Source organism: Vitis vinifera, chromosome 3 (genome assembly GCF_030704535.1).
Source record: "Vitis vinifera cultivar Pinot Noir 40024 chromosome 3, ASM3070453v1".
NCBI classification, from domain to species: domain Eukaryota; kingdom Viridiplantae; phylum Streptophyta; class Magnoliopsida; order Vitales; family Vitaceae; genus Vitis; species Vitis vinifera.
Window position 1 is genome coordinate 6,624,543 of NC_081807.1, and position 56,108 is coordinate 6,680,650.

General features: G+C 35.4%; 3 protein-coding genes across 6 annotated transcripts; 2 read left to right on the forward strand and 1 right to left on the reverse strand.

The window, feature by feature from the left end:
• The first annotated feature begins 11,142 nt into the window (after window positions 1-11,142).
• LOC100267925 (uncharacterized) lies at window positions 11,143-31,686 on the forward strand. The gene is made up of 6 exons (XM_002271466.5): window positions 11,143-11,521; window positions 18,402-18,607; window positions 23,163-23,451; window positions 24,911-25,018; window positions 30,569-30,810; window positions 31,348-31,686. The coding sequence occupies exons 1-6, from the start codon at window positions 11,318-11,320 to the stop codon at window positions 31,463-31,465; spliced, it is 1,167 nt and encodes a 388-aa protein (XP_002271502.1). The 5' UTR covers window positions 11,143-11,317; the 3' UTR covers window positions 31,466-31,686.
• A 2,417-nt stretch (window positions 31,687-34,103) lies between these two features.
• On the forward strand, window positions 34,104-38,532 carry LOC100250734 (pentatricopeptide repeat-containing protein At1g08070, chloroplastic). 4 transcript variants are annotated; one of them, XM_019219114.2, is made up of 5 exons: window positions 34,104-34,614; window positions 34,715-36,183; window positions 36,562-36,630; window positions 36,744-36,915; window positions 37,770-38,532. In XM_019219114.2, the coding sequence occupies exon 2, from the start codon at window positions 34,718-34,720 to the stop codon at window positions 36,059-36,061; it is 1,344 nt and encodes a 447-aa protein (XP_019074659.1). In that variant the 5' UTR covers window positions 34,104-34,614; window positions 34,715-34,717; the 3' UTR covers window positions 36,062-36,183; window positions 36,562-36,630; window positions 36,744-36,915; window positions 37,770-38,532. The 4 variants fall into 4 exon arrangements, with proteins under 4 accessions (XP_019074659.1, XP_010647944.1, XP_019074658.1 ...); XM_010649642.3 differs by having other exon boundaries at window positions 34,104-36,183; XM_019219113.2 differs by lacking the exon at window positions 36,562-36,630 and having other exon boundaries at window positions 34,104-36,183.
• Window positions 38,533-42,252: 3,720 nt separating this feature from the next.
• LOC100262780 (thioredoxin domain-containing protein 9 homolog) lies at window positions 42,253-48,628 on the reverse strand. Its single transcript, XM_002271660.4, has 4 exons — window positions 48,522-48,628; window positions 48,168-48,443; window positions 42,828-42,986; window positions 42,253-42,717 (listed from the first exon to the last, which is right to left on the reverse strand). Exons 1-4 carry the CDS (start codon window positions 48,543-48,545, stop codon window positions 42,538-42,540), a joined length of 639 nt encoding a protein of 212 aa, XP_002271696.1. The 5' UTR covers window positions 48,546-48,628; the 3' UTR covers window positions 42,253-42,537.
• Between the last annotated feature and the right edge of the window lie 7,480 nt (window positions 48,629-56,108).

Here is a 56,108-nt window from a genome sequence, read left to right on the forward strand (position 1 = left end):
CCATTTAGGGACACAATATGCAAAAACCGACTGCAAAAATGAAATCTACACGAAAAACTGGGTAAGGAGAACTTGGCGGGGAAAAAGTCAATCGGAAAGTCAACGGTCAAAGTCAATGGCCAACGACTGAAGATGATGCTGATGTCATCTCCACGTCATCTTCAGTCGTTGGCCATTGACCGTTGACTTTGACCGTTGACTTTCCAATTGACTTTTTCCCGCCAGGTTCTCCTTACCCAGTTTTTCGTGTAGATTTCATTTCTGCAGTCGGTTTTTGCATATTGTGTCCCTAAATGGATAAGAAGGATGTTTTTCTTCCTCGCCCCATCCATACTGTATTGGAGGGGACTAAAAATTACTTATCCTGGTCTCAAGCTATGCGCAGTTTTCTTAAGAGCCGCATGCTCTAGCATTATTGTACTGGTGCAATGACTATTCCTGTCAAGGGAGCAAGTGAAGAAGATGCTGCCTTTCTAGGTGGAGGCGCGTGTAGGCGCGTGGAGGTGTGTGCGATCTCCGATGGCGGCGAGATATCCACGAATGTGTAGATCGACGCTGGACGATCTCAGTGGTACCTTCAAAAATGAAATCGGAGCAATATTTGCAGCGGTGATGCAAAGAGCAGTGGTCTGTGCAGTGTGGAACTTCTTAACGACGGCGACTGCAGGTCCGGAACCCAAGGACGACGACTGGATGACGTCGGAGGTTCAACGGCAAGAGGCTACAGCGGTAGTTGTGATGGCGGAAGCGTTTAGTGAAAGAAGGAAGTCACACTAATGAAGACAAGATTGCTAAGAAAAAGGTCAGAGCAGTGGCTCTGATACCATGTTAGAAATATAGAATAATTGTATTCTATTCTATTATTTAAAGAGTATACATCAGTGCCTTTATATAGGAGGCATATGTGTGCAGTACAAGGGTGCAGTACAAAGGTGCGGTACAAGTGTGCGGTACAAGTACTGTGCGGTACATGTGTAGTACAAGTACTATACAAGTAACCTAACTGGGCCTAGAGCCCATAACATAATATACTTTAATAGTATGAAAATATACACAATAATTTAATTTGAAATAAAACTTTATATTGAAATAATACTTTGATGACAGAGAATTTGAATTTTAATACAAACTTGTTGACAACAAAGAATTGTGATTATAAAGGAAGTGTTTTTGAAATAAAAAGGATTATAGAAAAACTAAAAAGGTCTTTTGGGACACTACAAGAAAAAAGCCTTTTGTTAACAGTTTTACACCATCAAGGTAGGGTATATCTGTTAGGGTATGTCATTTATGTCAGTGTCAAGAAAAGTTTAAATCTACCTTGATATTTACATATGTCAAGGTTATTTCTATTTCTACCAATGATGGAATCTTTGTTAGTATAACATATGTTAATGTTTCTTTCACTTTTGTCAAGGTTGGATTCAACATATGTTAAGATTTTTTGATCTTATGTCAATGTTAACTTGCTCTTCTATTAAGGTTGCTACAACAAATGTCAAGAGTAAGTATAATATGTCAAGGTTTCTAGCTATTGTAATGTCAATGCTGGGCATTGGCCATCTGTGAAGGTTGCCTATGACAAATTTAATATTATTTTACTATGATTTTTAGTTTTAATGGAAAATGAACCTATTACCATATGAAACTTATTTCCAAATAAAATTTGATACATTTTTAATTATGATAATAATAACTAAGTCCTAAAACAATGTAAATAAACTATTACTCAAGGGAAAAAATTATTATATATACATTTGAATATTAAAAACACAATGGAATAAATCTTTTTCTACTTACTCTCTCTTTTCTATATACAAAAAAAAAAAAAAAAAAAAAAACTAATTACAAACATTCAATTAAAATAACATATAAACTTAAATTGAAAAGTACAATACTATATTCGTAAGAGGTGGTCACTAATTCTTCATCATCTTCTTCTTTTTGCTATATTTCTTGAATACCTAGTAGGATAGACACGACATAAATAGAAAAGTAAGCAACAAGTATCAAAATAGCAATTTTCAAATTATAAGGTACTTTCAATTGCAAGAATACATCAAACATATATGCAATTTGTAGATACCATATCTCTAGCATTAATCTTCAAGCACTACCCTCTAGAAAGACCCCAAAATTGTCAACACCTCTATCTCAAACCTATGATAGAAAAAACAAATGATGTTAACAAAAAGAAAAGCTCAAATTAAGAAATTAGATATCTAACTACAATGAAATATTTTTAAGATTGAATTCTAAGTTTAATTATTGTGTTTTTATATTATGGACGTAAATAACTATAAAAGTATACTTTTTTTTTAATTTCTAAAAGGAATGCAAAAAGGAAAAGAGAAAACAAAAGTTTCAAATATATCTTTCATGTTATTTTGGCTTCTAAATAGATAAAAACTCACATTATCTAAGAAATCATAAAATTAAAATTGAGCATAAATTTTAATCATCTCAATCATAAATAATGAAATATCTAAATTCAAATTCATAGAAACCACACTAACTATTAATTTCAAGCACCAAATGCATCTAAACTTAACAAAATAAAAAAAAAACAAGGATATTTTCCTTCAATTCTAATAGGATAATAGATCTTATGTGTGCAAATTTTGTCTTTATTTCAAGAACTAATAAATGCACAAGCTATCTAGTTGAGAGATTAAATCTGTAAATTTTTAAAAGAAATGAATTAATTAAATAAACAAAAAAAGGTTTAAGAAATGGAAAATCTCCAAAATTAAAGAGAAAATCAAGCACATTTCATAAATGGGAAAAAGTTATGCAATATGCTGCTATTCCTTTCCAACTAATGTGAAATTGAAAACATTTTTGACACAAAGTTGTGTGAGAATACATGTATAAGGTTCATAGAAATAATGTGTAGATTGTCATTTAAAGCTATGTAATCTAAGAATGACAAATAGCATATTATATTATTTATATCTATCATGCCTTGTTAAAATACAATGTCAAATATTCCATAGATAGACAACTACGCATGAGTATGAAAATGTTGTCTAGATGTTCCTCTCATTGGCAGCTAATGCATGAGTTCATCAAATTCAAAACTTAACAACAATTAAAGTTGACAAAACACCCAATTATCAATTATTAAAGAACTCTTAATCCAAGCAAAAACTAAAACTAATAAAGCAACTAATAACAAAATATAGAAGTTGCATTGACACCCAATATAGTGTTCATCCTAATGTAATTATGCTCATTAAAACAAAAAATTTCATGACATAAATTAATTGAAGGCCCCATATAAGCAATAAGAAAATACTTCATACCGTTACAGTGGTAATTAAGGACTACATAAGCAATTTTAGTTGGCTTGTGACTATGAATCGAAGAATTAAAATTTTGTGAGGGTTGATTTATTGCTTATCAATCAAATAGCATATCAACATTTAACAAAAGAAAGAGTTTCAAATAATCATGAATCAGAACATTAAAATTTTGCCCTAAAAAAAGAAAAAAAAAACAAAAAGAAAGAACCAAACCAAAGGAGCCCAAGTAAAAATTCAAGTGCATAAATAAGTAAAATTAAATAGTTAACCATATTAAAGAGAAAACCATGTCACATTATGCAAATTGTTTTTGTGTGCCCAAATATATAGTTCTGTTTTTTCAAATTGCATTAAAAGTCTAATGGTATCGCTATACAATTGCAAAGGAAATAGTAGAGATAAAATTTAAAGGTAATCTACTCATAATTATTTCAATTAACACATCCAAATATTATGGATCAACAAAGAAATCAATTTAAAGAAAATAAAACTTAGCCTTTACTAGCATAAAACGAAAACAAAAGTTTAAAAAAAATCATTAGATATTAGATTATTTTTGGGGCAACAAAATTGAGACACATAATTGCATTAACCATTGATGCTTATAAACTCAATTCGAAACATAAAAATGAAATTGAACATGAATTTCAAGCTTCAAAATTACGAACCAAAGAAACACTTATAAAATGTTAGAAAATAATGGAAAAAAAAAATCTAAAATAGGATATTCCAATATGCCTTTTTTTTAGTTATCTTCCTTATTTTTCTATAATCAAAGAGAGTAAAAAGGGAAAAGAAAAAATGAAGATGAAATAGAATCAGATAATAGAGTAAAATTCACCAATTATCTTAATTGCAATAATTTTTACAACAATAAAACATGACACACGATTACCCACAGTTTATTGAATTAATTCCTCATAGAAATGATAATTGAACCTTCAAATTCTGAAAACAAATTATCATATGCATGATCATTGCTAAATCCTAGAAAATAACAAATTAAAAAAAAACAAATTCAAACTTTCAAAATAGGATATTCAAAGTTTTCACTTTAATAGTTCTTTTTTCCTATTATTTTTCTACAAGCACATATAGAGTTGGTGGCAGTGTGGTGAGGTGCAATGGTAATTTATGTTCATAAAAGGAAATACGTACCCATTATAAATTTGATACAATTTCCACATATATCATCACATTTATGTTCATGCCTACTTGCATATAGACCAAATCCTCTAAATTTGTCATGAAGAGAGTGAAGATTGTCACTAATGTTGCCAAATGTCAAACAACACAATTACAAAACCCTGATCAATCATAATAGATAATGCATCTATGATTCTCATTTTTGTCATAAGGGATAAAAATGGGGTGATGTGGATTGATTCAATTGAAGAAAATCCATAATAGATTTGAGAGAGAGAGAGAGGGAAATGATCAGTCTCACTCTAACCTCACGTGCCTTAACACCACTCAAATAGGAATATAGCCAAAACCCTTGGGCCTTTAACCCATTGAGCTACATAGAAGGAACCTTAACTAACCCTACATTTCACATCTAACGGCCATCAGTTTTTTAAACAATTATACATATATATATTACATCCACTATTTAATTCAATACAAATAAAAGAGCAAGAAAAATAGGTTGAACAGAGAGAAGATGGAAAGATTTTGGGTGAGAGGCCTTGGAGAAGATAAAACAAGAGCGCCACTTTTTTTTTTCTTGGCGTCCAAACACATCTTGCAGAGGCAAAAAGTTGGAAAAACTAATCTGGGGTTGTCTTATTTTCTAGGGAAAATGGGTTTTATTTTATTTTATTTATTTTCAGAAAATTTGCTTATTTTTCTACGTTTTTGCTACTATGTAATGGTCTCTTCTCCTTCTAGTTCTTATTCTAATCTTTGGAGCTTCATTCACTGATTTTTGTTTGAGATTTCATTGATGGGTCATTGTTTATTTGTTGAAATGCAGAGTAATTATAGATATTTTCAAAGGATTTTCTTTGATCTTGAGATGATTGGAAGAACGTTTTCTTAGAGTTTGTAGTATTTTTTTTTACCCTTATATTTTCTAGCATTTTCTCGAGAAAATCGAGATGGGTGTTGTTAATGTGGTGTCATTTTTGTTGCAGAGATATAGAAATGGATAAGGGAGGGAAGAATCAGAAAGAGTGTAGAGATTTGGAACCAGACTTTCTGTTGAGGTGGGGGAACAGGAAAAGACTTAGATGTGTGAAAGTCAAAGATGGAAGAAACGTTACAGATAAATCAAACTATTTGGGTAGCAAGAAAATCACCTCTCGTGTTGATCGCTGCGTTGTCACTACCGAGAAGGAGACTCCTTCTCCACAAACCCATCGTCTGAATAGGTAATAACGACCATAGGTGGCGCATGAAGAAAATAATCATTAATTAAATCATTATTTTTAATCACTAAAATTGAGATTAATTAGTGTAGACCCCCATTTTGGGGCTCATTTTTCTTGCATTTTGTGCAGCTCATTCTTGCAAGGTGGAAGGCTCTTGAGGAGCCATGTGTTGCCTTAAGAGAGGCTGTGGGAGAATCATGTTAGTGGCATGAAGAAGCAATGGGAGGGAGACATGTATGAGGGAATATTCTGAGGGGGAGTGAGGCTGTAAGAGATGAGGTGATTTTGTTGTTGGTTACAGGAGGGGAGCGTATTGGGTTAGGGGATTCTTTTTTGGCTTGGGGAGGCAAGACAGGAGGATGGCGAGATATTTTTTGGAGCTGGTTACAGAGGAACGTTTTTTAGAGTAACTTGAGAGGCAAGACAGAGAGAAACTTGGGGGGAGAAAGACATCCAAAGGAGTGTAGGTTTTTAGGAGCAAGAAAAGGAACCAGCTAAGAGTGAGAAGAGAAGAGGTTGCTTGAAGGGATTTTTGGAGCAAAGAGAGAGAGTTGTAGTGTGGTCACCGGGGGAGCATAGGCTGGTTAGAGAAATGAGAAAACACATAGAGGAATCCTCTTGGAAGAGGGTGACACAAGTATTATTTCTATAAGTTGTTGATGCTTTTGTGTTCGTGCCATTTTATTGTGTTTTATGGGTATTATGAGATTCTATGTTGATGTCTGAATGTGAGCATGGGAGACTCCTACATATTGTTTTTAATATTTGAGTTTGCTCACACTCATCTTGTGTTTGATTTCTAACCTGTCTTCTGGGCTATGTTTTGAAATTTCATATGAGATATTTACAGTCACGTCTTGGTTTCCCTTTGAAACTCATTTGAAATCCTTTTTTGGCCTACCTCTACATCTGAGCTCACTGATTGATATATGAAATGAGGCTTGTATGGGTTCATTTTGTTCCTATTATTTGTGCTCTGTTTTGCTGTTTTCCTCTATTCTTAGTACTTGGCCATGGTGTGTACCAGATTTCCCATCTCTACCTAAAGGAGTAAGGCACTACGAGAAATATATTCTCAGTTTGTGGTATGAAGAGTTGCAACATGCTTATCATGGCTAGGTGACTTTATGCATGTATCTGTTGGGCATTGTGAACAAGGAAATCTGGATCGGGGTGGCCTTTTCTGGAGACTGTATGAGAATTTTCAGTGGGCATCCTGAGCTCATTCAATCTCTGGGTGCCTTTGCAGTTGAGAATCCCTAGTTTCTGGCTCTTTTAGTGACATATGGATAATCAGCAGGGTTGATGGGACTATTGTGGTATATAATGGCAGTTTGATGGTGGTGAATGGAAGCTTTGTGGAGGAGATGACATGTAATCAAAGGAGACTGAAACACTTTTGGGCTTCTCTCTTTATTTTGTTTTCATCTCTAGATTTGGAGAAACATGAAGACTTAACTGTTAGCAAATCTCGATCTTAAGAAGACATCTCAACTTGTGGAATTGGCAAACGAAGGCAACCCGGGAAGGAGTTTGGATCAAGTACACCTGCATAAGCATATTCCGATTGATGAAGAAGAAATATTTCTCAAGAGAGGGCATCCAAAATTGGCAGGAAATATCATCTAGGTTTATCAAGCTTTGATGCAAAAATTGATCATAGAAGAAGGTGGAATGCAGATGAGGATTCAGCATGAGATACAATAGCGCAACCCCACTTGCAATCCCAGGCCCACATGCATAATTGCAATTTGCATGGCCACCCAAACTCCTTCCAAAGCTTCCATTAAAACCCCAAATTCTTACCTGCCCTTGGGTCCCATGCGCATATGGTTATCATGCAGGCACCCATGGTCATCCTTCATTCATCATGCCCGTCACCATACCCATGTTCTCCCTACCCCTCCATCATTCATTCCACCATTGACAACCCACACCCTTCATACCTATTCACATCCCCAATCCATCGTGCCCAACATTATATCCATGTCTTCATCTTCCACCACCAAACTTGTTTCTCTTACTACCCCCCTCCACTCATTCCATTACCAAGCCACATGTCATCAGTGTCCTTGTTATTGATGAAGATCCAACATGGCAAATACTGGTAAAGTTTGAAGAAGAACATAATGATCTAATAAATTAAGAGAAACCCTAAATTGATGAAGACATTGACGTTAAGCGGATGAAAAGACTGGAGCAACTTAGGTTCAAACGTCCTTATCATGCCCTTTCTGAGGATGAGAGTGGTTGGGTTTCCATTTTTGTTGCTCCAAAATAGTATGTGACCAAAATTCTGATGTGTCCCCACCTCGTAGGCGGAGGGCTCATTATTACACACCTTCACCAGAACCTGAGCCCAGGCCTTCAGATTTGGGCAGAGAAGGTTCTGACTTGTCACCACCTCGGCAGCGGCAAAGGCGTTACCATACTCCATCACCAGAACCGGGAAATAAACCATCAAGTTCTGGTGACCTTGATCTTGACTTTTCTCCTTCTCGTTAACCTCGTCAGCAGACCTTAGCAGATGTTGGAAGAAAGAACTCTGATTCACCCCATTTTCCTCACATTTCTTTCCTACGCCGTGTTGGCCGCATACCACAATGTTACTATTACACTCAGTCAAGCAGGTCTTCTGAAAGAATTGATGAAACAACTAGAATACATGAGTCATTCTTGCGAGATGATCAATCACATTGGGGTTTAAATACTGCAATGGATGCATGAGAACATCATTTTGGGCATCAATGTTGCGATTCTCAGTTTAATGTTGAAGGGCGAAGGATCCAAACATGCGTTGAAAAGAAGAATATATACCAATTTTGTTGAGTTGAATATCCGCTACTGCTTCAAGGTTGTTGTATATACAGAGTTTCGAAGAGACTAGGTTGAAGTTTTGAAGATTTATGAAGATGCATGCCATAGTGTTGTTGTTATACTTGGTCAAATCAGTCTTCGGGCGAATTGCTGAACATTATTGCATGCATGAGGCAGAAACCACAAAAAGAATAATAAAAAAATAAATATGTGCCGAAGAACTAGAATGCACTCCTTGAATTTGATGTGGTTATATTTAATGTTGTACTGAATGTTTGTGTTCCAACCCAATAAGGGAAGAGTGTCGTGAGTGTTTAAGCAGTTGAGAAAGTGTGGTTTGAAGCCAGAGAACATCCTCTTGGCCACAAAAACATCATCTTCACCAATTAAGTTAGCTGATTTTGGTCTTGCAATCTATGTCATCACCTTGGCAGAAGTAGAACGGTGCTTAAAGGACTTAGAAACGCTTAGTAGCAAAGGAAGGCTGACACCTCTTGGGAAGACTTTGGTGCATTATCCCGATATGCAGTTGTAGCAACATTTACACAAAGCTTACTGAAACCATGGTTTTATGCGCGACCAACACCGAAGAAGCCTTTGTGGGGTTTGTAATAGAGAATGACCTGCACCGCCATCTCTATGGGTCGCTTTTGGGGATCCAAGTGACCCTAACTCCACTAGTTTCAAGTGTGATCTTTTTCCGTTGAGGGTTCTAGCTCAATTTATCAAAATGGATTCAGTTGATGACATTGTTTTTTGGAAGTATGGTTTGGGCCATTGATCTCATACTGCGTGTTGGCCAATAATACTTATCGACGTATGCATATTCGTCGTTTCTGAATGATTACCATACCGTGCTGAGGGTCTTCAAAATCCAATGAGTCTCACCTTGATAGAGCCATCTAGGTCCAAAGAGTTATCAAGAAGAGCAACTTGATATAAGCCATTGCGCAGGGGTTTCAATGATGTTAAACGGGTTCGTGAAGGATGGTTGATCACTTATGGGTAGTGAGGAACATGATTGCAGGGATTATGAAGATGGGCAAATGGATGTTAATATTACCCAAGAACTGAGCCAACAAGTTTCTATCGTTCGTTTTGTATCCGATTCCATTGGAAGGGGGATTGCGAAAGCTTGGGTGGAGATGGAGATGGAAGCTCAAATGGATTCAAAGAACTTTGAGATTGCTTAGTCATGGGACCGATTGCATTATTATGATGCTGTGAACCGAGAGATGCCTCAGAAGAATTAAGAAGAATTAGAGTCGGCATGACAAGAGTGACAAAGAAGAAAAGGAAGGCAGAGATGGGTTTGGGGTTCAATTGTTGCTACCATTACAGTTGGAACCGCAGCCCCATCAGTTTTATCTCCCAATCTTACCTCATTGGCGGGAAAACCTTGCATGGCCACCTTTGGCATGCAATCTTTGGGCCACGTGGCTTTCTTTCACTTTCTCATCTTTGGATTTTTGAAAATAATTTTCCAAACCCTTTTCTTCAAATAATTTTCCGGACTCTAGTTCTTTAAATAATACCAACTCCACATTTTTCATCCCTAGAGTTTTTAGGTTCCAAAAATCCATTTTTCAATAAAATTTGTTGTCATTTTCTTTGACATACAATTTTCATAACTTCCATGATTTTTAAAATGTTTTTAGGGATTTAGAGGGGTGCTACGATCTTTACCATACCTTCCCGATAAGTAACCTGACCCCTGGACCCAGATTTTGTTTTTCACAGATCACCTTTTCCAAATAAGGAGTCACACTTGAAGTTTTTATTTCTTATTTTGTTTACCCTTTAAAATAAAACAAAAATAAGTGGCGACTCTAAGTCATTTTCTAAAACAATAAATCATTTTTCAAATAAAAAGTGAGTTCGCCATTGAGTGGACGCGCATGAACAGAAATGCGAGGTCCACAATTAGACTTTAATTTAACTATTTAAAAATAATAATAATAATTTTTTACAATGTATCTCATTACTAAATTTTGAAACTCACAATGGTTTTAAAATAATAGCCTATAGGACTTTGTAATTTATGTTTGAGTTGATTTTTGTTTCTCACTATTAAAATTAATTTTCCTTATAATTTCAATAATACCAATTTTTTCTTAATTCCAAACCTCTTTAATTTTAAAATCTTACTTAATAATAAAAAACATTATAAACCTTTTTTTTATTAATTTCATTGAGACTCCTAAGGCTTGATATAAATACACTCGATCGCCACAACTTTCAAATTTTATCAATTAGTACTCTTATAAATTTATTTTGTTTATTAAATTTACTTTTTAGAGAGATTTTAAAGAAAAATATTTTAAATAAGAGTATTTAAGAATTTTCTAAATTTATTATTTAATATAAAATAAATTCATAAGAGTGCTAAATGATGAAATTTGAAACTCTAGCTTAATATATTTACACTTGGGGTGTAAATGAAATTAACCATTTTTTTTTTTCAAAATAAATAGATTTTCAAATATTCAAAAATTGCAGAGCAGTGAAGATGACTTCATACACGAATCTTGGGCCGCATTTGGGCTCAACGGGAAGATTGTTATATGGGTTGGTCTCGGTGGTGGGCACAAATCTGTTGATGCTGACATGTCAAGATACCGTTGGGCCACGTTCACGACCACCAAACCCAACCTTCCAATGCGGGACCAACGAGCAGGCCAGCTGCTGGACTCCTTCGCTCACACGTTTATACAGGCAGTCGTTGAATTTATTCTTCCTCTCAATTTTTGTGACTCTCCAGTCACAGTCAGAGAGAGAGCCAGCCGGCGGCAACTGCGACGGCGGTGGCGGTGGTGCTAGTTCATGGCAACCATCGCCTCCCTACGCTTCTTTTCTCGCCTTTCACCGCCTCCTTCACACCGTTCTCGCTCCCAACTCTCTTTCGATCTCACTCATTTCTCACCTACCAAAAACCCTAGAAAGTTCCAAACCCTAACCCTAGTCCGCGCTTCATCGTCCTCTTTCGATGATCTCAGCTCTGAACGCTCCGCCAATTCGAGATCGAAGGTTTGCTTTTTGTTTGTGAATTTGTTAGTGTCTGTTGTTTGTTTTTTGATGTACAGTTAGGAAATGCCTACCAATTCCTATCTATCACTAGGATTGGAACGGCGCATGACATTTTTGGTAAGTTTGTGGTTGGTTCAATTTTTATACTGTATCAATGTATTATATCCGTCAATGCATTTTTGAGAACCAAACCTGGAATGTTTTGTTTGATTGGTTGATTTAAGGATGCTATCTTGGAGCGGATCTCCAGTTTGTGTTGGATTTTCATAACTTTAGATGTGAGAGTTGGTTGCTTTTCTGAATTGTGTGGATGGATTATGTATTTATTCTACAATATTTATATAGAAAAGTTTGAAAACCTGGAAATGAGGCATTACCAATACAGTCCGATGGTTACTGTTGCTGCCACTACACCATGACAAATATACCGCTACACCACCACCACCATCTTGATGGCAAACGTTGCTACCGCTGCCAGCATCACCACCTCTTTGTAATAATAAGCAAGATACTAGTTTATAACCTGTCACACTGTCATCACCATCGGCACCCTACCTGGCATTCACGATACTTACTGACTTGCCATTGTCACACCACCATTACCATCTTCAGTGCACCCACCATTGCATTGCTGTGACCACTTCTACGATGACCAAGCAATACACTAGTTTACCAATGTGTTCCCTTAATCACTATCATTATCGTGCCCACTTTACTATCTTTGTCACTATTTCCATCCCCACCAAGTGAGATAACTGTTGGAATTTGCTTCGAAACATTGGACCGATGCTGATATGAAGACTGCAACTGAGGAAGGATGAATTAGCACAGTAAGACAAAGCTTGGTGTACTGGAACAGTCTTTCTAATGGTTACGCCAGTAGTTGAAGGATAATGAGAAGCAAAAGAAGAAGAAAAATATAGATGGAATATCCAATTTGGTAGAGTGACAACACTTGGGAATGAATTCTTACTGACCTTTTTTGGCTGCCACAATTAATCTTTACATGATTCTGTGCAACTATGGTTAGATCAAGGTAACCATAGTTAAGTTGAATCTATTGTTTTACACATGGTTAACGTGAGGTTGTGATAGACAATTGGACTGGGAATATTCCTCACTCTGCCAACCAGTTGTGGCTCTAAAAGGGCTTCCCATATGATGGTTCGACCGGTAGATGAGCTTGAGGGCATGTCCTCAGTTTTGGTCTTGCCTCTGGTTGGAGTTGCTCTCTGTGATGTGCCATGTGGCATTCATTAGGAGGGCTTGACCCTTTATGTCCCCTTTCATCAGTTATTGATAGGCTCAACCAAAAGGATGAGCTCGAGAGAACAAGTGGGAAAATTTCAAATTCAATGAGATATGTGTCATTTGTTGACTAATTTGTCTTCTTAGTGGTTATTTGGTTTCACTGTATAACAACATTGGATCAGTTGTAGTCACATGTAGTTCTCCTGGAAGCCTTTTTAACCAAATCAATTCACAAATCCCTAGAGCCATCGCTCTAAACTCAACTTTAGCACTACTTCTAGCCACCACTAATTGCTTCTTATTTCTCCATGTCACAAGATTTCGCTAAGCAAAGGTGTAGTAAATTGAAGTTGATCGCCTATCTTCTATTGATCTTGCCCAATTTGCGTCAGTAAAGGCTTATAATTTTCTCTCTTTTGATTTCTTGAAGAAAAGTCCCTTTCCTAGTGTTATTTTGAGATATCTAAAGATTTGAAACATCGCTTTTAGATGTTCTTCACAAGGGGCATGCATGTATTGACTAACCACGCTCACTGCAAAGGCAATATTCAGTCGAGTGTGTGAGAGATAAATAAACTTACCTACTAGTCATTGATATCTGCCTCTATCCACATGAGTCCCAACTTTATTTTTCTTGTTTTGATCCATTGGTGTATCAACAGGTTTGCAGCTGAGCATACTTTCTTTGAGAGACCATGATACCCTCTTTACTCATTGTTACTTTCATTCCAAGTAAGTACCTTAGGGGTCTAAGATCCTTAATTTCAAATTCTCTAGCCATAGTGCCTTTAAGCCTTTCCATTTCCTTAAGATCATTATTTGTGAGAATTATATCATCAACATACACTATAAGGAGGATAGCTTCCACTTAAGGGGAGGTAGTTCTTTTTGGTCCTTTTTCTCTTTTTGAGGCTGTAGCCGTCTTGTATACTCCCTGTATGCTTTGTGGCGTTTAGCCTTTTCTAATGCATATCTTGTTTACTTATCAAAAAAAAAAAAAAAAAACATACACTATAAGGATGATGATCTTACTATTTGACGAGTGCCTAAAGAATAGGGTATGATTAGTCTGCCTTTGTGTAAAGCTGTGACCTTTTATAGTTCTAGTGAGTCTTTCGAACCATGCCGTAGGAGATTGTTTCAAACCATAAAGGGATTGTTTCAACTTACAAACAAGATTATTTATTCCATTGTCTCCAAATCTTGGTGGCAAGTCCATATAAACTTCTTAATCTAGTTCTTCGTTTAGGAATGCCTTCTTAACATCCAACTGTTGAAGAGACCAATCTAGGTTGGTTGCCAATGACAAGAGGACTCGTATGGTGTTTAATTTAGCAACAAGTGCAAATGTCTGTAAGTAATCTATCCCGTATGTCTAAGTGAAACCTTTAGCAACCAAATGCGCTTTATACCTCTCAACTATCCCATTTGATTTGTGTTTGATAGTGAACACCCATTTACAACCAACTATAGTTTTCCCTTTTGGCAATTGAACAAGTTCCTAGTTATTATCTTTTTCAATGCCTTCATTTCCTCTAGTACTGCATCTTTCTACTCTGGGATAGTCAGAGCCTACAGTATAGAACTCAGAATCTCAACACAAGAAATGTTAGTAGTAAAGGTTCGAAAAGAAGAAGATAAACCTTTATACAATACAAAGTGGGATATGGGGTGCATGGTGCAGGATCTTGCACCTTTCCTAAGGGCTATAGGCAAATCTAGATTTTTAGAGACAACTTGACTTGGATTTTTCTGGGTAGAATCTAAAATACCTGGATCGTTTTGCAAAGCTTTCACATTCAGTTCAGGCTCTTAATAGTGTGGTTCCATAATATGTAGTTCCCCTTGAGGTTTAATCTTTCTACTATAGACATGGAGTTCTTGTCTCTTTGGATCTCTCCCTGTTTCCAAAATGTGTTGAGTTGGTGACACAGTAGGTTCAACTGGATTGAGATGAGTGGAATTGGGTAGGTCTATGGATTTGGATTAAAACAAATTTCTAGATTCAGGTTGCTTAGGGGCGGATGGGAGGTTAAAGAGTATCATAGGAGCACGCACTTGATGGCTCTTGGATCGAGTTTGCTTTTGTTTTGGTAATGGACATGGACAAAGGCAAAAAACCAAACGTTTTCAAAGGTTAAGGAATTGAGTGATCGAAATGTGGGATAAGGCTTAATAAGGATAGACATAGGTGTACGATACTGAAGGACATGACTTGGGAGTCGGTTAATTAGATAGCATGCCGTGAGGACTACTTCTCTTCATAGGTATTTGGGTACACCCATGGTAAACATAAAGGCTTAGGCAACTTCTAAGAGGTGATGGTTTTTTCTCTTGGCAAGGCCATTTTGCTAAGGTGAAGTGACACAAGAACTTTGGTTAATTATGCCATTTTGTTCTAGGTAACCTCCCAAAATAGAATGGAAATATGCTTGACCATTGTCAGTCTTAAGGAGTTGGATTTGTTGAAATTAGGTTTTAATCATTGAATGAAAGGTTTGAAATATTTTGCAAGTTTCAAAATTTTCTTTTAGAAGGTATACCCAACACAACCTTGTGTGGTCATCAATAAAAGTTATGAATCATTTACTGCCTGAAACATTAGTTACCCTAGATAGTCCCTAAATATCACTATGGATAATGGAACAAGGTCTCGATGATTTGTATGGTTGCGGGAAGAAAGGAACTCGAGTATGTTTGGCAATTTGACAATTTCACATTGAAAGGAATAAGGGTCTTTATTTTTGAATAAATATGGAAACAAGATTTTCAAGTAAGGAAAACTACTAGGGTGGCTTAATTTATGATGTCACAACATTATTTCATCATCAGAAACAGAAATAGATTTGAATCCAAAAGCAAGAGGTTGTCTAGTCCTAGAATCCTCATCCCCAAAGAAATACAACCCTTCATGTACTTTAGCATTGTCAATCGCCTTCCTTGAGTGTAACTCTTGAAATTCACAAGAAGAGGAAAATTTAGCTATGTCACTGAAATCTTTGGTAAGCTTACTTATAGACATAAGGTTACATGATATATTTGGAATATAAAGGACTGAAGTTAGAGTAATATTTTCAGAGATTTTAATTGAGCCTTTTCCTGCAACAATTGACAAGGACCCATTAGCTATCTAAACCCTTAGATTATTAGAACAAGGAGTGCGTGAAGAAAACAATTGAAAAGTACCTATCGTATGATCCGAAGCACCTAAATCTAATTTTTTTTTTTTTTTTTTATAGGAAACCACACATGAATATATTGATAGAAAAAGAAGTACAATAGGAGGATGAGGAATCCTCCCACCAAAGGTGAAACTAAACAACACAAAAAGATAACAAAACACTACACTATGTCAACTACGCACAAGCACCCTTGACTATACCGTCCTATTGGAACTACACACTGCTAGCCAATCTAGTTGTAATACGTTAAGGGGAATGCCCTTAAAAACCGTGGAACAAAAAGCCCAAAGAGAAGCAAGGAAATGAATGGAGTCCCAAAGATTCTCTGAATTCCTAGCTTTGTCCTCAAATATCCTAGCATTTCTTTCCCGAAGCACCTAAATCTATGATTCAAGGTGCTTTTGAATTTTTTTGTGACACTAAGGGCTGCTATTAAATTACTTGTTTGAGCAAGATTACAAGATCTGACATTGGTATTGGGTTGTTGTGATTGATTCAGAAGTTTATACGACATGTCCATTTGTTCCTTTGCTAAGTGATATTTGAGTGGTTGCGGATTCTTCCCTTTTAGAGGTTGTTCCTGCATCTGCTGCAATTTGAAAGCCCCTTCCATCACTCTGTCTAAGCCTCCAATTGGTAGGTTTTCCGTGCAGAAGCCAGCACTTGTCTTTGGTGTGGCCGAGTTTGTTACAATGATCACAACACACTCTTCTTCTAGTTCTCTGCTCCCCACGGTATCCATTCTCACCCCCTTTTGAAGCCAGGGCAGAACCTTCCACTGGGGTATTGTTCGAATCCTTCTCATCTCCCAGCATCACCTTTCTCTAGCTCTCTTCCCTTCTAACTTCAGCAAACACTTCATCAAGAGGCAGCAATGGTTCCTTTCCAAGAATCTTTCCTCACACCTCATCTAGGTCCTTGTTGAGACTTGCCAAAAAATCAAACATCCTTTCCTTCACTATTGACCTTCTCTGTTTTTCAGTGCACTCAGGGCAATAATCGGCCTCTATAAATAAATTTAACTCTTGCCGTAAAGCTTGAAGATCAGTGTAATATTGAGTTACACAATGATTACCTTGTTTGGTCTCCTTCAGTTTGCACCTGATTTCAAAAACCTGGGCTGAGTTTTTGAGGTCTGGACAAGTTCTCTTTACCGCATCCTACACTTCCTTTGCTGTAGGTAGAAATAGGTACATCTGACCAATCTTGAGCTCCATTGAATTAATCAACCACGCAATAACAATGGAATCTTCTAAGTCCCAATTTTGAAAGGTTGGATCATCTTCAGGTGGCTTCTTTGTGGCTCCCGTCAAGTGCTCTAATTTTCCTATTTCACAGCCTGGGACCATTGAAACCAATGTTTTCCGTTCAATTTCCATCCAGTAAATTGTAGAGAGGTATTATCTCTTCCGTATAATAGGGAAGCAGACGTAGTTTGAACCATTTGCTGTATAGGACCTGAAGTGGTTGCTGAAGACTTGTTTCCACGATGTTGTCCAAGCATAGCAGTCTTTGCCATGAGATTGAATCCGACAGTCTTTGCCATGAGATTGAATCAAGCCTAAATGTGCTGCGGCTCCGATACCATGAAATCAGAGAGGAAAAATGCAACTCTCTTTTCTATTTTATAGGCTTAAATATATAGGCAATCTATTTAGGAAGATAATTACAAAAAATAAAATATTCCTAAGAACTAGGAAACTAAGAAACAGAAAGCTAAAAACCTAGGGGGTTTTACACATCCTTATTTGAAAGTTAAAAAACAGATAAATACTCTAATAAAATAACTGGATAATTAGCTAGAATTTATCCAAAGTTATCTCTAACTGCTAACAAGGACCTACCTGCACTATCTCTACATATGAGAATCATTGAGTGAGCTTGAAATTGGCAGCATGCCCATTTAATGTGAAAGATCCTTATAACATGGCTCAGTAAGATGCATGAGGCCTAAATATATCTGAAATAAAAGTTGCATGAGATTGAAGGGATGGTTGCAGTTAGGTTTTTTTGTTCTGTTGTAGATTGGTTGGCTGTTCGCTAAGAGAGGGAGTTGTTTTTTTGTGTTCTCTTTATTTTGGTTGTGCCTTCTGCTGATATGAGTTAAAATCAACTCATTAGTTATTAATAATCCAGGTTTTCACATGACAAAACAATAAATAATGAGTTGGTTTTTACTCATTACTGATAGTCCATGTAATTATGTGAGGAAACAAGCATTAATGATTGTAAATTTTACTTTCTAGCTTGTAAAATTATGGAAGTTGAACTTCTAATTTCTCATTATAGTAGATAATGATTATTTTCAGTTAGTAGATCCAGTTTCTTTTCATGAAAATCTGTACTTCATAATAATGATTTTATCTTTCTGATTTTGATGTTGAAATTGGAGTAATATAATAAGTGTTGAGTTTCTACCTCTTGCTAATAGCAGTTTGTTCTTTCAGAAATCAGTTCTTTCAAATCTGATACAAGAGATAGAACCATTAGATGTGAGCCTTATTCAAAAAGATGTTCTGCCCACTACCGTTGATGCGATGAAACGAACTATCTCAGGCATGCTGGGTTTACTTCCATCCGACCAGTTTCATGTTGTAATTGAGGCTTTATGGCTACCACTCTCCAAGTTATTGGTTTCTTCAATGATGACTGGGTATGTTTATCTTCATTTCATGCGTGCCTGTTATTTATTTCTTGAGACTCCATTTGGTTTTGAAGAAGATGGAAGACAAGGAAAAATATACTTTGAAATCTTACAGCTGTTTATTAATGAAATAGTGGTTGTAGGAAACCAGGCTTACTCTCTCTTTGTTATCCCTCAAAGCCTATATTCATGATCTCCTTCCTTTTAGTTTGAAAAAATTATTGTCAATATGTATTGGTTCAGGAACTAATATCTAGACTCATTTCTGTGGAGAAAAGGAATTGATGCTGACATCATAAACTTTTATGTTGCATTATTTATTATTGAATGTTGAAATATCACATCTCTGTCATCAATGGTGCATTCTTTGCAAAGGAAATGGAGAGTTGATTGACCACCTTTTTCTTCATTGTCCTGTTACCATTGGACTCTGGCACAAGTTGTTCAATCTAGTAGGGTTGGTTTGGGTCCCTCCAAGGAGTTTTGAGGACATGTTGGTTATTGCTTTTAAAGGCTTGGGGAACTCATTAAGAGGCAAGACACTTTGGAAAATCGCTTGCCTTACTTTGATTTGGAAGGTATGGCAAGAGAGAAACAATAGGATCTGAGGATAAGGGGAGAATGGAAGAGATGTTATGGGATTTGATTCGGTTCTATTATTCTCTATGGGCTTCTTGTACTGAAGCTTTTAGAGGAGTTCCTCTTAAGTGTTTTACAACTCAATTGGATTGCGGTTTGCGCTTCAAAAGTTTGAAGAATGTTGGATTTTCTCTTTGTTTTTAGATTTCTTTTGTTGAGAGTTTTCTCTTTTGTTCAGTTTGTGTAGGGAGGACCTCTCATCCTTCCCTTGGTTTCTTCTCTTTCTTTTGTATCTTTTCTTTCTCTTGTATCTTTTCTTCTACTAATATATTTTTCTTCGTTTCTGATAAAAAAAAATTAAAAAAATCACATCTTTGTCCTGCCTTTTTGTGCAACTAGCAGGGAAATGACCAATGTAGAAGATACAAATGGAAGCATATAATCTATCTACTGAATAAAGTAACAATAAGCACACTCTAGATGGTGAATATTGTTTATTGATCCCTTTAGTAAAAGGAAAATGTAAGGGACATTGTCTATGCAGGACTTCTCAAGTAAAAGAAATGCAAAGACAGAATAGTAAGGTGAATGGTGAATATTATTAGGCTAATACCTTTCGTCATGTGTGGCCCTATGCATGCATGTGGAGAGATAAATGAGAAGTATTTGCAAATTACAAATAAATAGATGAGGACAGTGGCAATTGGAGAGAGTCAACCTTGAGACCTATACCTACATGATCAGCAGCATGGGTCCTTTGTGGGTACAGCCAGTAAAAATGCATGACAAGTGGCCCTTTTATGTATATTTTGGATAGTGTGGAAGGAAAGGAACTTGTTAGCGTTTGACAATGAGGAGTTATCAATTCAAAGATTGAAAAATTCTTTTGTATGTAATCTGTGGTCTTGGTCTAGGGTGTTTGTAGATATGAGCCCTAATTCTCTTGTTAGCTTCATTCATTGGTTAGGCTCAAAGTAAGGGCAAGTGATGTTTTTTGCTTCTTTCCCTTTTCCTTTGGTTTGAGTCTTTAGGCTTTTGTTGTATGCTTCCTGAACACTTGGGGGGTGCTGTTTTTGGCGTCTCCTCTTTCTATATATGCAATTTTTCTTTACCTATCAAAATAAAAATAAAAAATGATCAGCAGCAGTTACGGGTGACACATAAATAGATGGGGACAGTAGCAATAAAAGAGATTTGAACTTGAGACTTCTACAAATTGCAGCTAAATAGATGGGGACAGTAGTAATAGGAGAGACTCGTACTTGAGACCTCTAGGGATTATAGATAAATAGATAGGGATAGTAGTAATAGGAGAGACTTCTACCTACATGATCAGCAATGGTTATGGATTACACATAAATAGATGGGGACAATAGCAATAGGAGAGACTGGAACTTGAGACCTTTACTTGCATTTGGAAAGAAATCAGTGGTGGTTATGAATTACAGATGGGGCAGTGGCCATTTGTGAGACTTGAACTTGAAGCCTAGTTAATGGTAGCTTTGATATCATATTAAGCTACTAATGTTCCCAAAAGTTGAGGTTGTTAGGATTTAGGGCCACAATGTATGCAAGGATAACAATGTCAATCATATATTAAAACAAACAGATTTTGTTCAATTAATACACTAATTAGTTTGGAGAGTCTTAAAGACTTAACCTGGATTGCTGGACCTTGCTTTCTTATAAATTGGGTTGGGTTTGTTGGTTTAGTTTTAATTACCAAGCTCATAAAGCTTCAACATGAACCAATATTATTAATTTTTTTGGGTGGATTGGGAGGTTTGGGTTGATGATTGCCTGCTGTTAAGTTCTTTTATGGTGCTTTGGAGACAAGGAATGCAGTCCCGTTTCCATGGAGCATCATTTGGAGCCCTTGTGTGCCTTCCAAAGTGGGCTTTTTTGCTTGGGAAGCTTCATGGGTTAAGATCTTAGCCTTGGATCAATTAAAGAGGAGGGTGTGGATGCTAGCCAATAGATGTTTCCTTTGCTTTGAAGAAGAGAGTCTATAGACCACATCCTAATTCATTGCTTTAAGGCTAAGGTATTATGGGAGTTAATTTTTGCACTCTTTGGTGTGACGTGGGTCCTTCCTTTGTTGGTTAGAGAGACCCTCTTTGGTTGGTATGGTTCCTTTGTGGGCAAGAAACGTCAAAAGGTGTGGAAGACAGTTCCCTTATGTCTCTTTTGGATGATTTGGAAGGAAATAAATAGAATTGCATTTGAAAATGAGGAGTTTTTGATTCAAAGGATGAAAAATTCTTTTGTTTGTAGTTATTGGTCTTGAACTAAGTTGTTTATAGACGAAAGACCTTTATCTTTAATCAACTTTTTTGATTGGATGGGTACTAGATGAGGGTGGATGAGTTTTTTTGTATCCTCTCTTCTTTTTGGTTTATGCTTTGAGGTGCCTTTTGTATACTCCTTGTATGCTTTGGGTTGACCAAGGAGAGCTTAATTTGGACTTAAAAGGATTTTTAATTGGCATGGAGCCTAGAATCCTTATTTTGGGATTCTAAAATTTATCATATGTCACACTTGTTGACCAATTGATAACCATGACATCTACTAGTTTGCGGTATTACATGTCTCCTCAAATGTTTTACCCTTGAACCAATCTTGTTATACTTATAAACTTGTAAGTTTCCTGAGCAAGAAAGGTTATTTACATAATTTTTCCAATTTTTCTGATGAGAGTTTCTTGAGCTGGTGGAGGGTATGTAGTGAAGGACACCATCCTCCATTCATTTATCAAATGGCTTTCTTGTTCAGCTTTTTCCTATCATCCCTCAAGCGTGTGTCTAATTTTGTATGGTCTCTTCTAACATCATATTGTTTTTTGCCCCATATCACTCTTGTAGTACAAACCATCATCCATTTTTTATTTCCAAATCAGCCAACTGCTTCTATTGAAGTGAACCATACATCTTGCACTAGCCTCCATCATTTAGAAGGAATCATCAAACATCAAAATCAAGCCTACACTGGAACCAAGGGCTCTTGTACCACTTGTAAGGAAACCAACATTATCCTATTTAAGTGAATATCAATGAAAAAACTGAACCATGTGGAAGATAAAGCTATAATAAGACATTGAATAGGTGGTGAACCCGTCAATATAAAGTCGGAACACCATAGGATCAAGCCTGGATAAAACTTCATCTCTCCATAATAATGGGATTTGAAAGAAAAAGGTTTTCTTTGGACTTAGCCATGGGTGAATAAACTGTAAGTGAACATCACTCTTGGATTTGACCAAACACTTGACAAGATTGTGAACAAAAAGTTCTCTAAATATGTGCTGAAAAAGCATCTTCTGGACAGACTGCTATTGATGCTGACCTATAACCCCTACAATTACAGCCTAATTTTGTAGAGAATGATGAAATTGGTGGTCAAAATGGGCTGGTTTTCCATTTCTTCCTTAATGTGACTTTGGACCTTACAAGAGTGCTGAAAATTATGAATGGGCAGAGTTTCTAAGATGGTGGTGTGATCCTTCTTTCATGAGAACAAACCCAATTTTGAAAGAGAGTCAAGTCATGCACTAAAAGATCTCCACCTAACCACCACCCTTTCTTCTCATGCAAACCAGACTAGCTGTGGAGATAAAACAAAAATAGAAATGAAATTGGAGTGTTCCTTTCAAGAAAATCTTTTGAGTGGATTTCTCCAACCTAAGACAACCCGTTCCTTTTGTTTCTTCATTCAAACCTGTTTGTTTCCCAATCCTCCACACTAGGAAGGAACAGCTAATATAGTAGCATAAATGATACATTTCCCTTTTTTTTTTTCCTTTTTTTGATAGGTAAATTTTTTGTCCCTATTGGGACTTGAACTTGGTACCTCCCACAAACCCCCCAATCCTTTACCACTTGAGCAAGGCCTCAAGAACAAATGATACATTTTCATTTTTGTTCTTTACCAATTGATGTCTATAAAGATATTTTAGAAATTTATAAATGATATGTCTTCTTCATTGCAGGTATACATTGCGGAATGCTGAATATAGACTCTGTCTTGAAAGAAACCTCGATATTTATGAAGGAAATACTGAGAAGCAAAGACCAGAAATATCTAAATCTGACGAGCTAGAGATTTTGCTTGACAGTGCAGATGTAAATAAATCTGGTAAACATGAGCTGTCATCTAAATCTGAAGAAAATACCGAAAACCCATCAGAGGGTCTTGGTATTCAAGGTCTTGGTGAAATGACAGCTGAAGCTCAGCAATATATTCTTCATTTACAGACTCAATTATCTTCTGTCAAAAAGGTAACAATGGCATTTTAAGAAACTATCTGTGGTGGTTGAGTAATTAAATTTCTTTGTCAAATTGAATTTCATGATTTATTGACTCTAATTAACAAAAATATGCTATAGTGCACCTTGTTGGCATTTTAACAACATTAAAGCTTCTCAGTTTATGTTTTCTTCATGCCAAAATTTGGACATCCTGTTTCCTATGATAAATGTTTGGATATCTCATTTAAAAGGGTGGTTGGGACAATCCATCTAGCAAAATGAATGTGAAGCTATGTGCTCTAAGTTGTGCATGTCTGGGTGGTTGATTAGAGCTAATGCTGATCTTATTTCATTTTATTGCTTTCTATTTCACTCCGACTTGTCTAGTAGTTCATGGCCATGATTGGGGTCGGAGGACATCTGTTAAGACAATTAGCAATGTTATCAAATTCACAGCGTAAAATAGGAATAAATATTTTAAAAAGGTTCCTAACAAAGGTGCTGCATTCATATTTTTTACTTTCTATAAAGTCGTGCCAAAAGTGAAGGAGAAAAGAAAGAGTAAAAGCCTACCAACAACTCTCTCCTAACTACTATCCACCCCTGAACTATCTGGTGGTTGATGTGTGTGCTTGTTTTCAGATAAGGTTGTGCCTCATCTAATGGGAAGCCTAAGAGATCAGTTATATTAATAATTTACCTATCAAAAAAAAGAGATCAGTTATATTAAGAGTTAGTATGATTGAAAGATGTGAACTATTTGAGTCATATTTAAAAAATTGTGAATTACTAAGACTGAAAAAACTTTCAAGATGTTGAGAATTACCTTTGCAGCACAACCATGGGCAGCACCTTTTCAGCCTGAATCATCACTGTTTTTCTGAAGATGCACAACCCCCAGATCACCATCATCACTCCTTGAGAATCATATTCATCATCTGTATTGCTCATTTCACCATTACTGAACATCATCATATAAAATATGGCATCTGGAGACATTTCCATCACTCTCATATATCATCAGTGGTAATAGTACAGCAACCACCTAAACCTCTGAGGTATCAACTATGCTGATTGACATATTTTGGATGCTTGGAAGATTTCTTTGCTTCTCTTGCATGCTTGAGATGATTGCACTCATTTCAACAGAAACAACACTTCATTCTCATAAAGAAAATTTTATTGTCAGTAAAAAGTAGTACTCGTGTATTCATGAATCAGAATTTCTCCTTTGATGCATAAATCAGAAATGCTCTTTTGATGATAGTCTTATAAGTTGTTTGGGTCTTTCTTTCATTTAGTCGTTGTCACAAAACATCAAGCCATGCATGTTCCAAATTACTTTATTTTGTTGTGTCTTAGTTATGGAGTTTCTGTGGGTTTTACTGCATTTTGGCTTCCATATTTGTCATTTTCTTAAAGTGCAATGGGGTACTTATTATGTTCAGAATACTTTCTCATATTTCTTAATCCTTTCTCCCTATGAAAGGAGCTTTGTGAGGTCAAGAGGAAGAATGCTGCTCTCCAAATGCAACAGTTCGTTGGAGAAGAACAGAATGATTTGCTGGACTATTTGCGATCACTACAGCCAGAGAAGGTTTAGTTTATCTAACCCTTTTCTTTGTTAATTCTCTTTAATCTTCAAAAGTTGTTCTTGCAACATATAAGTTTTGGGTTAATAAATTTTTCCTGTATTTTCTGATTGCTGAACTTTTCTCCTTGGTCATTTACTAGCATTAGATACATTGGCTGCAGGTCTCACATCAAACTAGTTGAATATCTGACTTTTATTGCTATTAATAGCGTATTTGTTAAAATCTATTCAAATTTCATATTAGATGAGTATCACTGCTACCGTATGATACAAGATAAGTCACATTTGACTTTTATTTTATGTTTCTAAAAAATCAAATTTAATTTCTTTTTTAAATGGTTATTTTTTAAAATTACTTTAAAGTTAAAAAGTTAATGAAAGGAAAAAAGGACAGAATGATTTTATATGCAAACACTGTAAACATGTTTTCAAAGGCATGCATAGAAGATCTTAATTCTAATTACCATTCCTATGGATATCTAGGAGATTTTATCAAATGAAAGATATGTGGTTTAGATGATTTGCATGTTCAATCTTAAGGATGGTGAATGAAATGATAAAGCATGTTAGGTAGGAAGGAGCTAGCAGGACTTGAGCTTATCAAGAGTGTAGGAGATCCAGAAATGGATGCTCAGTTTGGAGACAAGAAATGGTTTGGTATTGAATAAAAAACCTTGAAGATCTTGGTTGAGAGGATCAAAGGCAAGGTGTGTGGTAGGGACATGTGGGTAGGAGATTCTAAGCTAAAGGATCTCTTCCCTTTGCTGTTTAGAATTGCAGCTAATAATTCTGCAATAGTGGCTGATCTGTGGGGAAGACAAGAAGGTGGAGGTGGGGGTTGGGAGGTGCACTTTAGAAGACCCTTTCAAGATTGGGAGTTAGAGGAGGTGAACCGCTTTTTGAGTTACATTTCTGCAGTAAGGGTGCAAGAAGGGGAGGATTTTCTGGTTTGGAAAATTGAGAGAAAAGGAACGTTTAAGGTAAACTCTTATTATAGGTCTTTGAAGGAAGACAATAGCCCTTTATTTCCAGTAAAGGAGGTTTGGGGTTCGTATGCCCCTTTAAGAACTCGTTTTTTTGCTTGAGAAGCAGTTTGGGGTAAAATTTCCACTATAGATATGCTGATGAGGAGGGGTTGGTCTATGGCTAATAGATGCAACCTGTGCAAAGAAAATGAGGAAACGGCAAACCACATCCTAATTCATTGTGGTAAGACAAGGGATCTTTGGAACTTATTGTTTTCTTCGTTTGGGGTGGTGTGGGTGCTCCCGGATTCCGTGAGAAATTTGCTTCTTGAGTGGAAAATGAAGGGCATGGGGAAGAAAAGGAGTGTAGTTTGGAAAATGGCGCCTATTTGTCTGTTTTGGTGTATTTGGGGAGAGCGAAATCGAAGAACCTTCCTAGAGGAAGAGATGACAAACACGAGCTTGAGGAAACTTTTTCTTCGATCCCTGCTTGAATGGTCTCAACAATTTGTGGACTTGGACTTGGACTATCTATCTTTTCGGAATTTGATGGGTGATAGGGTTGTTGCTTAGCTAATCCTTTTTAGTCTTTATTTTTCCCTTGTTGCCTTGTTTTTGGGCCTTCTTTGTATACAACCTGTGTACTTAGGGAGCGCCCCCTGTTTTCTGGCGTTTTTTTAATCTATTGGTTCTCTTTGTCTATCAAAAAAAAAAAAAAGGCAAGGTGTGTGGTAAGGTGGTTGAATTGTGGGCAAGAAGCGTAGAAAGACTTGGATGGCAACTCCATTATGCTTATTTTGGTTGGTTTGGAAGGAAAGAAACAAGGTTGCTTTTGAAAATGAGGATCTTTTGATTCAAAGGATGAAAAATTCTTTTGTATGTAATATTTGGTCTTGGTCTAAGTCGTGTATAGTTGAACGACCTTTACGTTTAATCAACTTTTTTGATTAGTTGGGTTTTAGATGAGGGTTGGTGAGTTTTTTTTGTATCCCTTCTTCTTTTTTGTTCTTGCCTTTAGGCGCCTCTTACGTACTCCCTGTATGCTTTGAGTTGGCCTTTGGACGCCCTTTTCTCCTTTTATTTATAAAATTTTCTGTGCGTTTAACAATAAAAAAAAAGGTGGTTGAAAGGAGTCGAGGTTTATCCTCTTGGCTTGGTTTCATATAGTTGGACTGGATTTTTTGTTGGATGGGGCTGAGGTTTGTGGTGATTTCATCGATCAGAAGCTTTATAGGAGAGTTTGGTTGGGGGGAGGAAGAGGTTACAAGTTAGAGCTGTGGTGTAATAGAGCTGGAGGTTCTTGCAGGGCGTGGAGAGAAGAGATTCACTCTGATATTCCCAGGGGTGTGGAAGGTGATGGCAAAGAATTTAAGAAGCTTATGGATAGCTCGTGTCCAAAGGGTGAAGCAGGTGGCTCAAATGGTCAGGTCCCAAGGTTGGGAAAGTGGGAAGGATGGCCCTAGTGAAGGTCCTCCTTATGCAGAGTCGGGTGAGCAAATGCAGGGGTGAGGTGGCAGAATCAATTTGGATTCAACTGGGAATGGTTGACATCTGCAAATATTTGGAATGTCTGAATCGTTCCATGTAGGTTTTTGGGGTAGCTCTTTAGATAAGGGCCTGGAGCTATCTTTGTTGAAATCATGGGCAGTCTTCAACTGACTCTTGTCAGGGAACTTACAATTGGCATTATTGGGTGATTCCTGAATCCTGCTTTGACTTTGAACAGGTTCTCGATTCTGAAAGGGTGCTGCGGTTGGGTTTGAGAAGATACGGGGGGAAGATTCTTTACCCAGAGAGGTGGTATCCAGAAATTGGGTGCTTTAAGAGTGGTGCATGTGCCAAAGAAGTGTGGGTGCGAATAGTTGGGGATGTGTGTTGGGGCTTTGTGGCTGTGGACAAAGACATAGCACTCCGTAGGAATATGCAGTGGGCTAGGATCCTGATAAGATTTAATGTGAGAGGCCTTCCAACTTCCCTTCATGAGGTGGTCAGGTTGTTGGACTTCTACATTCAATTATGGTGGGAATTGCCCACCATGGGCGATTCTAGTTGAACTGAAGAAAACTTGTGAGGGTGGGAGGACAAGGTGAAGGTGTGGGGCCTTCACGTGCAGTAGAGAGCATAGGGATGGCTGGCAAGTGTTGTGTGAAGGGTGGAAAACACTTGTTGCCATTGCGTTTAATGCCTAATGCTAAAGGGATGGCAGGGCCAGCTTTTCAAAGGCTTAACAGGCAGGTGTGGAGGGGCCTTTTGTGAAGGGTAAGAATGTGGCTGTTTTGGAAGGCCCAAGGGAGCTGAGTATTATCTCTTATTCTCTTGTTAAGACCCATGATAAAGAGATGGGCTTTAATGGCTTGGGTTTTGAGGGTAATAAAAAGGGTGTGTTTACAAGAAACAAAAATTCAGAATATGTTTTGGAGGGATAGAAGAAGTGTGACCAATTAATAATCCCACTCAACGAGATTTGTTCGAAAATCAAATCGCCAAGATGGAAGAATCATGGGATGTGTACAATAATGAGATTGAGGAATTACTCCTTACCAGAATGTAAAGAAGAGGAAAAGAATCTCAAAGGTGAGATTACCCTGCCAAGAGTCTTCCTAGAATTTGATTTAGATCCATTGCCAATAACTAATCTAATATGATGAAGGAAGGCTTGGAATCCTTGTTAGATAGCTTTCCACACTTATTGAGTGGTCCTGACATTGGAGTTGTCATCCTATTCCTTAGATTGCAAACCATATGTAATCTTGACAACAGGGAGCTAAGGAGAAGTTATTCCTCAGGAATTCTCTACAACCACTTGCCTATATAGGCTTTGTTGCAAGCTAAAACCCCCTCAACCTAGGGAACCTCTCTGAAAGGTGAATCTCAAAGATGGACTACTCCTAGAGGGGGGTGAATAGGTGTTATTAACTAATTTAAAAGGTCTCCCAACACAAGTTATCTAATGTTAAAGATTTTTACAATTTTTTCTTCTCTTTACAAACACTTCCGAACACAAAGTAGAAATCACATACAAATATGAATGCAACAACACTCCCCAATAAGATTAAAATTTGTAAGTCAAATGCAAATGCTTCAACACTCCTCAAAGTTAATTCATAAGAATAATTATCTCCTTAACTCATTTCAATTTACTACTTGATATCATTAGCCAAAATGAATAGAAAAATTATTCAAAATATCAAATGGATAATCACACTTATTTCAAATCATATCTCTTCCATTCAGCATATATGCCTAAGTAACTAATGATATCAAAAACTGAAAATAAATCAAAGAGTAGAATGAGAGAAAGAGACAATGACACCGGATTTTAACGTGGAAAACCTCCGAAGAGATAAAAAACCACGGGCCTACAATCAATCGAAAATGTCCACTATGAGAACAAAAACTGAATACAAGGTTTTACCTAGCTCAAGCTTACCAATCCTTCTCGGACCACTTGACTAGTACCTTTCACTTTTAGCTTCTCACTTTCTTCTTTTGAAGCACACTTGGAGTCCACGCCAAGCTCAATCTCAGTCTCTTCTTGAATCCACACAAGAAGAAAATGAGTTTTTACCCAAACCCAAATAGATTAGAAATTGAGAGATGAATGAATGAAGAATCAACCCATTTTTTTCTTAAGAAAATCCATTAAAAACAGTTTGGAAAACAATAGGAAAGTTGGATTTTCTTGGCAAACAAACACCCCAAAATAGGAAAGGAGAAGAGAACCAAAGGGGATGGATGCTGCTGTCTCTCTCTCTAAAACAGGAAGCAAGTTTTGAGTCTTTAAATGAAAAACGCCCTTGATCCAACGGATGAGATTTCATCAAGGAAGTGCAACCTGGATCGATCTGGATCCAAAAGTCATCTGGAAGCAGTTTCCATCATTTTTGTCCAACTTTTGGATAACTCTGTAGTGGTTTCCATTTGCTACCCCAATTTGCATGCAATCACTTACTTGTCTTCGTAGAGGATATTTTTTCTGTATGCTTCTCTGAAAAAACAAACAGATGCCATTAATTTTTAAAATTAATAAAATCCTTTTTCTATAAGATTCTAAATTATCAAGTCTTGATTGCACCTTCACTCTGTATTTGTTTGCGGCCATCCATCTCTCTGCTTCATATGCTCCATCACTTCTTGAGTGTATTGATGTTCTATATGCACCTTTCTATTATTTGTAGGCTTGTGGTCCTAGTTCATTGCATTGGAGTACAGGGACAAGGTTTGCTTTTGGTTTTACTGTTTTGACTACCTTAGTGCCAAATATCAAGTTATAGTAACGTAACTCTACATTAGTCAATTTGTATTTTCTACCTGTTACGTTAGTCTCCCTATGTTTTCTATGCGTTTTATTATATAGAACATACTTAAATACTCTTTGAATCCTAATAATGCATTAATTTTTTTAGTATACTGTGGTGTATCTGGTTTGGATTGATTCTGGTCCCAGTTTGACCAAGTTGTGTGTTTCTTTTTACCTTCTTTGTTTGAATGCTGATATACTGCTTAACTATGTTTTACTTCTAGATCCTGTACAGTTATTTTCTTTTTAACTTCATTTTCATGACTCATAAATTAATGCTGTTATCAGGTTGCCGAGCTATCAGAACCAGCAACCCCTGAATTGAAAGAAATAATTCACTCTGCTGTTCATGGCCTTCTTGCCACCCTTTCTCCTAAGATGCATTCTAAGGCTCCCCTTTCAGAGAACACTTCAACTGGAGTTCTAAATGTTGGAAATGAAGATTGCACTGAACTGGTTGAGAACACTTCGGTTCAATTCCAGCCCCTCATTTCATTAACTAGGGACTACCTGGCACGTCTGCTCTTCTGGTTAGGCCAGCTCCTTTCATGTTTCCTCTTGCTTTATTTTTTATAAATTATTATTTTTCTGGTTGGATGATTTTGTCAACTGAATGTTTGGGAAATGGAAAATATGGCAGTCTGATTATCAGGCTTATTCAAATCATGGTTTTATGCAAACTTCTTGGCATTTTTTTTCTTCGACAGGATGCCTGAATGACGTGGAATCCAAATTTTCATTGGTAATTTGATTTGGTTCAGGCATCTTGTCTGAATTTTAAATTCATTTACTTTTCATTTAGCCTTATTATTCCAGGAGCCCAAATGGCTAGACAATGTCTGTGCTAACATGAAGAAATGAAGTCTTCCACTGATGCTTTCTAGGTGGCCTTATTCAGGTCTTATTGGATACAACAATTAAGAGGAGTTTAGGGTACTGTTTCCCAAGTCATGGGCTAATGGGGGACTGACTTTTGTCTTAAAGTCCATATGATCTTCTTGGCCATAGCTGTAATATTTTCCCATTTTGGAGTCTGATAAAATATTGTCTTTGTGATTTTGGTGAAGGTGCATGCTGTTGGGACACTACCTTAGAGGGCTTGAGTACAGGGTGGAGCTGATAGAACTACTTTCCCTGTCAAGTGATGCAGAAAACGAAGCCTCCGGTGATGAGCAAGTTGCTTGAAAGTTGCGAATGGTGATCCATGCTTCCATCTGTATATGGATATGGTGATCAGTGTACAGTGTATGCTTTTGCAACATGAAGCGGTCTTGCAGATGAGGAGGTAGGTTATTTAGTTCTAAGAAATTAGAGATCCCTTGTTTGTATTCCTTTGTATCATCGTAAGTACTAAATTATGCTCATTCTCACAATAAGCACTGAAAATGCATTGAAGTTTTTGGTTACCCAAAGCTGCCCCATGGAGATGTTCGGGTGTGCTTTTGCTTTGGTTTTTTTTTACATCATAATAATCCAAATTAAATTAACATAACTTTTAGGTTATGTTTGATACTCGGAAAATGCGAGGAGAGGAAAAATGAAAGAAAGGAAAAAAATGAAGAAAAATAAAAAATAGATTTAAAGTTAATAAATTATTTATATATATTATTTTAAATTTATTATATAAAAAAAATTTATTTTTTAATATTTTTTATTTTAATTAAACAGAAGGTAAAATAAATGGAAGAAATTGAAACCCAGGGGTAAGCGGCAGCAATTGTTGTCGAGAAAAGAAAGTGTTAAATATTTCGATTTTTAATGTTCATACGAAGTTTAAAAAAAAATATTTGTAAAAGAATGGTAGATATAAAAATAATTTGGGATTTACAGAAGCTGTAAAAATAATTTTTAGATTTATGACAATTTGTGAATTTTTTATAGGAAGTTATCTTTTCAGTATATTTAGAGCAAATTTTAAAATTTTGACTGTAAATTTTAAAATTTGAATTTAAATTTAAAAAAGAGAATTTCCAAATTCAGTATTAGGCTCTCAGATTTGAAAATATCTCGTTTTTCATATTTTCAAAATATGCTATTAAAGTTTCTATACATTAAAAGCTAACCAAAAGAGTGCATTTGGCTGGAAATTATTGAACGTGAACGTGGGTGGTTATCAAATTTTTAGAATGGTTTCCATCCATATATAAGAAAAAAAAATTATAATGTTTGGTTTTAACATAAAAAATTTGAAAGAAAATTAAATATAATTAAAAATATTAAAAATTTATGTATTTTAAAATTATGAAGAATATATTTGGTAATTGTTTTTAAAACATTTTTCTAGTTTTAATGGAAAACAACATTTGGTAATCATAAAACATAAAAGAGTTTTCTGTTTTTAAAAATAAAAAACATAGTATCTTTGAAAAAACATTTTTTTAATTGTTTTATGAGAGTTATTTTAAAAATTAATTACATGATTACAAAGAGCGATTGAAAATAAAATAGTATATATAAAAATTATTTTTAAAGTAATTTAAAAATATAGAAAATAAATTATAAATATATCAGGTTCTAAAAGAGAACAAATATTAAAAGTTGTTCTCAAAACTAATTTTTAAGAACTATCTTAAAAGACATTTATCATGGTCACAACTTTTTGGTAAAAGAGAAAAAATAAATAAAATGAATTTTAGGTAGCATATAAATATAGGAGGATGGTCTCATTTAGTCAAAACACTAACTAGAGAGCATTTTAGTTCAATACAAGTTCTCAATTTTTACTTCATATTGTGAGTTAAGATTGGAGTAACTTCAAGTGGTTTGAGTTATTCAAGTGTGACATGTGACCTAAAAAAACACCTAAATTAGTTATAAATGATATCAAAATACGGTTGTGAGGTAAGTGACATAACAATGAAACATGTCGAGGCTTTAACGTTGAAGAGGTGACTAAGTAGCAGACTTGTGAAAGGGAGATCAGACCTACCATATGTGAGGAAAGAAAGTGTGGATAACCCCAACTTCGAGAAAAGCTTAGATTAAACTCGTTTTGCAAGACACTAATCACTTGAGAGTATTCTAGTTTAGGACAAGTTCTCAATTTTTACTTAATATTGTGAATTAAGATTGAAATAACTTCAAATGATTTGAATTATTCAAGTGTGATATGTGAACTTAAGAAACACCTAAATTAATTATAAATGATATCAGAATACGATTGTGAGATGAGTGATACATTATCGAAACATGTCAAGGTGTTGCCGTTGAAGAGGTGATTAAGAAGTAGACTTGTGAAAGGGAGATTTGACCTACCACATGTGAGGGAAGGAAGTGTGGATAACTCGAGATCAGAAAAAAGTTTAAATTAAACTCGGGTTGCTTTGGGAGTCATGCACATGTGATTTATTTCTAGGATGACTATCATCTCAAAACCTTGATTTTGAGCCGTCTAACATGGGAGAGTCGACTGACCTGGGAATGCATGTCAATCAATCACTCCACTGATATATCGATCTGCATGCTAAGCGATGGCAGGCTGTAGCCTTTCCACCCCACTGTGAAGACTCTTAAGTTGAGACTTGAATTTTCGAACGGATCCTTACAACCAGAGCAACGCCCCTCTTCTTGAAGAATCCAATTATTAAGCATACATAACCTTTGTTTTTCAAATTCCTTAAATGCAAAATAAATATGAAATTATAAATATTTTTAAATAAAAAATAATCATAATTTTTTATCCTTTCATATATAAAAAAAATTGTATATTATTCTCAAACACCAATTTTATCACATATATATATATTTTAAAATATTAAAAATTACAAAAATATCACTAATTAGATTTTACATAAATATTGAAAAATATCATAAATATCAATAGAAATTGGAAAGATGAATACCCTTATATAAGCTCGAAGAAGGTTCGTTTCGCTAGGCTGTGACACTATGCTCACTAAATTTTCGCATTGTCCACCCTTCATATTCAAAAATGGCTTTCATTTCCACTTCTCAGTCAGCTTAATGCATTCTTTCTTTTCGAATTCAAATTCTCATAATTTCACCAATTTCTCTGTAATGCTACAAGGCCATATTTCACATTCGCATCTTCTTCAAATTCATGCTCAAATCTTTCGAGTGTTAGCACATCAGGACAATCTCGTGGCAACTCGTCTCATCGGCCACTACCCATCTCGTTTGGCTCTTCGAGTCTTTGATCAGCTTCTAACTCCCAATATATTCCCCTTTAATGCCATTATCAGAGTTTTGGGTGAAGAGAGTCTTTGCTCGTGTGCGTTCTTCGTGTTCAAAGCCTTATTGCAGCGCTCGCTTTCGCCTAACGACTTCACTTTTTCTTTCCTTCTGAAGGCTTGCTTTCGATCAAATGATGCCAAGTATGTCAAACAAGCCCATACCCATGTTGTTAAATTGGGTTTTGTTTCTGATTCCTTTATTTGTAATGGTCTTCTTGTTGCGTATGCGATGGGCTTTAAGGATATGATATCGGGGCGTAAGGTGTTTGATGAAATGCCTGACAGGGCTATGGTTCGTTGTTGGACTTCTTTGATTGCTGGGAGTGCTCAATCAGGTCAGACTGAAGAGGTTTTGCGCCTTTTCTTTATGATGGTTAAGGAGAATTTGAGGCCGGAAAATGATACCATAGTCAGTGTTTTATCTGCATGTTCAAAACTTGAGGCTGTAGAAATTGAGAAGTGGGTAATGATTTTATCAGAATTCATCAATGATGATGACACGGGGAGTTTTGGTCGAGATTCAGTCAACACTGTTCTTGCTTATTTGTACGGGAAGTGGGGAAAGGTTGAAAAGTGTAAGGAAAGATTTGATGAAATTGTTGGGATTGGCAAAAGAAGTGTGCTTCCTTGGAATGTGATTATAAGCGCATATGTCCAAAATGGTTGTTCCTTTGAGGCTCTGAGTCTTTTCCGGGTGATGATTGAGGATCTCAATCTTAGGCCCAACCATGTTACAATGGTGAGTGTGCTTTCTGCTTGCGCTCAAGTTGGCGATTTAGATCTTGGTAAATGGATTCATGGATATGTGAAATCTGAAGGTTGCAAGGCTATTGTAGAGTCAAACACATTTCTAGCCACTGCATTAATAGACATGTATTCTAAATGTGGGAATTTGGGGAAGGCAAAAGATGTTTTCGAGCAGATGGTCTCCAAGGATGTTGTTTCATTCAATGCTATGATCATGGGTCTTGCAATAAATGGTGAAGGAGAGGAGGCATTGAGGCTTTTCTCCAAAATGCAAGAGCTCAGTTTGCGTCCAAATTCTGGAACCTTCCTTGGTGTTTTATGTGCATGCAGTCACTCAGGGTTGTTAGACACAGGGCGGCAGATGTTTCTAGACATGATCCCGCACTTTTCTGTTCCTCCTGAACTAGAACATTATGCTTGCTATGTTGATCTCCTCGCACGAGTGGGCCTTCTTGAAGAAGCCTTTGAGGTTGTGGCCTCCATGCCCTTTGTGCCTAACAATTTTGTATGGGGGGCTTTGCTTCAGGGTTGCAGGCTCCATTCTAGATTGGAGTTAGCCCAAGATGTTTCCCAAAAGCTTGTTAAAGTAGATCCGGAAAATTCTGCAGGCTATGTGATGTTTTCCAATGCCCTTGCTAGTGATCAACAATGGGGGGAAGTCTCAGGCTTGAGGTGGTTAATGAGGGAAAAGGGGGTGAGGAAGCACCCAGGGTGTAGTTGGATCAGCGTCAACAGAGTTGTGCATGAATTCCTTGCAGGATCCCTATCACATCCTCAAATTGATAGCATATATCATACATTAAATGGATTGGTGAAGGAAATGAAGGTAGCAAGTGCTTAGGAAGTTGACAAGATGAGACATGAAGATACTGATATTCTTTGGACCTTAACAATTGAAAATGTTTCCAGTTTCATTCTTCCTTGGGCAAAATAAGTTGTTTGTTTAAGAAACTGAGGCCATAGGTGGGTACATATTTTTTGTTGTCCCTACCCCTTATACATATTTCCTGTGATTTTTGTCTTAATCATCTGATTTTTGATACTCTGGTGAAATTGTATATGCCCCTTGTACATTAGGCTGAATTGTTGATCATGATAGAATTGCAGCAAGCTCTATTGTGATCCAGTAACAAAAAATCAGCAGTCTGTCTGTTTGACTTCAAGCTTCCAGTCAAATATTCGTTGTGTTCTTTGTATATATCTTTGGATACTGTGATTAAAGGGTGTTACATAATACTGTAAGATTGCACAACAGTTTAATGTGATACCTAGTTGGATATCAAAATATGTCATGAGTGTTCTTCAAATGTTTTTAAATGCTTTTATACATTGCTCCGGCAGGTGTTTGCATCATATCACAACACTCAGCTTGATGCTCTTTTGCATACTGAAAACAAAGTCACCAATCAGGTTATTATAGGATCTTTTGCATTATTAACCTTTTCTTTGTGGTGTTTTTTGGTATGGGGAAGGTCGCTTCATTTTGATTTTATTTTTCTCTTGATTTTTTGGACAAAAACCAGATGTTGATTGAGAATCTATGCGAGTACAGCTAGGAAGGAGTCTTTTACTTCTTTCTCTTTGGTTTCTTTGCAACGTAGCGGCATTTTCTTCTGGAGATTCTTGTAATCATGAACCTGATGACATCTTGCAGCTCAGCTTCATACAATTTCTTTTTGGCGCATTTTCCTTCTGGTAGTTATTCCTTGCAATCTGTAATATTTCTTGTTATACATGTAGATATGAATAATACTGGCATCATAGTATTTTCAGCACATCTGCAATAATACTTGAGAAGGCTACAGTTAATTTATTTGTTATATAATGAGGAAACTCTCTTTATAGGTGTATCACATGAATTCTCAAAATGCATTGCCATCTCTTTAAAGAAATTTAACCAAAGAAAAAGGACAAAAATAAATTTAAAAATTGCCAACTCATCTGCTACTCTTTGGAGCAACCGACTACCCTTTAAAGTCTCCTTTGTGAAATATCTTAGTAACTGAATGAGAAACTGAAAGGATAATGTGCATGGACAAACACATAACTCTTCTAGTAATAAATACTCTGAGCCAATTTCTTAATTTTTGAAATCCTTAGAACATTTTGTTTTATCATTTTTGGTATTATCAGTACCCTGAGGCATATAACCCCTCTCCCCCGCAAACTCTTCTTTCTTTTCAGTTGATCTGAAGATTGTACTAGTACAATCTGGTTAGCCTTTGGATTGGCTTTCTTGCAGCCTCTTCATACCATATTGTACATAGAAGTGCAATTGAGCCAACTTCTGATTTTAGCTTGTTGTGATTGGCTATTTCTAAAGATTTTAAATTGATGCTTACATACATGAGCTTATTGGTTACTAGAGGATTGACTATAAGTATTGGTTTTTCTCTTGTTCAATTGCTTTTTTTTACGTTCTTTCTTTCTGAATTCCCAGATCTTAATTTTTTTATATGCTTTTCTGTTATCTCATCTTCAAATTTGCTCTTCATGGTGCATTCATTCTGTTATTGCCTTATGTAGCATCCTTTTGTGGTTTTCCCCAGCTGGTGTTTTCACCAAAGAACAAGCTCTCAGTATTCTGGTCAGGAAATCCTACTGCTATCACTATTGCTGCAGGCCAAGTTCTCTCTCCAGATCCCATCACTGAGGAGACAAACCTGGATATCAAGGTAAGCAAGCCTGTCTTGGATGATTACAGTTTTTTTTTCCATGCTTCATAGGCTAAATAAAGCAAGCTGCGTTTGGAAAGCTTAAGCTCTGACCAGTCTAGTGCCCATTCATCAGCTGATGCGAGCTGAACCTGAATTATAGCCTGGCACAGCTCAGTTTCTATGTGAGCACAGCTTGAACAAATTCAGCTTGGTTATATTTGACTCTACTTGCAACGTAACTTTAAATACCTTTCTAGGGGAAAGCTTGTTTGATAATTTAGATTCTTGAAACGACATTATTAGTTTCAGTTAATGTCTAAAGGATTAAATATCCTTGGCGAGCTAAGGTCAAATATCGATTAAGGCTGTAACATGAAGTATAGCATGAACTCAAGCAAAAAAGGTAGTTGTGTTTTTAGAAGTAATGATTAAGCAATCAATTAAAGTCTTTTGATAAGGGATTCAACTATTTTGAGTATGAACATCAACAACAGGATGCTTAATGTCAATTCCAATTGACATACGATAGTGAATAAATGTTTAAGATGAAAATTCACTTGTATTTTTAAGACAAATTTTTTGGATAGGATAATTTGAATGTTGTAATTCCAGTATTCACTCGTATTATTAATGAAATGATATAATTTTCTTCTCAGTAATTATTCTAATTGTTCATTGTCTTATCTTATGATTGGAAAAAAAATACAATCTACCTAAAGACTGATCTTACCCAAAGCTCGTTATGATTAGATGCATTTGAGATTATTGGATTTAAGTCTATTAGTGAATATAATTATGCACTATTCAAAATTAGCTTTGTATGATATGTGGAAAAGGTTATCGAATAAGACATGCTGGAAAAGACATTTACATCATTATAAATTATCATCTACAAGTTCCTATAATATGATAAATTCTCATTTTTCATGACAAGATATATTTTTTCAAATGTTTTGATTTAGTTATACTTTATCCAATTTTTAGAAATTTTATGCAAAACAAAAACAAATTAATTGATTGTGTAGTCTAGTGATAACCATCAAGCTCATGCATGATCCTTGGAAAATGGATGAATTCCCATATTTTGCCGATTTTATTTTAAAATTTCAAAGTGGCAAGAATCATCATTATTGTATTAAGAAAAGTAAGAATGAGAAAAAGGAGTATGCACAAGGACTTAGGATCACAATGGGGTGTATATTTTTTGATATCCATCTTGCCTTGTCTTGCCCCATTCCTAATAAGACAAGTTTGAAAAAATAATAAATGAATTTGAGGCGAGTTCGAGATTGTCTTGTCTCATATTACCCTTTTGAGTTTTGGAATTTATTGATATTTGTGTTGAGCCCCTTATTAATCAGATAAGATATTGGAGAACTAGGATTATCAGTAGAGACTTTGAAGCATATCCAAAGAACATGGGTTATCTCATTGCTGCAGATCCTTTTCACTAGATTTCCTACAGTAAGAAGATTGATCATCTACCAACCAAGTCCATTTCTAAAGATATTAAGCTACTTGATGAGCATCGTAGGGATTATATCCTCCCCTAAGCACACTCTTTTCAATCCTTCTCATGATGCTCCACCGACAAGAATATTCTCCACCGACAAACTTTAAGCAGTTTCAGCACCGAAAGCATAATTGTCTCCAGCATGTGATTCCACCTGTCAGCCATCAATACTCCGCCGAAAGTGAGATTCATTAGTTGAAAAGTGCTACAGTAAAAAGTCAGTTTTACTATTCACTATTCATTCATGGGTTCACTATTCACAGCCAAAGTAAAAAAGCATACAATACTCTATCTACTGCTTTGTACTATTTAAGATTCCTTTTTTTAGCTATTTATTGAGGCAAGCTCCTCAGTTGTAAGCAGGTTGAATTCACGACTAATTTTCCCCTTCTTCTCCATCTTAAGCTTCTCATTCTCTTTTTTTTCTCTCTCACCATGTAAGCCTTCAAGCCAAAGCCTTCTTCAAAGCTTTCCTACCCTTTTTCATTGTAAGATATTTCATTTCCCTGTTTCTCCTTATTATAAGTATGTTTTTCAAATTATGTAATATAAAGTTTGATGTTCATTTTCTTTAAATTTCTTTATTAAATATCTTTGTGTATTTCCGATTTATGTCAAAACTCAAAATCAAATAAGAGAAATCGAAAATACACAAAGATATTTAATAAAGAAATTTAAAGAAAATGAACATCAAACTTTATATTACATAACTTGAAAAACATACTTATAATAAGGAGAAATAGAGAAATGAAATATCTTACAATGGAAAATGGTAGGAAAGCTTTGAAGAAAACTTTGGCTTGAAAGCTTACATGGTGAGAGAGAAAGAAGAGAGAAGGAGGAGCTTAAGATGGAGAAGAGGGGGAAAATTAGTCGTGAATTTAGCCTGCTTACAGTTGAGGAGCTTGCCTCAATAAATAGCTGAAAAAAGGAATTTTAAGCAGTAAACAAAGTATTGTATGCTTTTTGACTTTGGCTATGAATAGTGAACCTGTGAATGAATAGTGATCAGTAAAACTGACTTTTTACTATAGCATTTTTGACTTTTCGGCGAACGAATCTCACTTACGATGGAGTATTGATGGTTGACAAACTGCTTTTAAGCTGTGGAATCACATGCTGGAGACAACTATGCTTTCGGTGTTGAAACTGCTTAAAGCTTGTCGGTGGAGAATATTCTCGTCGGTGGAGCATCACGAGAAGGCTTGAAAGGAGTTCAAACCAGATCCAATACTTAATATTTTTCTTTTCTTGTCTTAAGTACGTGTAGAATTCTTCTTGGTAGATGGTTCCAAAGACCTTAGCCATCCCATTCCTAATAGGACAGGTTTGAAAAAAATGATAAATGGGTTTGGGGTAAGTTCAAGATTGTCTTGTCTCATTTATCCCACGTTATATTATATATATATATATATATATATATATATATATAAAATATTTCAACATAATCATTTTAATCATTTTTTATTTATAAATTATATTTGTTTAGGACATACCATATGACTTGGGAGTCTTGGACAAGGTGCCAAGTAGGGCTCTTGAGATACGTGGTAACATATTGGTGAAAAACGATGGTCAAGAAATAAATTATTTTAAGAAAAAATATTACATCAAATCTTGGTATAAAATGATGTTTTATGATTTAATTGACTACTTAATTGGACTCATTGTAGACATTTTTTCAGATACAAAATTCAATGTAATAAGAGTGTTTCTAAATGTGGCTAATTATTCAAAACCAATTAAAACAATTTCACTTTCAATAACCATAAAGATTGATTTACTCGTTAAGGTAGTCTAGTTGGTTAGGACGAACATCGGAAAGTGTAGGGTAATCCAGTTAGTCAAGACAAACATTGAAAAATGTAGTCTTAATAAGAGACACATGATTTGGATTTGAATCCTGTCACTGATGATACCTAAATTTACTCGATATTGATTGTTGCGGGTGATCAACACCCCAAGGTTTGAGTCCCCATGGAGTCCTAAGGACTTGCCCATGAATGGTTCCGACTTGCCCATAAAACTATAAAGATTGATTCATTTTAAGAATTTTGAAAATCGATTTTATGAATTTAGTTTTCAATTTCTTGTTTTCTTATCAATAAAAATTGAACTAAATTGACAATTTAAGATTGCTACGTTATTGGAATTTATAGTTGCAATTGTTTAATGTCGGATGAAATTTTTATATATATATTATTATATATTTTGTAGACTCTATTAAATTAATTCATTATTATTAGATAAGGGTGCATTATTTTTTAAATGCATTTATTATATTTTTTAGCTAAAAATTAAAAAAGCAGTCTAAACTTCAAATTCATTAAAAATAGCTTAATCTTAAAACCTAAATTGATTGCACTCCACTAATCATCTAAATCGAATCAAATCGACTTTAAATAAACTTCTTTATCAGTTTTTCTACCACTAAGGAGCTGATTTAATTTTGATACAAACATAAATCGATTATGTCCATTCGACTCACTTTTGTCTCCAAAAACCGATTGAACCATACTTTTTTACATCCTTAGTTATATGGGTGTTGGGCAATGGCTTAGTGATGGAAGCTTGAGCTTACCCATGCAAGGCACCATGTAGGTTGATTCACTTGGCCAAAAGTTCAGACGTTGGAATTCATTGGGTTGAAAATTTTCCTTCAAAGCGGATGAATTTCCAAGTGGTGGGATAAAGCATGACAAATATTAGGGGTGCATCACTTAGAATTGGTCAAATAAATAGGGCCTTAAATTTTAATGCCATCATCACAAACTCTGGTTTTCCCGCCTGCTGGCCAAAACCTACCTGCTTGGATGAGTAGGAGATGAAAAGAACGAGCCATCTACACTAACAAGAATAGAGTAATATCCCAAACATATTTGCCTATTATAGGTGTGGACCGTGTGGTTAAGAAAGGTAGTCATACAAAGCCCGTATCAGATACTCAAACCAATCACAAAACAGTACTTTCCCAAACTTCAAACTACATGAAATCAAGGATTTACCTATTAAAAAGTCAAAAACTTGCTAAATTACTTTAATACAGGGGTTCTTACCACTACAACCATCCATTAGTACTCATAAATGAGAGTAGTAAGCACCCAAAATTTTAATGGATTTCAATTAAACTCGCAGATGATATAAGATTTAATCTGAATCTGATGAGTATGAGTTTGAGCTTTGCCGGACACTCCTCGGTTGTGAACTAGATTTGGATGCATGTAGTGATGATTCACCCTCAAAAATGATAACTTGAGCTTTAGCCAACCTCTCCTCCAGTTCCTCTGTGCTGAACTCATCTGTCCCACCAAGCTCATCAAATCCAACCTTAAATACACTAAGTTAGGACATTATAGGGCAACATCAACAAAAAGAAAAGGCGATAGCAAAGAAATGTAACTGGAGACTAGTATAACACATCTTTCTATATAACATACCACATAGTCATCCACTTTGGCGTTCTTTATAAGGGCAAGGGTTGGAAGTACAACTATCTTGAGCTTCTCAGCCAAGAATGGACTTTTCTCTGCATTTATTTTTACAAAACGTGTCTCTATGTGCTTTTTTGCCAATATGCTCAAATGCTTGTCCACCACCTGCAAATGAACTACAACCATTGATTGTTTCTCCAAAATCTCAAGTCTGCTTTAGATAATTTAGAATAACAAGACAGGCGCTTTCAACATAATTGTTGCCCCTGACACTTACTACAGGACAGCATTAAAGGAACATGTGTTGGCTTAACTACAATTAAATATGAAGTTTCTTGACACCTTCAAAAGGTAAAACGTCTACTCATGAATACCTTAATGGAGATATGTTTCAATTTAAGTTCTTCTTTCTGTACTGACTATACAGAATTTGTCAATAAGGAGCAACAAAAATTCAAATTATACATCAGCCATTCGAATTCATGCCATCCATAAGCATAGGCATAGGAAAGTGCTCTAACAATAGGTGCTTATAGGTTAAAATTTCTACATTAACCACATATATACACAAAATCAAATCATGGTGTACATGGACACCAGCCTTTGACGATGCTATATCCAATTCCTCAGAACCATGAATATACCATTATTAAAAGTTCTGATTTCTTCAACATCACAAATTTTATTATTTAGCCTAGAAATAAGAAAAAAAAAAGGTCTCCTCTTACTCCTGAAGCCACAATTGGTTTTGGTGTACAAGTGCATAAAATGCATCTCACTAGACCTTTCAATTGAAAGACTGAGGCAGTAACCAACTAATTTGAGCAATAACTCTATCCTACTTTTACTCATTCAAATAATTTTAACTTGATTTTCTCCTTGGACAGCATTGGCTTTTCAAAATTGCAAATAAGGCATAGATCCAGGGATCACCCTTTCAATAATATACTATTTTATGAACTAATAAAAATGAAAAAATAGAAAGAATTGCCCTTTGTTTCTTGGTAAGCAAGAAAAGAATCTGCTAAAAGTTCCAACAGGGAAGAATGTACAGGTGGAGCATACAAGGGTTTCTCCATGCTCCATGTCCACCAATCCAAGAGGACAGAGAGTGAAGGAACAATGGGTCAAGCTTAAGCAACATCTGCTTTTCTCTATTCCTCTTTCCAGATTGTCCACAAAAAGCACAAATGGACTGCCCTCCACATGGTTGCTTCTCCTCGTTCCAAACCTCCTACACCAACCTCTAAAAGATCTAAAACCATCTTCAGCATCACCTGCAGCGCTCCCACAAACAGAAGAAGAAAATGGACCCATAATTCTGAAAAATCTTTCCAATGCAACAGTAAATGGCAACAGATACCCACACCCCTTATAAAGTGATCAATGATGAAACTCTTATCACGAAGAGCAGGAAAAGATAACACCTTGATTGTTTGCACCAGATCTCCTTCCAAGGTAAATCTCCCTTCTTACCACTGATAAAACTAAAATTAGAAAAGTTTACCAAGGGCAGTCTGTTCTTACCCAAAGCCCACCTAATAATATCTTCCCCCTGGCCTACAACACCAGCCTCATGGATAGTACCAAAAACACGTCAAATGCCTCAAAATTCCATTCCTGAAACCCAGAATCCATGAGACCCATTCCCTATTCCTCCTCCCCATGGACCCCACCTGATATTCAACATCCCTACTTCCAAGTAACACCTATTTACTTCCAGTTTGGCACTTATTCCACATTACTTTGTATCAACATGAAACCTAGACATTTTATTGTTGTAAGTGAAGTTCAGTAGTAGTTCCATCTATGCTCACCTATCCATTCAAAAGATCTCAATGCATCAGCCTTTAAAATGTTGACTTTTCTTCTGATCAGAGAGAGGTTAGAAAGTACTTCAAAGGGATTCTGTGTAACATCTGGGTTAATTTCTCAACAAGAAAACAATGAGGTCCACCTCATAATGGAGAAAAAACATAAAACATTTAATGGCAATCTATACTCCAACATCAAGAGGCATTGGTGATAACATTGTAAATCAAGTTGATAAAAGGCACCTATTATGTTTTCTATGAGCAAAAAATTTCGAAACCTCGAAAGGACTAGAACATTGTTATAATTTTATAATACTTAGAACAAATGGTGAGGTGGAGGAAGGAAGATGTTGGTTCAAAGTTGAATAAAAATCCTTTAAGATCTCAATGGAGAGGGTTAAGGGTTTTCATCTTGAATCAAGTTTGGTGAGAAAGGCCTTGCATTGTTGCTAGAAGGGGTAGACTGCAGAGGTATGTTCTGATGGCAAGGACCAAAAACCCTTTAGATGGTTTGAATGGAGGGGGGAAGGGATTACAAGTTGGATAAGAATAGCAACAACGCGAGGAGGCTCCTTCTATGCTCTGTCTTTTCAGTGAGGAGAAAAGGTTCTCCTTAGTGATCCTAGAAGGCTAGGGACTTCTAGAGGGGTGAATGGTCCTGGCTAGAAAACTAAGGATCTTAGGGGTAGTGTTGATGCATAGGAATGAGGAGGCATCTTAAGAGGCTAACCTTTAGGTAGGGGAAAGTGGCGAGAGTGCCATTGAAAAAAGAATTTCATATGTAGAGGTGGTGAGCAAAGTCTAAATAGAGGTGGGTGATGTAATGTGGATTCAAATTGGAAGAGAGGAGATACACAAAAAAATGAAGTCCCTATAGTAGTGTCTCATATGTAGATGAAGTGAGTTTTCATATCAAACACCACACATATATTCTTTGAAGAAATAGGTTGAGTACTACAACTGGCACTTGAAAGAGAACCTCCATTTGGCTTTGATGGGAGACTCCCTTGTGTTGTTTTAGTTTGAGATAGTCGTTGAAGCCGATAGGGCCTCCTAAGGGGTCTAAAAATTTTCAAGAAGAAAAGATTGCATTTGGATAAGTGGGTTTTAGAAGTTGAATGTTACAATGAAGATGTTTGTGCTCAAGAAGTCTAAGTGAGAGTTGTGGGCTGCCAATTCATTTGTGGGCAAAGGAGTTATTTACGAAATTGAGAGATTCTTGTTCATGGTAGTGGATGAGGATATGATGAGTCAATGCAACCTCCAATGGGCTAGGACTCTTGTTAGATCTAATGGGAGGAAAGTACCAAGAACTCTACAAGTGGTGGTGGGGACATCTTGTTTCACCATTCAACTTTGGTGGAAATACCACCATGGATGTCTTTGGTCAAACCTAGGTCAAGTTGTAGAGAGCTGGAGGTTAAGGATGGAGTGGAAGGGTGAGGTTATCTCAATCTAATTTGCCCATTTGAAAATTGGGAAGGTCATGTGTCGCTGATGGGGTTAAAATAGTCCACTAATGGAGAGGTGCACTAAGCTTTTTCAAGCCCTAGCAAACCGGTGAAGAGTGTTGGAAGGTTTTAGCATAGGATTGTGGAAGGCAATTAGGAACAAATAGGAGGTTTTCAAAAGTAGAATTCACTTTATTGTAATGGATAGGAGGGGAGTAAAGTTTTGGTTGCATAGGTGGTGTGGTGACTCTCCCTTAAGAGACTCCTTCCTTGCATTATGTGTCGGAGTCAGTTCAAAAAACTTGTAGGTAGTTGATGCATGGGGGCAGGTTGGGAGAGAGGACTTTAGAGCCCTTGCTTTTTAAGATAGTTGAGTTAGATACAACGGAGACCTTTTTGAGGAATATTCAAAAGCATATAGTAAGATGGGGTACAAAGGACAGAATGATCTTATTGAATTTTGAGAGTGGAAAGTTTTCAGTCAAAGCTCCTCACTCCTTTTTGGTGTCAAGGGGTTCAAAGCCATTTCTAACAAGTTTTTTTTTTTTGATAGGTCAAAGCCATTTCTAACAAGTGTTGTTCAGAAACTGTGATTCCAACAATACTGAAGTTTTTTGCATGGGAAGTAACATGGAGAAGATATTTACCTTGGATCAGCTAAAAAGGAAAGGTGTGCCTCTAAGAAACAGATGTTACAAGTGTAAAAGGGAAGAAGAATCCTTTGACCATATTCTTCTACATTGCGCCTTAGTAAGTATGTTGTGTCAATTGATCTTTTCCATATTTGGGGTAGCATGGGTGATCCAATCTTCAACAAGACTGATGTTGCAAAGTTAGAATCTGCCTTATGTTGGGAAGAGGTGGAAGAGGTAGTGGAGGATTGGCCATTTGAAGAGAAAGAGTAAAGAAGTTGTGCATCTCTTTTTTGTTCTTTTTTCTTGGCGCCCTTTGTATACTCCCCATGTACTTTGATGCACCCTTGTTGTAATTCTTTTTGCATACAAACACACACACACACACACACACACACATATATTATAATATTTCTACTAGAGATTCATCAAACACTAGAAGCTTTTCAACTTTTTTGGGATCATCACTGCTCATCAATAGACGCATGAGAAAATGCTACTTTATTCCAGTGTGGATTGAAGTTCACTTTGGCTCCACCAGCAGGCTTTGTAGTTCTCATCTTTTTCATTGAATTCAAAAGTCACCTCCAAACTTGATGAGATAAGAGTTTTTCCTGGCTTGGATAAGTAATGCAGCTGCATCAGCATGATCAGAAGCAAGCAGCCATTCTATCGGGTGGACATTATATTAGAGAAAAATGAGGAATTCCCATATAGTTGTCACCAGACAGCTAAAATAAGAAGTCAAAACATATCAATTCCTATTAATAGTCAGTTCCATGTCCTTCAATATGGTCAAGAATCAAAATATTTGGTACTTCCAAAGTCATCATATGTTAGTCCATTACTGCAGCAGTTAGTCTTTTGTTTCTACCCATATGAAATAACAATGGATTTGCTACAATTCAAAGGCAAATTTTGTTATAGCCCTTAGGCAGACTTCCAAGAAATTGTTACCTTTCTTACACAATTCTATAATTCATATCACATATTCCACCATCACTACGGCTTCCTTCCTCAAGTTGTTTGGGATAATATATCCCAATAACTACACAACTCTACCCTATAACTTCAATACCCAATTCACCACTTGCCCCTGAAAACTCCACCCTACCCCCACAAATCCTACAACCAAAAACTAAAATAGACTTAAAAGGGAAAAAAAATATTATAACATTAACCACAGTATAACACCAAATTAGGGACATTTAACATAAACTTTGTTTTTCACAATTTCAGTTAACAGAATTTTTCTTCACACCAAAGAAATTATCATCATATGAAGTAAGAAGCACATTAACCCTACATGTCTCTGAAATTTTCAAATATTATTTTTTTTCCAGTGCTACACTAGGCTTACAGCCAACACAAAGCAATAATCTAGGACGCCAAGACCACATTTAAATTTGGATGAATAGATGAGGAAATGATGCATTCTGAGACCGGTACCTTGCAAGGCCAATTCGGGCGGTAGAAATGACAGACAACGCGTTCGCTGGCCTTCACAGCGGCGAAGAAGTCCTTCTCGGAGGGGATCTCGGAGTATTCTCCATGGCCGAGGGAGATCCAACGGCTCCGCTTCTCGGCCATCTTTTTCATTTGCTGAAGCCTCCGCTCTCTCAGTGCCTCAATATCGTCGAGGTCGAGGCGTTCTAGTGCTGCGATCTCTTCATCGATCTTGTCCTCCACGGCCTTGGCTACTGTCAGTACTTGCTTCTCCAGAATCTGCAAAAATGGGACAAGTGAGATAAAATTAAGTATATAGAAAGAGAAGAAATTGGAAGATCTAGCGAGAGAAACAACCTCTTGAACATTTGGATTCTCCATTGATGGATTGCACAGAATCTGCCTTCGGAAACGAGAAGATGAAAGTGAAAATGGAAAGAGTGGGAAGGAGGACGGATTTGCTCTTGTTTGATTCTCGCTCGGGCTTGGGCCCTATATGGGCCTGGTTGTTGGGCAAAGAGGCCTTTAGGCCCAGCCCACTGCCCCAGTTCTCAAATGAGAAATTCCACAAACGGTTAAGTTAGCACCAAGGAACTTGATCTTTGCTGTAATAAACCTTTGGTAAATAAATTTAAGTTATTAGTGGTGTTAGAGCCCATTTGGCAGTGATTTTAGAAAACACTTTTAGTTTGAAAAATGTTTTTTTTTAAAAAAAAATCTAAGTATTTGACAAAATTTAGGAAATATTTTAAAAATTTTAAGAAATCACTTATAACATTTTTTTTTTTTTTTTTAAAAACAATCATCTTAAAACAACTTTTTAAAAAAAAAAACATTTTCACTAAAAACAATTGGTATAAACTACCAAACACAGTCTTAGAGAAAGCACTTTTTAAAGGAGGAGGCTAAAAAAAAGAGGTAATAATTATGTTACTATACCATTAAAATTTATATTTTAGAATTATATTGTAAAAGTGCTTTTAGATAAGAATAATTTTAATATTTTCAAAAATTTTCTTTTTCTTTAATAATTTTATTACTCATATTAATAAGAGTAAATATGTTAAATTGTTTCAAAAAAATTTAAACTAGTTTTAACAAAACAATCTAAGTATTTAAAACAATAATTAAGTAATATTATTAGGTATATTGGAAAGTAATTAGTTTAAAATTTATTTATCAATTCTTACTTTACTGTTTAGTAAACTAATTTAAGAATGTGTTTGACAATGATTCTGAGAAGTGTTTTTAGTCTTTCTAACACTTGAAAATTTTTATTTTTCAAGTATTAGAAATGTTATAAATACTTCTTAAAATTACTATCAAACATACTCTAAATTTTTTTGAAATGATTAAATTTAGTGTATTTAGTCTTATTAACTTTACAAAGTTGTAGAGAATTAAAGAAGAAAAGGAATAAAAGGAAATTTTATTTAATGATTTTCGTTTTTTGTATAGGAGTCCTTAGTTTTTTCTATCGGAAAAGAAAAGCAAATCAATACATGTCTTTTCAACTTCAAACAACCTGTGTATTTGTCAAAAGCTCTCTTGTTGGTATTGCACTACCACATCATTTACACACTACCAACTTGTTTGATTTAGGTGGTGTTTGTTTTTTGGCTTTTTATTGAAAGCAATTTGTTTTCAGAATTTAGATCGTTTGTTTTTCTACTTTTTCATAACTTATTATAGACTTTTTACTAAATAGAAAAAGTCAAAATATGTAACTTTTTCTAAATAGAAAAAATAACATATTGGTTTTTCTTTACTTTTTAATACTTTTTAAAAAAAAATATTGTAAAAACAAACAACTTAATATTTAACGTTATTAAGCATTAAGGTTCTATTTAGAATTAAGTAAAAAAACAAACACCACCTTAATCTATGAAAATGTGAAGTTGATAAACTTTTGTGAGTATGTTTGTTGTTTGATTCAGTAAAGGAACATTTTGAACTTGCAAGTTCTTTTTCAATGACTTTTTCCTCTCACAAAATATAACTTTAGTTCCATAAGTTTTATACGAGAATGTAATACTGGATTCATTATAAGGAAACTATGCTAGATTATCACTCCATACAAGTGGTGACTTGGTTTGTTTGAGACCCCGTTGTTGATAAATCATGTTATACATATATCAAAATTTTCAATAAAATAACTTTAAAATGTCTATTATACTTCTAATTATATTATTATGAGGTTTTCCTTACATTTTCATGAGTTTTTAATAATTTTAAGCTTACCGATATTTTTTTCCAAAATATCTGCCGATATATCTCCGATATATCCGTAAAATCGAAGTACCGATATATCCGTGATTACCGATATTTTCATCCTTGCATAGGAGATAGTTAATGTCATTAAGTTTTAATGCAATAATTTGGGTAGTTGCATTAACTATTAGAAATAAAATCTATTACATTATCCATTTTACCAAATTACATCCTACTCATTAAGCTAAAGTATGTAATTCACCTTTGCAATCAAGAATTTCTTTATGTATATTTTTCCATTTTTTTCTTTTAATCCATTTAAGAATAAATATGTTTAAAAAAATCAAAATCAAACTATTAGATATGATATAAAAATTAAAATTTTGTACCATTTATAGTATTTCTAAAATTAAAATTAAATTTAAAAAACCATCGATCATACTAAATATTAAAAACTATTAACATTTTAAACAAGAAAGAAAAAATAAGTTACATGAGTTTAGAGTAATATATAAAAATAAATTTTTAACTTAATTTTAATTTTTTTTAACTTAATTTTAATTTTTTTAACCTAGTTTTAATTTTTTAAAATTTTTTCTTTCTTAAATTTTTTTTTCCAATATTTTCCCTCAAAATTTGTTTGGAAACAAACATATTAAAGCTTGAGTTTTGGGCAAAAATGGGCTTCACTCCAAACTTAATATTAAAACCAGACTTCATCCAAAACAATTGTTCAAAGTAGCCCTCATCTATCCACATAAGCACAAAGACCATTTTTTATGTAATTTTTGTTTACTTTCCCATTTGCTTCTCATCCCATGATTGCTTTGTCCAATTTTCCCTTCAAACACTAGCCCCATCAGTGGGCCATTGTGAGAGAGACATTGTTGGAGCTGTAAAGCATCAAGGTTGAGGTTGGTCTCAATCTTCCCTTTGGTTTGTTTTATGTAAAGTTTTTAGCACTTTCTTATCTTCTTCCCCATCTCGTAATCTCAATTTTCAAAAATATAGAGGGATCTTCCATTGAATCGAAACAGGGCACTTAGGTTTCTCCAAAACCTTTCCTAGAGATGTCATTGAATTTGTGCATGTCCAAATCAATCTTGAAATAATATTCCCCCTGTAAGAGTGTCTAGAAAAATTTTGTAAAACACATATACATATTTTTATATGCACTAGTGTTGTTTAATCCCATGTGAAATTCAAATGCAATGATTTATTTTTTAGAAAATGGTACAAATTATATTAATGATGTATGAAAAGTTGGACTGAAATTTACCAAGTAAAACTCATGTTGAGTATGCAATAGAACTTGATTGCTTGAAGTCCATCTCTTGGTAGCTTCATTTGCCAAAAAAGCATCACATTCAGTAGGATCAAGTGTCCATAGCAATACCACCCTCTTATCACAAAAAATTTGAAATTGTAAGTATTAATCACCAAAATTAAACAAAATAATTACTAGTTCCATCCTTTGTTCAAGCATTTAATTTTTTATTTAAATTAAATAAATAAAAATCAATTTTATTACTAGTTCTTCTTTCCCAGGCATTTAATTTAATTTAATTTGTTCCACTGAGTTTGCATTTTTGTTAGAGGACTAGATAATAGTCATAGTAGTAAGCTTAACAGTTTCTCAGCATCCAAACAAGAGTATTACCATTAGATAGTTTTCTAAAAATATTTTATAAATTTTTGTATTGTATATAAATATGTAGTAATTTTATGAAGAATAAGCTAAGCAAATTGTATTTCATATTTGAATTCTTGAACATAATTTTGTTCTTAAAAACAATTAAAAACAATTTTTAAGAACTATAGAGTAGATTTAGTTGACTTGTCTTTTTAGATGTGATATATGTTATTGGAACTCAGGGAACTTCCTTAGTAACCTTTTATTATTTTTTTTCCATGTGATCGTACAAATTGTCAATGGAGAAACCGTTAGGTAAAAGCTAGTATTTAGGGAATGATGGAATAATTCTTATATGTTAACAAAACTATGCTAATCCAACCTATGGTAATCACCCTAAAGAGGGGTGAATAGGGTTATGGTCTCTTTTTTGTAAATTTAAAATATGTGAATGCAAGAGACAATTATATGCAAGTATATAATAAAACAATATACAGACAATTGCATATAAAGTAAAAGAGTGGGGAAAAGAGAATGCAAATACAAGATTTTATAGTGGTTTGGCGCAACCCGACCTACATCTACTCTCCTCTAACTTCAATCCCAAGCTTGAGGTTCCACTAGTTCAAGGCTTCCAAACCAAGCTTTCAAGTAATACAATTAGATTATAGTTCCAATCTACCCTCTTGGACTTTTAGCTCCAAACACCCTTTACAAACCTCAAGAGATTTCTCACTCTTGAATAACCCCTCAAGTGATACCCCACACTTGAGAATCCCTAAGTGGGACCTTACACTTGGATTCTTCTTCTCAAAGATTTACAAATAAATGATCTCAAAAAATCATAGTACAAAAACTTCAAACTCAAATGATACAAGAAAACTAGGATTTAATGGTGCACTAATGATATGCAAGTTTTAGAACAATGGTGCACTCAAAAACACTCTTCCAAGGCTCAAATATATTTAAGAAATGTTTGGGAAGGTTAAACTCATTAACAATGAAGATTTTGAGTTTTTTTATAGAGGAAAAAAAACCAAACTAGTCGTTGGGGGTTCGACTGGTTGAGCTGGGAGTCGACTAGTTGACTAGCCGTTAGCATTTAATGTTTGGCAGGTGACCGTTAGACCTCGACCGGTTGAGGTGTGGGTCGACCGGTTCCTCATCCGGTTGAATAACCATTTTAGAAGAGAGAGAAGGTTTTTTGCACCCCTCAATTAGCTAAGCTGGAGGTCGACCGGTTTACTGTTCATACCCTTGACCAATTGAACTGAGGGTCGACCTACTCCTAGACCGGTTGAGCTAGCAGTTGACCGATTCCTCATCTGGTTCAACCAGTTGAGCCGTTTTTGGCTCAACAACCAACTTTTTCAACTTAAAACCTTTTAAACAAGTTTGAAAAACATTTGACACAAGGTTTTAGTTGAAAACATGAAATCATCAAATTTTAAAATATTTAAAACAAAATAACTCTTGGATGATTTTAGTGCATAAGTAAAGAATGTAATGCATGAAAATCCTAGTGCACCAACAACCTTACAAAGAGATCTTTATGAAGCTTGGGTCTTGAAAAACAATTCTCTTTGAGGTGGCCTTCTTCTTCATGATTTCTCCTTGGCTTAATTTGTCTTTGTGATTGCCACTTTGGAAATCGTCTTGCCTAATCACACTTGAAATATAATCATTAGTTCTAAACATTATTTTGTTATCATCAAAACCGAAATTAACCAAACCTTGGTTTCACATTATCCATTTTGAATATGCTACTACCCAAGACAAGGGTCCTGATGCCCATATTGATGTTTAGTATTATGACCAATGCTACAATTTATTGTCATTATTTAGGTCATCTAAGACATAATCATAATTTTTTTATTTAAAAATCAATAAAAGAAATTGAACCTAAACCCTATACTATTTTCTTTTATTTGTTAATATAAAATGACATGTGAATTTGTATCATGAGTTCTTCATCTCTATGAGTTCTTCATTTTCAAATATTTATTGATATTATGATATTAATTCATAATATCATCATACTCTTTACTTATACACTTATTTACTTATAAATTGTTTTCATTTGAGTTGAACTTGGTATTTAGACATGAAGCTTTATTCCATTTCAATATTTATTTGGTTTATTTTTTATTTTTATAAATCATTGACCGTAAAGTATTATTTTTTACTTGAATAAATATTATTTTTTATGTAATAACCATTTGTTATTATCTATATGAAGGCCATTATGATTTATTCCACGGTAGAAGTGTTATATTATTGGAATGGAACAATTTTGAGGATAGAAACAAATTTGACATATATTGGAAATAATGTAGAGATTGAGCCTATAGAGGTGTCCATTCATATGACCTTTGTGGAGTTGTTGAACATGTATATGATATCATTGGTGTTGACAAACACAATCAGTTAGTCTTGAAATGTCGACATCCAACTGAAATAAACAAATTTCAACCATTAATGGTTGGAAATGATCGAACAATTGCACGTATGCTAGCGGTGCCATCCAAGTATGGAATGTCTTCAGTTCAATTATTCATAGAGAAAGCTTCCAATTACTATCATTTGAGTAATGAAATGGGTCATTTGACACGGTTATCAGTAGGTGATATTGATGTTGATGAGGAAAATGAGATATATGAGGAAGATGATAGAAATGATGCAATCGATATAGATGAGATTCATTTACCTAATGATGATGAAAATGGTGGTTAAAAAGAAAATATTGATTTAGTGATGGTCCAACAAGTTGTGGAATGTGAAAACACAAGATATGTGAACCTTGGAATTGGTGATAGGTCCATTGATCCTGAGGTTGAGTTTGAGGTTGAAAACATATCACTAGTTGCCTTCCCACATGACACCCAAATTAATATCTCTAATGACAACCTAGAGGCAACATTTTCACCCGTTTCATACTATATGCCACCTACACCACAATTTTTAAATATGGACGAGACAATTAATTGTGTTGTAAGTGATTAGACTCCATGGAAAAATCCAACTTTATACAGTCAGGATTTTATGTCTTTCATTGAGTGGGGCATGTTAAGATTGATTGGCTTTTGATTACTACACTGGTAGAGAGGTGGCACCCAAAGACGCACACATTCCACATGCCAATTAGTGAGATGACCATCACATTATAGGATGTAGCCATCTTCTTTAGATTACGTGTACATGGTCATCCTGTCACTGGTACTTCAAATATCGATTAGCATGCACTTTGTGAGAAGTTATTAGGTGTTCGACAGACAGAGACTGATATTCGTGGACGATCCTTTAAAGTTCGTTTTATTACTACCCATTTCTCCCACTTACCACTAGAGGTTTTAGATGAGGTCACGTTACAGCATCATGCTAGAGCATATGTTTTATTGTTAGTTAGTGGTTCATTATTTTCAGATAAGAAGGGAATCTATCTCCAATTAGCAATTCTACCCATGTTAAGAGATTTTGATGAGACTGCACAATATAGTTGGGGGAGTGCAACACTAGCACATCTTTATAGAGAGTTATGTTGGGCTAGCTTAGATAGTGTAGAAATTATTGCAGGACCATTACAGTTGGTGCGATATAACTACAAGTCTTATTAATTATGTAATTTTATCATAATTATGTGCATTTAAACATAATTTTGTTCCATTTTTAGTTATGGTCATGGAAGCGATTACATGTAGGTCGTCCTAGTAGATCACTTCCTCATGCACTAGTGCCTATAGATGAGAGACTCCCGCCAGATGCACTAGGAAGTAGGTAGAGAGTTCATTTATCTCTTATAAACACTCCTCATCATGTGTTGGTCACATATAGAGATGAGTTTAATAGACTACAATCTAATCAGGTTTGAACTAAATATTGGTATTCTTTAACAAAATTATTAATATTAATATTATAATTTAAACTTAATTAAATATTTACTAAGATTTGACTATGTCAGGTATTATGGCTGCCTTACACAGATGATACACTAGCATTGCTTCCAGACATTTGTTTAGTTTATTAGGATTTTTGGTGGACGATGTCACCACTTAAATTTTTTTATATTGTTGAGTGGCATTGTCCTGAGTGTGTGTTATGAC

What these genes read in the sequence shown, in the direction of transcription:
- LOC100267925 (XM_002271466.5), top strand. Translation starts at nt 11,318, where the DNA reads ATGGCAACCATCGCCTCCCTACGCTTCTTTTCTCGCCTTTCACCGCCT. An exon ending in GTTTCTTCAATGATGACTGG is followed by an intron (nt 18,608 to 23,162) that starts GTATGTTTATCT and finishes TCTTCATTGCAG; the next exon opens with GTATACATTGCGGAATGCTG. An exon ending in CTGGCACGTCTGCTCTTCTG is followed by an intron (nt 30,811 to 31,347) that starts GTTAGGCCAGCT and finishes ATTTTGGTGAAG; the next exon opens with GTGCATGCTGTTGGGACACT.
- LOC100250734 (XM_010649642.3), top strand. Translation starts at nt 34,169, where the DNA reads ATGCTCACTAAATTTTCGCATTGTCCACCCTTCATATTCAAAAATGGC.
- LOC100262780 (XM_002271660.4), bottom strand. Translation starts at nt 48,545, where the DNA reads ATGGAGAATCCAAATGTTCAAGAG. An exon ending in AGAATCCAAATGTTCAAGAG is followed by an intron (nt 48,444 to 48,521) that starts GTTGTTTCTCTC and finishes CCATTTTTGCAG; the next exon opens with ATTCTGGAGAAGCAAGTACT. An exon ending in GCCCGAATTGGCCTTGCAAG is followed by an intron (nt 42,987 to 48,167) that starts GTACCGGTCTCA and finishes GTTCATTTGCAG; the next exon opens with GTGGTGGACAAGCATTTGAG.